At 40.3% G+C, this 71,520-nt stretch overlaps 4 protein-coding genes across 7 annotated transcripts; 3 read left to right on the top strand and 1 right to left on the bottom strand.

The window, feature by feature from the left end:
- Positions 1–12,499: 12,499 nt before the first annotated feature.
- On the top strand, positions 12,500–15,487 carry col8a1a (collagen, type VIII, alpha 1a). The gene is made up of 2 exons (XM_085374357.1): positions 12,500–12,788; positions 13,542–15,487. Exons 1-2 carry the CDS (start codon positions 12,500–12,502, stop codon positions 15,485–15,487), a joined length of 2,235 nt encoding a protein of 744 aa, XP_085230483.1.
- A 3,594-nt stretch (positions 15,488–19,081) lies between these two features.
- Positions 19,082–19,670, top strand: jagn1a (jagunal homolog 1a). Its single transcript, XM_085374757.1, has 2 exons — positions 19,082–19,122; positions 19,208–19,670. The coding sequence occupies exons 1-2, from the start codon at positions 19,082–19,084 to the stop codon at positions 19,668–19,670; spliced, it is 504 nt and encodes a 167-aa protein (XP_085230883.1).
- Positions 19,671–20,378: 708 nt separating this feature from the next.
- Positions 20,379–34,241, top strand: tfg (trafficking from ER to golgi regulator). The gene is made up of 8 exons (XM_085374223.1): positions 20,379–20,507; positions 22,621–22,834; positions 22,984–23,067; positions 26,566–26,712; positions 27,499–27,666; positions 27,784–27,930; positions 32,856–32,948; positions 33,055–34,241. Exons 2-8 carry the CDS (start codon positions 22,651–22,653, stop codon positions 33,441–33,443), a joined length of 1,212 nt encoding a protein of 403 aa, XP_085230349.1. The 5' UTR covers positions 20,379–20,507; positions 22,621–22,650; the 3' UTR covers positions 33,444–34,241.
- Positions 34,242–34,810: 569 nt separating this feature from the next.
- Positions 34,811–60,942, bottom strand: abi3bpa (ABI family, member 3 (NESH) binding protein a). Of its 4 annotated transcripts, XM_085374460.1 has the most exons (23): positions 60,649–60,942; positions 54,507–54,686; positions 54,328–54,396; positions 54,104–54,236; positions 52,165–52,355; positions 51,667–51,710; positions 50,867–50,924; positions 49,855–49,917; positions 49,566–49,661; positions 46,567–47,976; positions 46,075–46,152; positions 45,497–45,679; positions 44,895–44,963; positions 41,016–41,078; positions 39,902–40,024; positions 39,462–39,551; positions 39,149–39,358; positions 38,622–38,727; positions 37,962–38,041; positions 37,390–37,419; positions 37,132–37,290; positions 36,418–36,540; positions 34,811–36,333 (listed from the first exon to the last, which is right to left on the bottom strand). In XM_085374460.1, the coding sequence occupies exons 1-23, from the start codon at positions 60,743–60,745 to the stop codon at positions 36,218–36,220; spliced, it is 3,771 nt and encodes a 1,256-aa protein (XP_085230586.1). In that variant the 5' UTR covers positions 60,746–60,942; the 3' UTR covers positions 34,811–36,217. The 4 variants fall into 4 exon arrangements, with proteins under 4 accessions (XP_085230586.1, XP_085230587.1, XP_085230588.1 ...); XM_085374461.1 differs by lacking the exons at positions 46,075–46,152; positions 46,567–47,976; XM_085374462.1 differs by lacking the exons at positions 46,075–46,152; positions 46,567–47,976 and having other exon boundaries at positions 44,895–44,960.
- Positions 60,943–71,520: the final 10,578 nt, after the last annotated feature.

The following is a 71,520-nucleotide window of genomic DNA, read 5'->3' as shown; positions in this document are numbered from 1 at the left end:
ATAAGGAGTCATAAGCACCAGGTGCTAACGTGATAGCTGCTTTCTGACTTTAGGGCATTGGATGCTCTTTAAGGCCATCAACAAAAACCTTGTGTTTCTTCCAAACACATGTAGACATCAAGGTTTTTATCTTAAAATAAGAATGAATAAAGCAATATTGTGTCACCAGCATCCAAAAAGTTTCTAAAGCAAGTAGATTTTGAGAAATAAACTCACAAAGCTGACATGTTTTGGGTTTTTTTAATTGTTAAAAAAAATCAGATGTAAGAGCCCAGTAACAGATAAAACCACAACTTACACCTTGCTTGTTACATGCTCAAGAGAATGATGTTAAAGCACTGACATTTAAGAGATGTAAGCAGCACAGCACACAGTACTGCTGAAGCTAATGGTGATGTCATTGGTGTTGGTCTTTATCACTAACCAAAGTAGCTGTGATGCAACAGGTGTGTAAATAAATGTATAGCAATCAGTCAAGACCTAACTGCCTCGTGTACTATAGTGATGGTTATTCCTGACATAGTTTAGGTTCTCAAGCAATGTGTCCTAAAATATCTCCAGGGAATGTTCATTGTGGGGTAAGGATGGTCAAGGTTCAAAGCTCTGGCCACTGAGGGCAAAGGGTCAAAATAGTAAAAGTCTAAAATGAAAGAGGCTCACACGCTTGCTGAAAAGCTTTGTATCACCTTGATTTACTTGCTGACCTCTTAAAGAATCCCTCGGTAGGCCGGTGACATCACAAAGAGGTAAATATTAACTTACTGTGAGATCAGAATCAGCAAAGGGCTATGTGTTTTAAGACTTTAGGTCTATATTTAGGTATCTAAGTGTAATCGCGGAGGAACTTTTTTTCATAAAAAGCATAGAACTGGTTCCACGCCAACAAGATTGATAAACATAGCTTGCTGATCACATGTTGGTGATGCCTAGTGATCACAAGTATTTTGGGGTGCTTCTAGCAGGTCTAAATTCCACAAGTCTTTGTCCCTATGAATGAGGTGACATGGACACTTTCAGATGTTTACTCCTGTTTGCACTGCAAATTCCAAGATTGCCTCATGGTGAAGAAGGAAGGAGTAAGGAATGTGGCTGCTTTACAAACTCAGATGCCATAAACTCATCTAAAATTGTGACCAAGCTATCGGATGGCAACTGTTAAACTGTTAAAAGCAGATTCTTAACAGTCAGCTCCTATGGTGATGGGCTTTATAACTGTAAAAAGTACACTTGCGGCCCTTCAAATATTTAAAAATGCATCGACAGTTGCCATGTTGAATTCAGTTGGTGGGATGTATATGTACTGTGCATGAACTAAACACAAGTATTCATGATTTGAAGAGTAGAGGTCACACATAATAGTCAAGAAGTGAGAATGAATGGCAGAATGGGCACACATTGGTTACATCTAATAATTAAGGACAGCACATTTCCACACAATACTACTGTGTCTTCTGTCTAGCTACCATTCTATGTGCAATCTACTCGCTTTTACTGTTAACAAACTATATCCTATATTTGGGCCAAATGAGTGTTTTAATTAATTGTCTAGGTGCTTGTCCCTCTGGAACTCTGTTAGGCAGAAACACAAATACTCAGTGCAACTCTCATCAGGGGCTTTTTTCAAAGTCGTGCATAATATGCATCATAAACTTTCTCAGAGCACAAAGGGAGCTTGCCAGCAGGTGGAAAAACAAAGCCACTCTATCTTATATACTGCATGCAAGTCAGTGTTTGTCTGAGCAATGAGTCTCCTAATAACTCACTCTGCAGCCACTGTATGATAGAGGTGGGACGTTCAATCCAAATATCGGCGTATCGATACCAGCGCTGGTATTGGTGTCACATTGATACTAGTGTGATAGAATCGATACTTTGTTTCTATCCTCTATGTTCATGTAGCCCACTTAATTGTGTTAATTTAAAAAAATAAAAATAAAAAATACACCTCAAACATGAACTATGAAAAAATGTCTGAACCTTTTTTTCATAGTTCATGTTTTTTCATGTATTTTGAAACCCAGTTTCAAAATACATGAAAAAACATGAACTATGCTGAAAGGTGTGTTTTGTTCTGTTAACTGATTATTGTGGAAAGCAAACACCACAGTGATTTAGTGGTCATTAAAATGTATTCTATCCAATGAATGAATGAATTCATAATTCATGATTAATTATTGATGATTCAAGGCAAATAAATTTAATAAATCATGACACAATGCTCTGCCCTACATAAGCTGCTTTTATAGGTTAAAAGTATCTGTATCGCTATTGGAGTCGGCAATCTGCATTTACTTGGTATCAGATCCATTTGCAGTATTGCACAGCTCGACTGTCAGCTTTCATTTATTAATGTGATCATGAGGAGCTTCCTCAGTGTCCTTCCCAGCTCCATAATATAGTGAAAAGTAATTTCCCCTCTCATTTTATTGGTCTTTACATTTTTCGCTACTTCAGTGAGTTACTGATTTTCCAGTCATTAGCTTGTGAAACAAGTGGTGGTGGTCAGAGGGCCCGTTGACGCCAGTTGGCGCCTGTGTCCGGCAGCCTTGCCTCTGTCAGTGCGCCCCAGGGCAGCTGTGGCTACAACGTAGCTTGCCATCACCAGTGTGTGAATGTGTCTGTGAATGGGTGGATGACTGAATGTAGTGTAAAGCGCTTTGGAGTCCTTAGGGACTAAGTAAAGTGCTGTACAAATACAGGCCATTTACAAAAGTGCCTCTAAAGGAGGAATCGAAGCAAAATTCAAGTTTTTTGTTAACTTATTATATATTATGTGCAAAACATCCAGATTTACTTTAGTCTCATCTCTTATCTTTTATGGCTTTCACATGGCAAGTTGAGTGTGAGTTTCAAAAAATGAAACATATATGTGAGCAGTTTATGAATGTACTGGGACTTATTTAAAGTTTCCTGTGTAGATTATTTAGTAAATTAATAATACACAACACTGGTAGCAGTTTTACTGCTGTTTACACGCACTGCTGCCATCTTGAATAGCAAAGTTGGGGTTCATGTGACTAGTCTGCCTTTCTGAGCGTGGAGTCCACCTACAAGGGGTGTTCCAGCTGAACATTATGGCTGGGAGCCCAGCTCTTCCAACTACCTACTTCTTTTGAAAAAGACTATAGTATCTATCTGTTAAAGCAGCAATAATGTTTTCTTTGACTATTTGATCAGTACACCGGGCCTACTTTCACTTGCTGCAGGATACAAAAAGGACTTCATTAATGGAACAGGAAGAGAGTTAAAGCACGAGGGCAAACACACACAACTCATTACACCCTGGGTATCGTGTACGGTTCACACTGCAACTCAAAGTGTGTGTCTGTGTGTGCGTGGTGTATTTATTGCATTTATAAGAGTTATCTGTTTGTGTGGGAGGGAAGCGAACAATTACAAGCAAAGGTCCTTAGAGATCAAAACTGCCATGAGGTATTTAGACTTAAGACCAGGCCTACACAACATCTACAAATATCACAGCAGTGTTTTTTTTTTTTTAAATGGTTTGAGCTGATAATCTCTTTAATGAAGGATAACCTCTTTAGAGCATTTGTCTTTTTACTGTGTTACATGTTTGCCATAAATATTTGATACCAATGAGAACATCATCCACATTAACAGTCCTCGTCAACCAAATCAGGCCTGAACCAGTAAGCTGACTCAGCTAACACTTGGCTGTTGGAGATTCAACAGGACATCCACCCTTTTACACCACTGTGTCATTTTGGAACCGCACACACGCGCTGTGTGTGCGGTTACCCTCAGGAAAGACACACTGCTGGTCTCTGTTCCGCATCTAAAATCTCACGAGCAAAGAGCATGGCAGTTTACGCAAAGGAAATAAATGCCAACGCACAGTCAGAGCTGAAGAACAGAGTCACACTTTGTGTACATGCTGTATATATTTAGGTGGCGAGACACGTCAGAGTTACTAGGTTGTTATAAGAAACTTGTCGAACACACGTGTCAAAACTGTCCTGGAAAGCATCTGTCGTCACAGACGGACAAAGAAACTCTGAGAAAAAGAGTATTTTTAGTCTGAGGCTGTGACTGAATGCTCCCTCCAGGTACACATCGGCAAGCTTTCCACCGCACTCGATGCTGACTTGTTCGCACTTTTGCATGCACAGGCGTTCACAGCAGGATGTTATTTTCCCCCTCTGTTTTGGACAAACGTTGAATAAACACTGATGATGAAATGCAATCGTCATGAGTGAAACCAAAGCTCCTGGCAACATAGGATGTGTTTCAGTGAACTGCACACGGGGTTGGAAGGTATTATCACTGAAATACAGTCAAGTAGTGGAAGCAGATCTACCTAATCGGAAAAGCTTTCTATATACAAAAAACACTATTTTAAATACTAATGTAGGTGCAGATCATAGATTAAAAGTACATTAAAAGTAAAGAGGACAATACCAGTTACAATTTCCTTAGAAGTTCATTAATTTGCAGGTACAGTAATGTTTAACTTATTTATAGGCTCAACTGTTTTAAAGGTGTTTTTCTCCCAGGTGTGTACCAGAACAGGTGGTTGCAAACAGCCAGCTGCACCGTCTCTGAGCTCACATAGATTAATTAATTACTCTGCTTGTTACTGCATCAAGTACATCACATCATTAATGAGGGAAACATTCCTGTTTCATCATTCTCATCCACTGCTGACACTCAGCAGGGGGATGTGAGGATGTTTTGCCACTATAAATTCTGGCATAACCTTTTGCAAAGTGATATTTACTCTCCGTCAAATCTCAGTTGCTCCATTGCTTCCTCCATCCCACCCTTCCCCTTTCTCTCTCCCTTTGCCTCTTTCTCTCTCACCCCAGTGACTCCACCCTGCAGCAGATAAAAAGCTGAGTCCTCAAGGTGTGCATGTGTTATGAGCTCACTTGCTAGAGTTCTCTTTACGTGGCTGTCTGCTATTCTGTCTGAGAGTCTGATTTTTTTCCAGTAAAGTTATTTACAAAGGTAAGGAATTATTGAAATTTTGTATCTTATCTTTTAAATACTTTTTTTCTTTTTGTTTGTTTTTTTGTTTATAGCGTGTTTTTTTAATAACACTAGAAATGACATTCATTTTAAGGTATCCACTTCTGTCTGTGATTTTTTTAAAGCATGCTTTTATTAAGGAATAAAATTATACTACAGATATATATTTTTTAAGTTCCAGAAATATTCATCTTCCATTATGTTGTTGTCTAACTCATGTGTTGTGTTTTATGACACATTGCTAAGATGTAATTAATATTTTTGACACACCATCATGCTGCTGAGAAGCGGGCGGAGCATCCCTTAAGTTAGATGGATGGGCGTTCCTCTAAATCCTTCATACACAGCATCACTCTGAGCTTCTCAGTAAACCCAGCGCTGGACGCAAATATCCATTCAAATGCTTTGCGTGCATGCCTGTGTGCAGAAAGGCTGAAGCCAAACTTGCAGATGCATGTGATGGCGGTAAGAGCAGCAGTTTGGTGAGAAGAGACTGTAGAGCAAACACTGCCTTTGGTCCACAGCAGCTCTGTCTCTGCGGTCCGATTTGCTTTGTGATGCTTTCTTTCTCTGACATCTCTCCATAGTTTCGTTTGGCTCATTGTCAGTAAAAGGATTGAGATTTGGCTATTTCTTATTAGGATCAAACCACCTGATCAGACATGTAGGAGGAGAGTGCAAACTGAGGAAAGGTTGAGTCTCAGCAATGATAAATTTATATTCTCACTTAAAGTCTGTGATTATGACTATGTACAATAGCTGGTAGGTTACTTCCCTTGAACAGTACACTAAGGAGACAACATTTTTTTTTAAAGCTGTATGACTTTTAATTAAAACAACACACCAATACAAAAATGCAACTGTTTACTTACATATGGTCCTCAGGGGCACAATTACAGGCTTTCTACTGTTGTTTTACAGTGTCACTATTTTCTTATAGTAAAAAAAATACAGTTCTATAGTATCCATAAACAGCTTATTACTGTGTACCTGTGAGTAATAAGCTCACATTTATATTGCTAAAGTATGGAACAGCATAACTTTTATCAGAATACTCATTGCTTGCATGACCCAGTTAGCAAAGGCTGTTGTATTAAACAATTTCAGCAACTAATCTAAAGATGGCGTCTCAGTGATAGTGGCTCATTGGTAACTAAACTTTAACACTATTCTTGGTCACACATTCAGTGGAAACCACATCATATACAGTTTCAACATAAAATAACAACAACAACAGCAGTAAACACTTTTAAATTAATAATCTGACACTAACCATTTACATTGGTTTGTGCATACGTTTTGTTTTTGCACATGATGTTCAGGGGAACATAGTTTATTAACCCTATCGCTATAAAAGTAGCACAATCACTAATGCCGGGTGATTTTTACCCGATATAATATGACCAATAAAAAGTTGTTATCAAAATATATCAAAATATGACAACACATGACAAATTAGAGTGGTCTTCTTTTACTTTCAACTGTGCCATGTCTAACAAAATGAAAAAAATTCCTAAAACAAAAACATTGTAGTATAGAATCGGTGTGGGGCCTGTGACTTTACTGTGCAACAGATTCAGTCGGCCGTGTGCACAAAACAAAGGTTTTTTAAACAGTGAATGTGTGCAGGCACAGCATAGCTGTACCCCACAACACCAAACTTCAGGAATGCATTGGACAAAGAGACAAAAGAATGCTGTGAAAACCCAGAATGATGGTTGAGCAAAGCAGAGGGAAAGAAGTAAACAGTTTGGTCATTTAGCTGCACAGCTGTGGCAGTGTGTGTGTAGCTGTGTTGCTGTGGTTTGTGCATAGGGTTTGTTTGAATGAGGACTTTTGCAGCTTGACTCTAGGAGGTGTTAATTTTACAAGGTGTGCTTTGTGATAAAAGCTGCATTTAGGGAGCCGAGGAGCTGCAAATGTCTTTGCCTTTCGCCCAGAAACCACAACCAACACCAGGGCAGTTACCAAGATTGAGTGCAAGGGTACTACTGGCATCAAGTATGAATCTGCAGCTGGTTTGCGGTGAAGAGAGGAAGGCAGTGTGGTTTGTCAAGCAATTTCAGTGGGGATTAAACTGTTTCTGTCAGACAGCCTGTATCATAAAGGCTAAGTGAATATTGTGTGCACTAAACTTTCCCCGCTGTGGTTTCCTGAAACATGCCGTCTTGTCCTCTGACCTCCACCACAGTCTAGGAGGTGACTGAGTGGTCTCAGGTCGCTGAGCCTGTATGTTTCCAAAGGGAGGAAAAAGGTCAGTAGGAGCAAACAGACAGGGGAAGACATCGAGGAAAGAAACGCGACTGATGCTGAAGAACAGACATGTCTCTGTGCAGACACAGAGAGAAAGGGAGACAGTGAGAAAAGTCTGTCAGACAGTGTAGACAGACAGATGTCAGAGACAGATGTGTCTGAAGGCGTGAGGGTGGGAGACAGTGCTAATATTTCCATCTCAGTGTAAAGCAAAGGAAGACTGAACGTGTGTCTGTGTAAGAATGTGCCACACCGCTTAGTTGTGTATACTTGGCTGCCTCATCCATCAGCCGCAATCGCTGTGTGTACATAACAGAGTAGTCGATCAGCTCTGACTTGTTGTGGTCATCTGTGTAATTCTTTCCAATTGTTTTGTATTGAAACTGATGATGCAGACTTCTATATTAATTATATTTAAGAGCACTATTTGTCCTCACATCGCTTCCTAACTGCTTCTCTATTACTGACAAAAACTGATCATCTTACATTATTAATTATTATTATTACTTTTTTATTATTTGATTTTTCTAATCAATCAGTCAATACGTCTGAAGGTAAACTCCAGATGTAAGGTCATTTAGACCCACTGCAGTTTAGTGGCATCCTGCCTTTTTCTTTACATATTTGTCTACAGGGATTTGTGCAGCTGTTGTAACTTTAATGAGATTCCAGTGATTGCCACTTGTATGACCTGCACTAGCCCACACCTCAATGTGCGCCAGGTGTGGGTTGACTAAGCAAAACCTACATGTTACACTCATATGATGACCACGAGTCCTTTCTTTTTTTGTCCCACCCCTGATGAATTTACTGTGTTTCGCTTGTGTAAAATGTCAAGAAGATGGACATCTGGAAGTATTTAAGGAAGAGGATTCACACTCAACAGACAGATACTAATTCAAATACCTACATGACAGATGGGCGTACAAGGTAGACTACTTCTGCCTGCTTATTTTTAGAAGTGCCTGAGCAGCAGCTCATGCTGAGAGCCCAGTGGTGTGTGACGAGCCACATATGAGCTTGGCAGCAGATGCTGAACAAACAGGGTTGTTAAAGCAGACATTTGTAACTCCTTGTCTCCAAAGGCTGACGTCTCATTTTACGTAATGCTCAATGAAGATTAATTATCCAACTATAGGAGCCAGGTTGATAGAATATAATCCTCATTCTGTAACACCTGAGAAATCCTGAGAGAAATTTCAACAAATGTGTTTGGATAAGCTTTTGTTATAGTTAATGACACAGCTTTAGAGAAATAAATCTCTTTTAACGCTGTCCTGAGCTAACTGTTTGTGGTGTTTTACTAAATAACTCAATGACAAACTGTGTGAAAGATTTTGATTATTGCTGATTCGCTGCTATCTTCAGTGCACCCTACTCTCACTCTCACTGTGACACCACAGATAGAGTCCATCCTCCCATGATCCTGGAGTGGAAGAGGATGGATGGATGGATGGATGGATGGATGGATGGATGGATGGATGTTTTACTATTTTGAAAATAGGGTTATCAAATCAGAGATGGATCTGATCAAGAAAAGAAGAGATCAAACAGTAGAATATTGTGAATCACTTTAGCCACACCCTAAAACACACCCTGATTTATCATCTACTTTTTTATAAATGGAAACATAATTCACAAAATTAACATCATGCTGTATTAATTAAGACTTCAAACCAGTAATTGAGACCATTAAGTTATCTGGAAAGTAGTTACTTTGGACATATATTAAGTGAGCATTACAGTTATTCTCTCATAAGCTTATATGCAGTCTCACTTTTTATGGTCAAAGAAGTCACCCCCTGCTGGCCATGAGAAAGAATGCAAGATGAAAGCACTTGTGCGTGGCTTTCATTACCTAGATTCAGAGACTGTTTCCATCTCATAAAATATACAAGATGAAGTTTGTGTCTAGCTCCATAACCAGCTTACATTTTAAAATTTGGTTTGTGATGAAGTTGTGACATTCATGACTTTGAGTGCCCATGCAAAGGCAGCGGCTAAATATCAACATGTTTTTGCTCAATGCAGAGGGGCTTTGGAGATAAATGCATGGTTGACTATAGTGTTGGTGTCTTTTACCGAGTGTTCCCACCAACACTAATTGTTTTAAGACTGCAACTCAAACCTTTCTGTGTCAAAGTACACTCTCCCAAAGCCGCTTGAATGACCATAAACTTCTGCATATGCAGTGTAGAAAATACAATTGCAAAGGAAAATACCAATTCCAATTTATAATATTAATATTATTATAGAAAGTCTAATTTTTCTTAACAGACTTTGAAACAAATATCTGTGAGAGGAGTGTGAACCAAATGACACACGGGTGGCATCTGCCTGGCATGGAAATGAAAAGCATAGTTGTTGTTCCTGCTGCAAATGATTGCCTGTCATCACTGAGGTAGTTGCATTGTTTTACACCAGTACTAGAATTAAACTGTAAATCCTACAGGTGTGAGAAACGGCACAACACGTTACTCACGCCATCATGTCTTCTCACATCTGTGCCACAGTTATACGTGACTCCATGTCTGCCATCTGTGTGGACACAGAAGAATGATATTAGCACTTAGTCTGCATAACAGAATCATTTAGAGGCACTTTGTTATAAACCCAGGCGTCTCTCTTTCTGTTTTCTCTAATAACAAGTTGACACTTGGAAATTGCTGCCTAATGTTTATGTCAAAGTCTGAAAGTGGCCTTGGTGTACGAATAAGTCTGTAGGGAGGCAACACCTATGTAGAATAATGTGCTGGAGAAAAGCACGGGAGGTAAAGACAGGCGGTATTTCCATCTCTCTGCAGGCACCATAACAACTCTTTAGTGTTGCTATGTGACACTGAACAGACCTTCGTTGTGTGGTGTCTCTGATCTGCAAGTTTTTTCAGAATATTTCCACCACTTTAAAAACATCTATACACACACACACACACACACACACACACACACACACACACACACACACACACACACACACACACACACATACCAACTCTGAGCTGGGACGTACCTGAAGGGCAGTAAAACTGCCACATTTGTTTTCTTTGCTTGTTTCATACATATATTGTGTTTGGTCAAAATCATTACGCAGTATTAAATATCCATCACTGATATCACCACTGCAAAAACGCATCTGAATATTTTAATCTAAGAAATATTTTAGGATCAGTTAATGTCTTTTTTCTAACCCACTCACCCAGCCCTTTTAGTCACACCTTTCAGTCATTACATTTATAATTGTGTGTAACGTCTTCAGGCTTCATGCCACCGATAAGAATAATGGAAACACTGAACAGCTTCCAATTCGCATGGGGGGGAAAAAAGAAAGAGTCCCAGTTCTTGTTGAGAGACGTCAGTGGCATCCCTGTGGACTCTTTGCCACGTCTGGCCTCTGTCACCGCAGAAACTTGGTGGACTCTGTTCAAAGACAAGCTCTCACTGGGGGAGACAGTGGCATTGCCATGTCAAAATCACCAGACAGCTGAGAAAAGGTCAGAATGCAGGAAAGATCCAAAGTGCCGGTGATGAAGAGGACATAAAGGATGTGGTTTAGGATGTGAAGCTAGAGATGAGTTGGCTGTAATAAAATTTGGACCAGGACTGTGTTTGAAGCTGTGCATGGAGTAGGGAAGAGGACTCAGTCTGAGATGAAAAAGATACTTTTAAGAAAGACTAAATCAGTAATAAGTAATAAGTATATACTCAGAGGAGCAGCACCAAGAAAAGTTGCTTTTACTTGCTTTGTTTTTAGTTATCTGTTTAAAGCAGTTTAAGGTTGAAAAAATGGATATACTGAAGCACATTAAAAGGTAGTAAAAGCTGCACAGTTGGGCTTCAACTTTATTTGCTGACAGATGTACTTATTGGATCTGAATGTAAAATGAACAGATCCTACCTCAGCACACTCAGTCTGAGAGGACAAAACCCGATATAATGGCAACACATGTAATAGACACACCGGTCTAGTGTTTGGATTCCTATTACATGCTTTGCTATTACACCAGGTTGGAGGCCACACCTTGTTTTATGTGGATCTTGTAGTCTACTTATGCCAAACACAGGTGGCAGAATCTTTCTCTCTGCCATTTTTGCACGATTATTGAGAATTTTCAGCCAGTGAGTGCCAACTCACTGCATACCAGTGAGTTAGCTTATAGGTGGCAGAAATACTTCACCCACTTTTAAAAACAAGATAAAAAATAAATGTTCGCTCAAGTGTTACTTCCTCTTAACAATCTTCTAGTTCATTCAGGCTGTATAAATCTCCATCATCATCATCACAATAATAATAATAGTAATAATAATAATGTTATAGTATTGCACATGTCACCTCTGCAAATATCCAAGGTACTGCTGTGTTACTGCTTAATTATGATCGTTTCCAGGACATGAACTCTGAGAAAAACTGAGATTTTTTGCTGCAGAAATCCAGACAACTTGTATCAATACTTTTTTTAAAAAAAATATGTGGTTTTTATGTAAAAATTGTAAATTTGAGTGTCAAATTGAAACTGGAAAAAGCACAAGTGAAGGGGTATCGAAGAAAAATATTTAGAAAATCATATTAAGCATTTTTTCAACATTTTTATGAATCAAAGGACATATATCATCTTAAAATTTTCCATTTGATTGTTATATTTAATTTGTGCTTTTTTCTTCATAAAACGTGTTTGCTAATGTAAAAGATTTCTTCTAGGAGGGTAAAAATGAGAGATTTGAAGATCAATTGTAATATTAGGACATTGAAGGCATTTATCATTTTTTGTTTAATGAAAAAAATGTTTCTAGAGGGTCATAATAATGATTGTGCTTTTCTAGAATATCCTAAGTAAAATTGTCAAACCTAATCACTTTTTTAATGTTAGGCTTGGCTGCTAACTGCTGAGCTGCAAAAGGAATAAAATAACCTAGCTTTTTGCCAAGCTCATTTCCTTAATCTATTGTCTTTCTACTTATCGAGATCATCCTGAAAACAAATTAAAAACTCAAACTTTTTGTACACCAGTAACAATGTTATATCTAAGGTACTGAGACTCACATCAGGGGCAAGTCTAGTGTCCCTTCGTATATCCAGCAGAGGGAGACAGAGTGTGGTTGTACACTGCCTCCACTTTGCAGATAGAGCTACCCACTTGAGCTTCATGATATTGCAAGAAATACTTATCTGCATACCATAAAAAAAATAAAAAAAAACTTGTAAAAACATCTGGAGCTTCATCAAATCTTGTCTTCTCTATCCACCATACAGGCCTTGGCCATGCCTCCCCTCCTTGCCCCCCTCTTCCTGCTACAGCTTGTAGTTCTTACCTTTGTGAGTGGAGGAGCATACTACGGTCACAAGCAGCATCCTCAGCCATACCAACCGATGCAGCATATCCAACATATTGGCATGGGCAAAGGTGGCTTTCCTCAGCAGCAGTACCTAGGCAAAGACATGCCCTATATGCAGTATCCCCATTACAGCAAGGAGCTCCCACCAATGCCCATGCACAAGGGAAAGGAAAATACTCATAAGGGGGGAAGCTACAATGGTGGCAAAGACAAAGGTAAGAAAACAGTTTTAAAGACCTATGCCACCAACTTTAGCAATACATACATGTGGATTTTGAACCTCTACTATCGAGCTAAAGAATGACCAGTAAACAGATGTCTCTTAAGTTTATAATATAAGTACTCAGTTACACGGTACTATGAAAAGGTCTTGAGTCACCCCTCATTTCTTTACATTTTGCTATGAAAATGGAAATAGATGCAGCAGTTTATTGAAGCATGTACAATCATGAATCGAAATACACTATATAAGGCAAAAACAGAGTTTGTACATTTATAAAGAGGGTGGAAGTCAGTATTTGGCCTCCTTTATTTTTGAACACAGCCTCAACTCTCTCAAAACAGATTTCTTGTAATTTCTCTACGTAATCTGCAGGAATAGTTCTCCAGGATTCTTGAAGGACATTTAAAGCTCTTCTGTATATGTTGGCTTCCTTTTGATCTGTTCTCTGTCAAGATGATATCAGACCTTTTTACCTTTTTGTCCTTCACTTTTCCGGTTTCCTCAAAACTTTAAGGGACACACTGCACACCACACCAAGTTTTCAGGCCATTGGCAATCAACTTGTTGCTGCAAAAATGCTATTTTATATCTGCCAACCTGTCATCATTGGCGTTTTTATATTAAACTAAAGAAATTGAAACAAATATTCATTTGTATGTGTCATTTTAAAACTTTATAAACAATATGTCTCTGTGAATTTTTAGATTTATTATTTCTGTGTGAATAATGTACTAATTTCTCACAGGCCAGACAATTCCTAGTGGTGCTGAGGGAATTCCCCAAGGAGAGCCAGGCCCTGCTGGGCCACCTGGGCCACCTGGACCAGAGGGACCTTCAGGACCTCTTGGGCCTCCAGGGAATGGGTTGCCAGGACCTGCAGGACGGCCTGGACCTCCTGGTCCACCGGGAATTCCAGGAGTTGGGAAACCAGGTTTTCCTGGGCTTCCTGGAAAACCTGGAGGAACTGGTATTGTTGGCCCTCAAGGAGAAATGGGCCCTAGGGGTGAAGAAGGACCACCTGGACAGCCAGGGCCTCAAGGACCCCCAGGACCACCTGGACTTCCAGGCATAGGTAAACCAGGTGTTCAAGGTTTACCAGGTCAAATGGGGCCCAAAGGTGAGCCAGGTCACAAAGGTCTTCCAGGTTTACCAGGACTGCCGGGACCCAAAGGAGACAAAGGGATGGGGTTGCCAGGACCACCTGGACACAAAGGGCTTCCAGGGCTCCCTGGGCCTGCTGGTCCAAGAGGATTGCCTGGTTTTGGTAAACCTGGATTGAATGGCACACCAGGACCACAGGGACCACCAGGAGAAAAGGGACATCCAGGACATCAAGGGCCAGCTGGACCACCAGGTGAAAAAGGACAGCCTGGCCCAGCAGGTCTACCTGGTCAAGGGAAGCCAGGTCAAAATGGTCTACCAGGACAACCAGGCATGCCAGGTGTGAAAGGTCTTCCAGGACCACCAGGTTTGCCAGGAAAGCCAGGATTGCCAGGATTTGGTAAACCGGGACTCCCAGGACCAAAGGGTGATAAAGGTATGAGTGGGCCACCTGGATCACCTGGACCAAAGGGAGATAAGGGTTACAGCGGTCTACCTGGTACGCCTGGACCTTCTGGACCAAAAGGTCCTGAAGGTCATCCAGGCCCTACTGGACCCCCGGGGCCTATGGGTGCACCTGGTCCTAAAGGAGATTGTGGAGAAGAAGGATCTAAAGGTTTTGATGGAGCCCAGGGTGAGCCTGGTCCTCAAGGGTTACCTGGAAAGGATGGCCTGCCAGGAGACCAGGGAGAGCCAGGACCAAGAGGCCCACCAGGACCAATTGGTGCCAAAGGAGACATTGGACCTGAAGGTCTACCTGGTGTTCCTGGTTCTTCGGGACCTCCTGGTCCCAAAGGAGAAAGAGGTGAACCAGGTGAAGTGGGGCCCCAAGGCCCTAAAGGAATCCCAGGAATGGATGGTGCAGCAGGACCAATTGGGCCCCCTGGTCTTCAAGGACCAAAAGGAGATTATGGTCCTCCTGGTCCACCAGGCATTGCAGTTGAAGGAGGTCCAGGTCTACCTGGTCCCATAGGACCCCCAGGAAAAGAAGGCCCATCAGGACTCCCTGGGCAACGAGGTCTGCCTGGCCCTCCTGGACCACCAGGTCCACCTGGAATACCTAGTGTGTCACCTGAAATGGCAGGAGTGCTTTCTGAGATGGGCCCAAGACTAGACGGTGTTAAAGCTGGAAGTTATGGCAAGAAGGGCAAGTATGGAGGCAATGGGGCAGAAGTAATGGGTCCCAGTGGGCTGGAAATGCCAGCATTCACAGCTACAGCAATGACTCCATTTCCACCTGTCGGCACTCCAGTCATCTTTGACAAGCTTTTGTACAATGGTCGCCAAAACTACAACCCCCAGACAGGAATTTTCACTTGTGAAGTACCTGGTATTTATTACTTTGCCTACCACATTCATTGCAAAGGAACTAATGTTTGGGTTGCTTTAATGAGAAACAATGAGCCTGTAATGTATACATATGATGAATACAAAAAGGGTTTCCTAGACCAAGCATCAGGGAGTGCAGTATTACCTCTACAGCTAGGGGACACTGTGTATATTCAGCTGCCCTCAGATCAGGCTTCAGGACTTTATGCTGGACAGTACGTGCATTCCTCCTTCACTGGGTACTTGTTATATCCAATGTAAAACCACAAACTGCAGAGAGAGAGAGGCTTTGGTAAGAAGAACACAAGAGCATATTTTTGTATGACAGAAAACACAGATTACCTTACACTAAGCGTACTTTTAATGCAAAGTCAGCAAGCAAATAGTGTCGTCAACAGACAAGACAAAATAATATATTTTAAAGAAGATATTAAATCTGGCAAATTAAATCTGTACGAAGCCAAAGAGATGGTTTAATTGGGAGAGCAAAAATCTTTCTTTTACAGCACTGGATGGTATAAAAGAATGTAAAAAAAGAAGAAGAAAAAAACAGAATTTAGAAATGGCTACAAAGGTACTTTCATGCGCATATTTTAAGAGTGGAAGTTATTAGTATAAACATAGAAGGGAAGTATAAGTAAATGAGGGTAAAAAGAGATGGTATAATAATAGTAACACTGTTGCAGCTGTGTCAAATTTGGTCCCTGTATGTCTTTAAAATTGGCAGCTACCCCATGTGGCAACATATAATGTGAAAGTATAAAATAGTAAGATAGCATTCATTTCAACAGGAAATATATTTTTTTGCATGCATATATTTGTATAATCAATGACTTTTCTCTAGTGATAACAATAAGTATGAAAAAAAATCTCTTTCAAATGAGAGTTCAGATTGGAGCAATGAAGTTTGCATTACAGCAGTCTGCACATTGCCATGTTTTATTTTTGTTTGTTTATTTTTTAGATAAATATATTTCTATTTGTGTTGGTATCTACATTGGGTTGCAGAGGACTAAACCTGGGGGTAAAGATCATTTTAAGTCTAATGTTCTGTTAAGAACAAGACTTGAGTGAAGGAATTGTATGTATAAGGGACAACTGGTACTGGTTGGTGAGCTGAAACAGCAGTTAGTGTACTCTTCTTTAGAAAGACGCTACACAACACATAGATTGTCAAAATTAAGTCAATAACCTGAGTGTGTTGTTGGCTGATTATTGGTCTTGAGTGAGGTTTAAATTTTAAGAATGTATCATAAGTTTTATGTTTTATTTTTCTGAGGTAGGTTTGTGGTTATTGTGCTGTATTAGAATTGGAAATAGGACACAGTTTTGCTCTGATCTATTAAAACCACTCAGTATACTCTAATAAATATTGGTACATTATCATCCTAACATTTTACACTTAACAAAAATTCTTTATCACCAACTAAACAGTTGAATTATATGTCAGTGTTACGTGAAAACAAACACAAAGTTGCATGTTTACAGATGGTTTATAGTGCAAAACAATATTCCACAGCTAATCCCATTGATAGGTAACAAGTCTCCGAACTGCAAGTCGCCGAGTCCTCCTTTAAAGTCAAAACCAGTGTTACCCGTTAATATTTTTATTTACTGCTTTTACATAAAAATGAACTGATTATATTCTTTGACTGTTTTGCAGGCCATATTATTATTTTTTCCACAGAAGCATATCACAGTGCATTATAGTTGTTATGAGTATAATTACAAATAAGATGGCATAATATGTGGAAAACAGTTTATAGATGTTTAAAAGAGCGATGACCAAATTAAGTTTCCTGTATCTGCAGTGTGTTTCCTTTACATGTTTTTCTGTATTCATTAATGGACTTAAAGCAAGTGTTGAATGCTGCGGCAATTGATTAACAACAGTTATGTCATTAATTTATTGTTATTGTTGTTGTTGTTGTAATTTTTACTGCTGATGACTTGCATGCAATAAACAGCAAAAAAACAAAAAAAACAAACACGGGAAATGATAATGACTTTGGTGCCAATATTGTCATTGTAATCAAATTATGTGTATCAATGTTTCAAGTTTGTTGTTATTGTCTGTGATGTTTTTCTAAATAAAAATGGTTTGATTAAAAGAATTGCCACAGATATCATCTTGAGCTTCACTGAAACCCATTTGACTAAAGCTGTTATGGCACATTTAAAGAGCAAACAATAAGAAAGCACTGGAAGACTCCTTTATAAAAAAAAAAATTGATAGGATTGTCACACATATCTCATTAAACTCCTGTTAAATAATGTTAAATCCAACAACTTGATAATATTCCATTATGCAAAGCAGGTGAATAGCAGTAAGCACTAGCCATAGTAGCAGTATTTATTCATTAACCTAAGACAACATATGTGGTGAAACATTTCTTAATTCTTTGTTTTCAGAAAGCAGTTTAAAAGGACAAATGAACAACAAGAGTGTCATATCCTTTGTCTATCCTGAAAATGTGTATTTTTTTGGAAGAGATCAAAGTTTGAAGAGAAATATGAGTAAAAAAAAAAAAAAAATCACACTGCCATTTACTTACCACCTCCATGAGATCTGGTTTTATAGGCTTAACATATTTGACCCACTTGACCCTCATGGTTTAATAAACTTTACATCGTATCAATATAATTTACTAAATGTAGCCTTGCATATATCAGGATGCCTAAAGTGTATTCATCAAGAACTGTTGCCTGAAAATCAACATCGATATTAATTATGCTTTGTAGCACTGAATTTCGATCTAATAGTGTGACTTAAAAACAATAAAACAAACACAAAAAAACCGCAGAGACAGGTTACGCTCTAGACAGGTTTCCAGTCTGTAAATATTTATATGAGATAATTTATATTTAGATAACCAATCAATCATAATCAGTCAATCATTTCATTTGACCAATTTCCATTCAATTTTACGTTTTCAATTGTACTTATGTAACAAAATTATCTGAAATTTTTACATGTAATCAAATTTCTTAAAGTCAGCGTCTTTTTCGTTTTTGCAGAAAAACATTATAAATTGGTATTTTAGCCCTGTAGAGTGCGACAATCATGCTTAATCAACTTAATTAACTTAACCAATACTACCAAATAAAGAGTATCAGATAACAGAACTATTGATTGTGACGTGAAAAGAAGATGCTGATGCTGCCGAGGGCTGTCAGTCGTCAGTGCGCATGCTTAAAGCTGTCGTTGATGTTCACTCAGCACATCTCCTTTGGATAGAAATTTAAACAAGGGGCTCGGCCAAACGTTGAAGAAGTCAGGTGTAAGCATCATCGGTAAGCTAAGTTCACTCTGCTACTATCGTTACCTGTGATAACAAATAAATAAATAAAAATGCTAGACTAACGTACAAAACGTATCTGTCCAAAGTAAACGCTAAACTAGGTTAGCCAGTAGCAGCTAATGCTTCAAATCCCAGCCCGACTAGTCTGCGCGAAAACGGCCGTTTTCTGTTTGAATCGCTGTTTGCATCATGTTGTGAGAGCTGGGAAACGGTGACGTTTATTATGACTATCGCTGAATCTGTATCCTCTATTATCTTTCTCCTCACGGTGTCCTTGCATTTACCAGGCTGATTATTCGCACACTGGGACACTGGCAGGTTAAATCTGTCACATTGCCTGGTTAACCAGTTAGTTCCAGCTTTCGAATGTAAAAAACTGTCCTTTTGCAGATTTAAATATTAAATGCCTTTTAATACCCTGATTGTCTTCCGGATTTTAAATATTCCAATGAAATTTGATGAAATCACCATTTTTTTAGGAGTGTCTGCTCTTTGGTTGCTGTCATTTGCATGTTACATTATTTGTCTTGTGCATTAACAGGTTTCTCCAAACATGAAAAACAAACTAAGGATGGCCCCACAGTACCAGATGAAGCAAGTATCTATGTTTGGCATTTGTCAATAAATATGAACATTATCTCTGAGTTGCAGTCTGATGGTCTGTTTTTCTCTTTTGCAGCGCTTCCTTGAAGTCAGAGATACGGAAGTTAAACGTGGTCCACTTTCTCATCTGGCTGCTGGTGGCGGCGCAAGTGACCGTCAGCCACTTCAACATTGTGTCACAGGACACTGTGTCCATGCCGTACCAGTGGGAGTACCCCTATCTGCTCAGCATCTTCCCTCTGCTCTTCAGCAGCCTGTCCCTCCCAAAGAACAACATCAGCTACCTGGTCCTGTCAATGATCAGTGCAGGGCTGTTCTCTATTGCACCTCTTATATATGGTGGCATGGAGATGTTTCCTGTAGCAAAGCAGCTCTTCCGTCAAGGAAAAGCCTTCCGCTTCATTTTTGGCTGCTCTGCAGTGACTGCTGCATACGTCGCTATAGTGGTTGCTGCTCAAGTGCACGGCTGGCAGTTGTACTACATGAAAAAACTGCTGGATTCATGGTTTGATGCTACTCAGGAGAAGAAAAACAAATAATGGAGTTTTTTTTAAAGCTGTGAATGGACAAAACTTGTGGTTTTTTTTCAATACATGAGTTATGTCTCCTTAGTCTTCATGATTATGTAATATGATTCATCCTGCATCCCTGATTTTCATTTAAAGCTAATGATTGTTCATTTCAATAAACTTATTTATTTAAAGCAGCAGATTGATTTCTTGCACACACAGTTAGGTTGGGATTGGGATCCAAAGCACCAGCGATAAAAATGGAGTCCAGTCACTGTGACTTCAGCCCTTCTCCAATCAAAGAAAAAAAGAATAATGTTGGTGTCTCTCTCAAAAAAAAGTCTTCCTATGATTTAAAGAAAATGTAATGTTCATACTTACAGTATTGAAGCAATTATTCATACACACACACACACTTACAAACTGTTAAACAATATGCTTTGCCATGTGTTTATTTGTTCAGTATGTTAAGTCTACCTCTTATGATATTTTCTTGTTTGGTTTTTGTAATGGGCGCGTTCACAGTATCTGCATGCACTGCTGTTTTTAAGATATTCTGTTGCAGCACGAGAACACCAGCTTCGCTTTACTGCAGACTCTGTGCGTGCTTAGCTATCCGGTGTTCAAAAGGTAAATAAATAAACGCTGCTCAAGGTGATGGCTGAAATTCTGTGAAGGCTCTCAACGCACTTTGTTCCAGTCGGTCTGCGGCTGCGCACACTGAATGCCACGTACTGGTTGACGTTGACAGTCTGGAGGACACTTCCTGATGCTGCTGCCCGGGTCTAGCTAGGCTAGCTAATAGATTAGATTTTCACGGTTTGGGGAAACCCGTGAAATACATCGTGGTCAAGTCGTCTGGTTCAGGTAAAAACATTACTTCGAGTTATGTTATAATTTAACTACAAAGCAGTTTCTATGCTATTACGGACTGTTGTGGTGCTAGCTAGCTACGCAGGGAGCTAACGCTACGCTAGCTCGTCCAAACAGGTGTCGAGACTGATACAGAGGGAGTTGTTTAACAAAAGATTCGTCAGTTAATGATCTGATCGAGTCTATGTAAGGTGAAGTAGGGAAATTATCAGTTTATACCTTCTTACCTAGCTCTATTATAGGTAGAGCTGTTATAAGTTACACAGGAAACGGCTTGTTGACGACTCATTGTCATATAGGAAAAGCTAAGTGTTATTATTCCAGCTTTTTCAGATATACATCAGGAAATTAAACAGATCATTCATTTTTTTAAGTGTACGTAACGTATACAGTAAACACTGCAATGGCAGTGGTGAAACGGCCTAAAAAGCGTTAGCAGTCAGTCCTGTTTGTTGATGGGCCACTGATAGATAACTGCGACTTTTGCCGTTATATAAAAGTTTTACTTTCGCTTCTGTGATATTTTAAGATTTGTTTCCAGAGCTCTAGAAATTAACTTGATAGACTCCGTTTCGGTTTATTTTTTTCCCCCAGTCGTACTCATTAAATGTTACTGTACGCTAAACGTTAGCTACCACCCAATCCCTAGCATCCAGCCAATTACTCATCTGGCCCGGACAGAAAGAGTATATTGCTGAGCTTACAACATCAGGAGATAACGTCAGAGTTAATCCAACTCGTGACTGTACACGAACGATGAGGTTTACGTTAACTTAACACAGTGTGTAAACCCCACCTTGTTTAATGAGTGCAGGCCTCTTATTACATACCCCCTCCCCCCAAAGAAATATCTGTTTTACCGGTATGATATGAGTAAAATGGGTTTTAATTTGCGATTACTTTGTAATCATTTATATGATTCGCCAAATGGCTTTGAAAGCTTTTTTCTCCTATCAGAAGAGATGATATTTTGGGTCAAAGTCTACAAGGAGGTCTGTTATTCTATAGCCGGTGCCACCTCACATGAAGATGTTTGACCCTTAGACTCTGGAGTGACATGGTTTTCATTTAAGTCAAGGGAGGAGCGCTCCTGTTCTGTGTGTAATTTCAAACAGGCCTCAGTCAACATTAAGAGAGCTTTGTGACAGTGAAGACAAGCTGTTAATTTCGGCATATTAATGTAATCATAGGACTGTTCTCACAGCAGCTGTTATGGCTCGATCGTGGCTCAAGAGTTGGGAGTTCGCCTTGTAATCGGAAGGTTGCCAGTTCGAGTCCTTGGGCAAGACACTTCACCCGTTGCCTACTGGTGGTGATCAAAGGGCCCGGTGTCTGGCAGCCTCACCTCTGTCAGTACGCCCCAGGGTGGCTGTGGCCATCACCAGTGCGTGAATGGGTGGATGACTGGTTGTGACTTGAAAAAGCGCTATACTGTTGACCTACTTATTCTGACCTAGTTTTAAAAAGGGCTTAACTAATAATTATATATTCTGTTCTATAAGCTAGACATACATGTTGCTGTGAATGCCATTTTGCTGACTAGTGGTGCCCTGGCACTGCAGTATGCATACCTCCTAAGTAGTTTTTGCGCTCTTATGTTCACACAGTTAAAAAAAAAAAAAAATGTTATGACACATTTTTCCATGTTACTGTTTTTAGCCTGCTCCTGCTATCCTTGCATTTTCAATAAATTTCCATTTGAACCCTGCAGAGAAGAGATTATAAAAATGAATGCAAATAAACTGCCTTGGTGTGTGATATGTTTTGCTTTTCACGCCAGCTCTGTTTACACATGCAGTTTGGGAAGTTTCTGGATAGTTTCCCAGCAGAGAATGATTTAAGAGGGTTAAAAGGAAATAAAAATATAATGTGGCGCAATAATTATTTTATCTGAATTAGCCTTTGATAATCACTAAAAACTGTAGAATAAATCGTAATTGCAAATCAAATTTGAGTAATTATACAACCCTACTTTGTACTAAGGAGCTGGAAGGTTAAAGAGTGGCCAGTGTTCAGTGTGACTGTGTGTCACTCCCTGTTGGGTAATGCCTAGAAGAGTTCAGGGCTGCACTGAAAGTGTGAACACCTCTCTTCTACCTTTGTCAAGTGCTGGGAGCAGAAGAGGTCAGACGGCACCATGAACGGCCAGCTGGACCTGAGCGGGAAGCTGATCATCAAAGCCCAGTTGGGTGACGACATCCGACGCATTCCCATCCATAATGAAGACATTACCTATGATGAGCTGGTGCTCATGATGCAGCGTGTCTTCAGGGGAAAGCTGCAGAGTAACGACGAGGTCACTATCAAATACAAGGATGAAGGTGAGTCAGGACACAGAAAAGGCCTGTGAGGGTCCGGTCATCCTCTGGTGACAAGTGTACTTCATGATGGTAATCTCAGCATATTTTCTTTGAAAGTGACAATTTGCTGTGCAGTTAAATCATCTTTTGTCCCCATTTCCTGTTTACAGATGATGACCTCATTACCATTTTTGACAGCTCTGACCTCTCATTCGCCATCCAGTGTAGTAGAATACTCAAACTGACTTTGTTTGGTAAGAAATGAACACATTTCTTCTTATGGACTATATGCGTGTTTTTGCCTTGACGAATTCAAGGCTGTAGATGTTTAGTCTCTTACTTCAGCTGTTACAGCAGCCAGTCACTGGAGGGCAGTCTAGCTTATTTTTCCACACAGTAAACCTCAGCTCGTTACTGTCCAAATGAAAATGATCTACACTCCCTTCTGACTAATTTGTTTTGGAATCACTGTTTCTTAGCACCGATTTAACAAACAAAACTATGACAGGTAGTAGATGTGTGTATTTTGTACCAGTTATTCTGGACAGAAAATAGCTTGGAGCAGGTTCGAACCAGAGCCTCTGCAAAGACCTTATAGCTTATGGGTCGCCACCTCAACCTGTTGGGCTAAACCATTGCCCCGCCCAGATAATTCCACAGTCATTCAGTAGCTCAGCAGGTGTAACTCGTTGAATAATCAGTTACCTGACCAGCCAATATGCCTCACCCTAACATGTTATTCGGGCCTTGTTGCTGTCAGTAGTAAAAACATTGTGATGAAATTTCTGGGATTTTTTTAGGACTTAGTATGTTAGTTTTCCCAAAGTATGATTTAAGATAAGTGAAATGGTAAAAAAGTGGACTTTGATCAAAGAGGTGTACTCAACATTGAGATTAATGGGCTTAGGTGCGTTTGTTTTGTTTGTGAGTTTATTCTTTCTTTTCTCTTTTTGTTTTTAACTTGGCTACATCCATCCATCCATCTTTTTTTCAATGCGGGGTTACAAGCAGGCAACAGGCAGGGCTCACCCTGGACATGTAGCCAGCCTATCACAGGGCCCTTGGCTATTTTGCTATAATATATCACTATAGTAAATATGCTGAACACATAACCTTAAGCAGGTTATGTTCAGAGTTCTAAATTTCAAATCAGCTGTATGCATTGTAATTTTCCTAATTATTTTTTTCCCAAACATCAAGCTCAGAGTATGATTTAGCTGTTATTCCTCTCTGAAGCAGAAGGATCAGAGTTTTCGGTTTAAGAAAGCCTGGCTGTGTCGACCATGCTTTTGCCGTACACGTTTTAGCCTCATTGTTAACAGGTTTGTGGTTAATAGGAGGCTTAAGATTTAAATTATACATTTTATTTGTAATATTTAATATTTTAGAATCGTAATAGTCAGTCTATATTCCCACCCCTATTGCCACTTGCTTTGGATAGTGATTGAAAGGATGAGACTGCAGATAGAAGTGTTCAAAATGGGTTCCCTCCCTTAGTGGTGGGGTGAGGGGCTCAGTCTCTTTTTAGGATGCCTCTGAGGTGTTTCCAGCATGCCCAACTGGTAGAAGATCCTAGGACATGCTGAAGAGATGATGGCCCTTGCTTTGCTTGAGAACACCACAGTGCCCCCTTGGAGAACTGGATAGAGAGGTCTTAGACCGTTAACTCAGATTAGTAGTAGAAATTGATGAATGCATGGAAAAAAAAATGTTTTTAAATCCATAATGAAACACTACAAATAAATATGCATTTTTTAAAATAGGCCATCAGTTAATTATTCTTATGTCGAAGGAAAAAAGGTACACTTTTGCTTATACTGAAGTGTATTGATAATCCTTGCTGACTGAAATGTATATGATCAGATATGCCACATTTTCAGATTTATTTTTCTTTCAGTCACAGCAAAGCTGTGTATTAATGCTAGGCGGTAAGAGAAGAAATATTCTGAGCCTGTGAAATTTTAAGTTGATTCTTTCACTAATCAAACTTTTTGGGGAGGCATTTTTACAGTACAGGTGTTTTGTTATTCTGTTAACACAACACTGTGTCCAGTGTTTGGCTTGTGTTTTAGAGGATTGTCTTTCCTGGCTGTAACTAAATAGTGTTGGAGTTTTGTCAGTTTAGAAACAGCATACCAATACTGTTTTTGGGCTCTGGAGATTGGACCGTAACAACCAACAAATATTTGAAGCTTGGAGCACCTGATTGTGCTTCAGTGTCAACTGCGTGCTTGCTCACTGAATTGTAGACAGGAAGGCATGCCTCATCTGAGTGGACTGTGTAGCAGTACTGTCTATATGTTTTTGCGATAAGTACTTTTTGTGAAAAAGTTGCTCCAGGGCAATGAAAAGTCAGTAAGTTTTCAGTAGCGACATGAACTGAAGTGTGTTAAATATCCAATGAACATGTTGGAATAGTTATGATTGGGTACCACCTTAAGCTTACTTTAAGTCAAACTTTGGGGTGTTTGCAGCTGCGAAAAAGTGTGACTCGTAACCATAGCAAACCAGCATCAAATCTGTCATTAAAAAACTCTTTCACAACATTAGAAGTGCATCAGCACACATTCTCTACTGTCTAAACTGTATTAACAACATGATGTTGTTTTCTGTGCTCTGCTCTCAGTCACTCCTGCTGTAGCCTCTATTATTAGGCTGGAAGCAGAAAGGGGTTTTTTTTCTTCTCAAAAAAAAGAGAAAAAGTTGTTTAAGTTCCTACAAATCAAAACAGAGCCCTGGCTCGTAATCGCATGTCTTGACCTCACGTGGAAATTACACCGTCCAACATGTGTTGATATTCAGAGGCAGGGAGAGGAGCTGGAATCGCATGACGGCCTGCGTCTCAGCACAGTGCCTCATGAGCCCACCCGTCTCTGTTCAGCATTATTCAGTCAGACAGAGAAACTTGTGTGAGAGAGGAATGCGGAGCGACGTCCAGTTCATTCCTTTTGCAGTGGAAATTTCACTCTTTGGTCAGTGAGAAGATGTGGTACAGGGCATATAGAGTTGACTATTTTGAAGAGGTTTGTCACATGTTTCCTGCAGATTAGCAGGTTTCAGTTTATTGCCAACAACCCGGCTCTATTCTTAGTTAAATGCTTTGCTGTCAGGGTGGGGTGACAGCGATTCCTGCTCAGCTCAGCAGCCGTTGTGAATGGCTTTGTGGAAGTAACCATGTGATAGATGATCCCAGTAATCCCAGGTATTTAGATTATGGAGCCAACAGATCATCACTCATAACATGCAGATACCTTATTGGCTTCCAAACAACTGGAGTGTAGAAGTCAGATAGTTTTAAATTTACCATTATGTGTTGAGCTATTTTGACTGGCCTCTTAGCTGCCAGGCATTTTTTAATTATTTATTTCCATTGTGATTTTCCGTCCAGTGCATAATGTGAAGTTCACCACATGAGTTTATTGTCAGGCGTCAATCCTTATAAACAGTTTTATTAATAAGTCTGGAGGAACTTTGGTGTTTCTGAGAGTGTGAGCCAATTCTGCTGCATTAGAGTCCACTCTGACCCAGATATTCTACTCTCGATTATCATCCAAACCATGATTTATATGACCAAGGAGTCCTAGACAGTAAGATATCACAATGAATAAGATGCAGTTTCAGTAGTTAACAAAATCGGTGGGAGTTTTGTAGTTTAAAAGTGCTCAACAGGAGCGCGGATGGAGAAGATTTTACTCTGCTTTATTACTGAAATAAATTATCGTTTTCTGATTTCTTCATCTTATTATCTGCAGTTAATGGTCAGCCGCGGCCTTTGGAGTCCAGTCAGGTAAAGTACCTGCGCAGGGAGCTCATTGAGCTCAGGAATAAAGTCAACAACCTCCTTGATACCCTGGAGCCCCCGACAGAGCCTGGTCTGGCTGCTACAGCCCCAGACAGTGGTAAGCACACTCACTCACACACGATAGACTATATATAAGCTTGTTATATAATATAAGCCTTTTGCCAAATGCAGTATAGTGTAGTCATAGAAAAAACAATTAAACATGTACACGAATTCATATTATGAACAACTCACTGGGTCGTTAGCAACTCTACAACCGGGTGGTTCTGTGATTCTTTTTGTTATAGTTTCTACTTTTAGATCTCTGGGACTCACTATAATCTTGGTAATGTGGACTGCGTGACCTCCTTAACTAATAAAAGTGGTTCATAGTCCACAGTATTGTAGTTGGCGTTATAAGAGCTGTATCCCGCAAAGACATTGGCACCAAACTGAGACGGTTTACTGGAGTCAGTAACTGTTGGATTAATTGAACACTTTTTAAACTATTTTTTTTAAACAAATATTTGTCTGCAGTTTGACTCTAAATTTGTTACATGCTAGATCAGTCCAGCCTGAGTGTGGTCAATCGCGCCCACATATGCGCACATGTTGAGCAAAAACAAGGTCTCTCCGACTAATCCTAGCTGCGACCAAAGCTTTAATATTGTAAGCTGCAACATTAAAAGTTTTTAAAATATTTTTCATTACTTCTTAACTAATATGCTCATATAGTTTTTGGCCTTTAAGGATCAACTGAGTTAAATATAAAAGGGTAATCTGGAAAACTTGCAGTTTGTCAGAAACACCCAGACCCTTATTCGTTTTATTACACTTTTGTCTCCATGGCATCTTAACAAGCTAAAATGTTGTCTTAGCATCACATTTCCTCTTCCCTTTCCAGAATCAGTGGATGGGCGTGAAGGAAAAGTTGTGACAGCTGACCCCACAGTGAAACAGGCCACTCCAGTCAGTGCAGCCAGTATGTCGGCCTTTGATCCATTAAAAAACCAGGATGAGGTCAACAAGAATGTCATCTCCTCTTTTGGCCTGAGCGAGGACCAGGCCCCAGGTAGAGCCGAAGTGCAAATGCTATCTTTGAAAATTGATTTCATTTAATTGTCTAGTTTCTATATCAGGCATCTGCGTGTCTTCTGATCGTCTGTGCATTTGTGTGCCGTTTGTACAGCTCCCCCAGCTGTTGCAGCAGAGGAGCGTTCAGGAACCCCTGACAGCATTGCTTCTTCCTCATCTGCAGCGCCTCAGCCAGGAGTGCCCCCTCAGCCACAGGCTCCATATGCTGGAGTGCAGCAGGGACCCCCAGCAGGCATGGATGGTGAGATGTGTGCACACGCACTTACTGTAGAAAATACACAAATAAAAAAAGCATACAGATCCTTTGACAGAGATATGTGTCCTCCAAAAAAGTAAGCACAGTTACATAATGTCTTTATAAGCACAGGGGTGTCAAAGGCCCCTGCAGTGTGGCAGATTAAGCAATTACTTTTTACAGTGGTGCTGTTAAACAGAATGTTTTTCCAAATTTGCCACCAAAGTAGCCTTACAAAAATGCGACTGCCTGCTGAGCCTATATGTTGACAAAAGCTCATCCAGGAGTATTTCTTTTCCAAAGAGTAGTTCTGACTAAAAATGAAACTGAAGAAAGGATATAGCAGGTTTTCCAAGGTAAAGCAAATGCACACAGTTGTCAGTTTATTATGTACATTGTGTTTTAACTGCTTTGTTTAAATACAAGTACTTCCAATCCCAGTTTGTGTTGTTGAACTATTTTTCAGTCTACCTTCACTGATTTGAGTTATGTGTGTGTAATCTACCAATAAGTAAAGATGTAGAGTAGGAAGGATGCACCAGCTGTTACTGCTGCTCACTAAGCTTTTAGCTTTCATCCTGCCAGCGAAACACAGTAGACCAGAGCTAGTGGAAATTTCTGGAATTGAGGAAGATTGTTTGGATCAGAACAGATCAAATGGAGAGAAATATGATTGAATTTAAAAGAGCACACTGGGCCTCATTCACAGTGTGTGTGTGTGTGCACAAATTTGTCTTTAAATGGCGTGTAGGAGCGTTTCACACACAAATGTGGAATTCATCAGTCTTTTCCTTTCACAAATTTGTTTGTACAAAGCAAAAATTACCTCAGAGCACAGAGTGTCAGAGGCCCTGCAGTGTGGGTGATTACAATAACATCCAACAGTGGAGCAACGTACACTGCAGGCACAAATGACAAGTAATTTAATTTCTGTCATATTTAACAGTTTTCCAACACAAACCAAAAAACAGGCACATAAAAAAAGAAATATATTTAGCCAAGAAAAGCCTTTAATGTGCTGTTTTCTTTAAACATCTTCTAATAAGCAACGGTTTTGCCTACATGTCACCAGTTCAGGCTAAATGGAAACCACAAACTTTCTTGACACTTGGTGCACATTTGTGATCATGGATCAGTTTAAAGGCGTACTTTGATAAAAGCGCTTTAACTGTCTCAGGTGATGGAGCATTCACTAGCCCAGTTATTGCAGCCTGAAGCTCCTAACCACTTATCTATTTCAGGGCTGGGCTGGAGCTGGATTACACACATGTAATGCATATGTAGCTGATCTTGAGCAAGAATGAAAGCACGCCTTGTATAGGGCATCACTATTGTTTGCCCTATACAAGCAATATAGGGCCTATAACACTATTATATCTTTTTTTGCACTCACATTAGTGAATGAGCCCCACTGATTTCATTGCATAGGTTGACTGTACTGTGCCTCACATTGACATATAATAAATTTTTTCCATTTCCCATATTACTGATTATTGCATTTACTCTGACCTTGTTTTTTTTGGCAATCAGACCCATTCTGCAGTTGAAATAGCATATTTTTTATAATGACTAATTAACATTTAGTTTAATTTTAAACACAGTGTAATCATGAGCATCCCCATGTAATTAATATTCATCTTTCAGCTCGCCTTATCGTAGCTCTCTCCGGTGCAGTCTTTAACTCTGAATCATCCTTGATAAAGACAAATGAACAAAACATACCAGGCAGTTTGGGGGGGGGGGGAGTATTTTGTTAACAGAACTACATTCTAGCATCAAGCTCTCAGGGGGATTTGGTTTTACATGCCAATCTGTCTTGTTCTCATTCTCACTCCATATTCAAACTTTTCACTTAACACTTTCTGGCCTGTTTTTTTTGTTATAAAAGGCAGCCAGACAGGTGCAGCCACAGAGGTGAAGCATTTTGTATCGTTTCACTTATTGCTGTGAATGTGCTGGGTTGTTTTTTAGCTTGTGGTTTGGCTCAGCTGGATGTGCAGGCCAGTGGAGCAACGAAATAGCCTCATGTTGCACCCTGTGAGAGCTGTAACTTTCACTCTGAGCAGTCACTCCACAGACTCCTGACCACACCTGCTACGCTGAAGATCAGCACACGAGTTGTATGACTTCCATTTAGCTGGTGGTTTGCGGTTTGGCCTGGTTAGAGCACCAGAACCTATCCAGAGGGCATAATAAGAGTTTAGCTGGTCCAAAAGAGAAAGAGTGGGGATGGTTAGCCAGCAGCAGCAGCACACTGTTTTATTCAGAAGACCAAACAGAAAGATCAGGATTTTTTTTTTTTTTTTTTTTGTCCTTTTGTCAAAGGAAGATTAAGAGAGGAGTCAAGTGCTTTGGTCGACAATATGTAGCTGTGGTCACCAGTAGCATGGAGAGAAGACACTCAGTTGTTCAAAGTAAACGAAAGGTGTTGGTTTCAGAACAAGCCACGACTTTTCCTTTGAAGTCGTTCTCCGTTTCTAGTTTGGTTCAAACATTTTAAAGTCAGAATCTTCCATACATACTATGAGTAATCTGCTATTAACCAAAGCAAACGCAAGGAGGGGGCTTTAGTGTATTGTTGTGTCACTGAAGGCCTGATGTGTGGGTGCATCAAACAAAAAAGATTTAGATGTTGTGTAGCTATATGCTGGATGTAGGTAGTTATAAGAGATTCATTCAACACGTCACACGATATTGAGCAAACTTTAACCATGCTTCACTCTAACTTTGCTGTGCAGGTAGAAAGCTCCCACAGATCAGTAAAGAATAACTTCTTAACAGCTGCAGAAATGATCTTCCAAACCCTGTCTTTATGCCCTGCATGCAGCAGGCTGGCATCTTCTTTTCCTTCGGTCAACCCTTTCCCTCACGTTATTCCTGTCCTCGGTTGCAGACTAGTATAAAAACCTCAAGGCAAATCAGAGCAGCCTGTCAATGCACAAGAGTTTGTAAAACGGTGATCTGTGAGACTAGATGCCAACTGAGCATGTGTAGCCTTTTTTAAAAGTAGCCTCAAGCTCACTTTTAATGCAAACCTAGGTTACTTGTTACCATAAGAATTCTGCTAACAAGATCCATAAGCAGATGGTAAAGATTTTACGCTATCCTTTGATGGACACTTGGCAAAAATCTTTTACATCTTTGCAAGAAAGAAAGAAACTGTAAACACGTGCGCATGTAACAGTGACTCAGAACAGTTACACGATACTCTTAATCAGATGGGCAGATGTGGGTTCGATGTGAAATGTTTATTTAAAAATAGGACCTCATTATTCCTCCTAAAGACAAGTGGAGAGGTCAGCAGGCCTGCAGCCAAAGTGAAAGTAATTCTTCAGCCTACCTATCACATCTTTCACCCCTGATGGTTGACCTCTTGGAGAGGTCAGACAGCCGTGCATCTTTCCATCTCTGTTGCATAACTCTGATGATGGATTACAGGCGAGGAGAACAGGAGAAGCCAATTTCACACACGTGCCTCGTCACACATGTAATATTCATGTAAGAAGATAACACATGGTTGCCACACCACTGAGGTGTTTATACAGAGACATCAAAGAGTTAGTCTTTCTAAGCATTTAGCTGTCAGGTGTCTCCCAAACCAGTCCAAAGTTTTCAGGCTGAATATTCCAGCAGACATTACTTTGTGCTGTATGGAATGTGTTTTTTGTGGAGTAATTCGCCTGGAGCATGTCGTTATATATGGATTTACTTTTGAATGCAGACAGTACAGTACAGAACAATCTGATAGGTGCTTAAAATCTCCTTTGAGCTTTCCTTTGGTGTAGATTCTCTAAGAACTGTGGAAAATAAGCACCAGTTTTTACCAGCACTTAATAATCCAGTGAACCCAGCCCTCTTTCATTATGCCTTCTCTCGCTGTGCTTTTCATGCGTCGTCACCCCACTTATTTGCCAGGCCAAAGATTTGGGAGTAGTATTTAGGCCTTGTTAAGGGAGAGAACAGTTGTTCGCCAAGTTTTTGCACATTTGCTGAACTCTAAGGCATTCGATGGAAAATGTAATGAGCAAATGAAAGTAACAATAACAAAAAGACCTTTCCCTGTCATGAAAGATATACTCCTGATTACTGACTGTATTAAAGGGTGTAGCATGACGATGCTCCAGGTTTAAAGGCCTCGTAAGAATTACTATTTAAAGTAAAGTATTGGGATGATTGGACCTTTAGACTTGATCATTCTCCTCATTTGTCCGTAGGCGGTGCAAAGCCATGAAGTCACTGTCTGCAAACACAGATGTGTCTTCTTTCTTGCAAAAAATCCAGGGTTATGTCTCCAAGCCTGCAGTGTTATTCATTTATTTATTTATTTTATGCCTGCTCCTGCACGTGCATCTTTCTCTCTCGCTCGAAGACAGATTTTACTGTAATGTGCCACAGAGCAGTCTCTGTGGGAGATTAACAACAGATACTTCTATCAAAGTGGTTCCAGCTGTTTTCATTAAAGGAGTTGTGTGTTGTTCTATCCCAATGCACAGGTGTTTCCGTGAAGATAGTCCCACGTGTGTCTGGGGTGGATCAGATAATATTGGCTCTCAAAAACAAAACAAGAAAAGCCAAGTGTAGATGCAACCAAGGGGCTTTCGAGCTGTTGTAACTGCATCCAATTATCTGAGGTCTATCGTAATCTTTAATCCTCCCAAATGTCTGTGGAGGTAGCCTGGTGATAATGGTGGTTAGAATTACACTATTACACCAAAATTAGCTGTTGAAAAGATGCTCTTAAAAAACCATGAAGCTGATTTGAAAGCCAGCTTGCAGTGTTCGTAGTATAAAGGTTAAACATCACTGTTTAGTCCAATATTTTCTCCACGCTTGCTGGTGATGAGGATACAAATCCAATAGGCAGTGGTCATATTGCTGTTGGACAAAATTAAATTCTTTGGCACTGATCATGATCATCCCCACCTTTTCAGGTCAAGTGTACCAGCAATACCAAGCTCCAGGTGGATACCCTCCTCAGCAGCCAGGTGCCCCACCTCAGCAGCAGTACGGTATGCAGTACCCTGGTAAGATTAAAAGTGATGCTAGCAGATAAACGGGTAGCTGCTGTTCTGTGTAGCCGATTTCTTTTATGTCTGGAGAGAATTAAGGATTCTCTCTCCCCTCTCGCAGCTGGATACAACCCTCAGCCCGGAGCCCCTCCACAGCCACAGCAGCAGTTCCAAAACTATGCTCCTCCCTCCTCGCAGGCTCCAGCTCCTGGTGCAGCGCCAACAGCAGGATTCCAGGGTGGGCAGCAGCAGCAGACCCATCCACCTCAGGGCACCCAGCAGTACCCACCAGGAGCATTCCCACCACAAAACTACACACAGGCCTCCCAACCTGCTAACTACACCATGCCGCCCAACTCTCAGCCCGGCTCAGGGTTCCAGCCCCGCCCAGGATATACCCCCCCTCCAGGCAACACTGTCACCCCTCCACCTGGAGCTGCCAACCCTTATGCCCGAAACCGCCCCCCTTATGGCCAGGGCTACACTCAACCGGGACCTGGGTACCGGTAAAATAAGATAGCAGATGTTACTGATCCCATCATCATCCTATATGTGGCTCCAACTGTTTGAAGTGGGTGCAGAAATCTGGGTTACTGCCCTGCACCTTCCCTCTTCCCCTACCCTTGTACAATTATCAAATCCAAAATTAAAAAAGCACCCCCATCCCGAGTCTGATGGTTAGTGTTTGTACGCTGTCGCTCCAACACACCACTCTGTTCTGGCCCCGGTGTATGCTCCTCGTGTTATTTTTCCCGTCTTTTCCCTCCAGTTCCGTCGTCTGCTCAGCCCTCTTGTGTCTGCCATGGTAAAAAATGTAACCAGTCTGTATGCACACACATGGAAAACCAAAACAGGCCGTTGCACAAACTGTTTGTCCTTTCCATGGTAACTCTTCATTTCGAGAGAAAGATCAGCATTCAGGCTGCATTTACAGCAAAAGCCTTTGTCTTGAATTTCCTCAGCATAGATGCGTTCATAAAACACTATCTCGATGAAAAGTTACCCCTTAGTCATGTTTTATTTTATTCTTTTTGATCAATTTCACCACCGTGTCGGTATTAATGATGTGTCAGTGATGGTGGGGAGCACTAGCTAAGTGATGGCCTATGGGAGGTATAGATCCCTGTGTCATGAAGAGGACTTTTTCTTTTTGTTTAGCTTCTAATATCACCTCCAGTAAAGCTAGCTATTCCTTTCTTTCTCTTATCACTGGTTTTTACTAATATCAAATCAAATTGCTCCTTCAGTGAGATTAGTTGTTTATGTATAAACTGTAACATTTATTTCTCTGACCTAATAAATGATTGAGACCCATTTGGAGTCCCCCCCACCTTTTTTAATGTTTTGGTTGTGGTACTCTTGGTCCTGTGATGTCTTGCAGTCTTTTCTTCAACACACTGACTCTCTGAGGTTTTTATGAGTTCATGTCTCTGTTAAGTTTGGCTCATCTCTTATTCTTCTCCCCTGCACAGATTTGGAAACCTGTGGTAATGCTGGTATTCCCATTTCATTTTCCTGCATGTGGGATGTGGTTAGCCTTTCATGTCAAACTGTCTCAGCGAGTAAGAGGAACTGAGCGCACCGAGCTAATAACATTTAGACAAGGGTGTGTAATATTTCTCACCACCTGGTGCGTGCCAGACAGATTGCTTTCTAGATGTCTTTGTCCGCTGTAAATGATCCCCAGTTATTGATAGCACAGTGTTAGGGTTTTGTGTCTGCCTCTGTTACAGCAATGATGCCAAGCGTGCTCATGTGTGCAAAGCTGATGTTGCAATGGGTTGCTTTCTTACTGAAAGAGGACTGGCAAGATCACTGCCAGTCCCTTCTGAAATTCATCAAGTCTGCAAAATGAAACAACTGTTTTCATTGGTTTGCACATTTATTACAAAGATACATAGATGTATGTAACATATATATTACACCAGACCATTTCCCGATAGGACTGGTAACTTTACCTTAGTCTTCTCCGGTTGGGAGGCAATGACTTGTTACAACCTGTTACGGTGTAGTTAACTGTTCACATAACCTTAAATTGTCAAATAACCTGTTGATTTGCGGGATTTAAAGGTGCTTGAAAGTAACAGGTCAAAAGTTTCTCCTTTATATTACTTTTTTGTGCTAAGTAAAGACTGTATGCGTCTGAAAGTGAAGCCAAAGTGTTAGTGCTTTTAGGCTGCACTTTTTTCTGTTAGCCAACAGGGGGTGAGACCCCAGGATACATTTACGTCTACGACTAAACAACTTCCGCTCTTATACCTTTGACCTTACTTGAACACTCTCATTATGAGTTAATGGTTTAATTGCGAATCTAAAGTCCTTTTTAATGCCATTACACACACACACACACCAGTCAGTCTGTGGTGCCCGAGGGAGATAATATCCCTAACTATCCCAACTTTCTCCGTCTGTTTGCCAATAAGAATAAAACACGATCAATTGCTGGAATTATATACAATGCATTACATCACTGTAGCCATATAGGCCACAATTTATTTTAACCTTTTGCAGAGCTATAACAAGAGAACACATTCTACTTGTGCAGTTTCCACTATTATATTTTCACTCTGTAAAATACAGGACAAGCCGACATTAATGGCATCAAGTCTCATTTCTAAATGCTCCCATAGAAATGCTGGCCTGAACCACTGATTATTCTCTTTTACCTGAAATGTGCCACCATCTGTCGGACACTTAATAAACTGTATTGGACACCATATACATATATGAGCGGATGTTTAATACTGTGCAAACTGCAACTGTTAATAATCCCTTAGGGCCAGCAGAAGGTCACTGTGTGTTTGTGTATTTTACAGTCAACCTGTACAATGAACATATGATTGGCACCTGTCTGTATACACATGACCAGTGCGGGCGCTCAATACAAATACTGTATTTTAGTTTATCTCAAAAGCCCCAGCACACACAATTCAATATTCTTGATAAATATTATCATACTTTATATCAAGTTATTACACTTTGGGAGCCAGCTTCCCAACATTTTCTCTTGTGATTAATTGTATGTTCAACATTTTGGATCACTCCAACTTCTGCATTCCTTTGTCCCTAGGGACATTTTTGATCAAGAAATGCACTCTAGAGAGTTTTGTGACGCCTAATAGTTCTGTAGAAGTCCACGTCCAGGACAGAGGTGTGATTTTAAAGCGCCGTCTACAGAGTCCACGTAAGAAAAGCCCACCTCCCTTCAGGATCACTCAGGCGTCTTTGATGTCCATCTTCTTCCTCACTACTTAGTCCATCCTCCTGGACAGTCCTGTGGGTTCTTACCACTTTCCAGGTATGGGAGTGCCACACTCATACCAGCCTACGTAAGTCGAGTGCGACTTTCCTCCGATCTCTCCAAAGGAAACGGGCTCTTGTCTCAGCGCTCTGTAGAAGCCTGGCAACAAACGGAGGAAAGATGAGACTCTGCTAAATTAAAGGCATTAAATAATCAGCGGTTGTTTACAGCTAACCAAAATACCTTGTCTGCTTGGAAGCTGGTCAGCCAGGAAATGGCTGCCAGTCTTGCCATCCAAGAAAGAATCCACAAACTGACAGTGGTCCTCGCCGTATCCCGTCTGATCCCCTATGTTGTAAAACTTCCCTGCAGTGGAGAATGGAAGTCATTGTTTAGTTACCGCATAACGAGTTAACTCCCAGTTCATTGCAAATGAATTTGAAAGAAAGAACCAAGAGAAGCATGTGAACCATCGTTCTCTTCTTTAGTGTTTGAATGGTGTGCGATGCGAAGATGCTTTGCAGAACGAAATCTTTTGAGCTTTTTCATGTTTTCTTGGATATGAAGCGTGCTACTTTCTTTTACATTATTTCCATTTCTTGTTTCACATTTATTGCTGTTTTTTATTTTTTAATCAGTTTTGGTTTACCTTTTCTCATTACACAGACATACAAGCAGCTCCTGTGCAGCTGCCAAGTCAATGTCCTCTTAGAATTATGAGGAAACATTTCATTTCCATGCATCAACTTTTAAACTAATCTAATCTACTGCTTCAAATTCATTAACAGACTCATTTTAAAAAAAATCAATAATTACATGTTGAGGCCAATTTTATGCTTTTTACGATAAAGAAAAGGCTGTACTGCTGTCCAGTCAAGCCGGTTAAGGATTGTGTTTGCAAGTGATTTGTAATGTGATTTGTGTCATTCCTGTTCACTGATTTGTTTGCATAATTACCATTGAGAGTCTCGCTCAGGTAGATCTTGTATCTTAAGGAGTTGCAGAGCTGGATGCCCACAAACTTTCGGTACCAGGTTCTCTTCACGAACTGCTTTCCATTGCATTCAGAGTGGGCATCAGCTTTAAACGGAAACTGAGTCCAGATGGCATCTTTGCCTGTGGGGTTTGTTCAGAATATCAAGAGAATCTGAAATACTGATTTCTGACTTGTCGAGCTGGCTAAAATATTGTGAAGAGAGGGGGAAAACAAATCACCTGAAACATACTCGCTCACTCGAGGGTCCGCTGCAGACAGGAGGGAAAGTTGTAATGAACAACATCATTAAGACATTTCAGATATAACAGGCAGTCAAATCCAGACTTGCCTCAGAGTGTCTAGCATATTATTTACAGTGTACAACCCCAACAGGATGGGCTTTGATTGCACAAGAGCAGGAGGCCAATTAAGCTAACCACTCAGCCCTCTGTGTTGTCATTTTGAATTAAAAACATAAGAGCTGATCAATGCGAGGACACATTTCAGCTGCTTAATGAATGGAGCAAATTCAGCTTAATGCTGTGATCACCAGGTGCATGATGTGTTAGAAATGAGCCTCAGAGGACATCTGGTGAGCTTGACAAGCCTCAAGATTTGATCCTTAATCAGCTTGCTCCCCAGTGCCATGCTGAAATGATTAGACTAGCAACCGCCTAATAGTACAAGAGAATTAATGCTAATCACAGCCTGGAATGTAACATGTACAGTGGCATTTACATGCAAGTAATGAGTTTCTTCTGTGGGGGTTTATGGTGGATTTGACCTGCATTAGATGGTCTGTAAAACTTGCCTGACTCTGTGCTAAAAGTTACAGGATCGGAGGAGGGTCCCGTTCCCAGCTCATTCCTCGGTGTTACTGTGAATTCATAACTGAAAAGAAATACATATTAAGGGCAATAATAATAATAATTATACGCTGAAAGATGAAAATAAACAGCAGTGTTTGACAGCTAAGTGTGGGTTCACACTTAGAATAACACACACAGAGCTGATGGTTCTTCCACGTGGTGCGCTCAGATGTGCTGGCAATTGTTCATGTAGCAAACCCAGCCCCAGGGAGGGTTCTGGTGAGCCTTGAGACTCCAGATGCTGAGATCTAATTGAAAACTCAGTGACCCACTACACCGACATTTCCTCAGTTTTTTGTCTTGTCTTGTTTTTTTGGTGTCACTTTGGCCATTTTGTGTGAGCAAAACCAAATGTGACTCACTGCAAGAGCGCAAGAGTTCAGAAGAATCTGGAATTAACTTTAAGTGACGCAAACTCGGAGCACTTCAGTGCAATTTAATACGCCTCTCTTAGTTCCATCAGCGGTGAACTTTATTAATGCAGTCAGGCATTTTAGTTCAGCCGGGCTGTATTTGTTCATCTACAGATTTATATGAACAAATGTAGTGTTCGATCTCAAACGAGATTAAGGATAATATCAGGACATCTGTGGGGTGCGGACCTGCTCTCTGGTTTGAGATTCTCCACGGCTGTGTGGGTCTGGTTGGTTGTCAATACTGACGTCTGCCTTCCATTCGGGCCTGTGGTGGTGGACACAACTTCATACTCTGAGAAAAAGAGGAAAGGGAGAACTCACATAGTGCTTTTTATTAAAACATTTCACCTGGATCTATTTATGAAATCGTCCCGAAAACAGTGACATATCTTAATAAGAGACACATGAGAACCGGAGGCAGAACACATGTTTTTGTTGTCGTGATGTGTCACTGGGCGCAGACCTTGGATTCACTTGTTGCACTCGGTTTATAAGACAGCTTAAGAAACCATCTTAATATTTTATAGAACGATCTAGGGTAATATCCACAAGGCCACACGTGGTTAATAAAAAGAGATTACAATGTAGTCTAAACTCTTAATCAAGACTTGCAAACAAGTATAATGAAATCCAGCCACCTCATACAACTCAGGCCACCGGGAGGCAGTTTCAACCTCCGTCCATTCGGAAATGTCAGCCTTTTCTCTGCATACCTCTGGTTTCGTTGTCGGTTTTCTGCCAGTCAAGAATGACAAAGGACGGGCAACCCTCCACGGTGACCACAGTGACGTTGGATGGAGGTAGGCGGGGAGGACCGGTCACATTCTGATCGCTGCCTTCCTCATCGGGGAAGTAAGCGAGGGAGGAGGTGATAGAGCATGGCTCTTCTGGCGGCTTATCCGTCTTGTAGATGACGTGGGGAGCTGTATGTGGGTATGTTAAGAATTTATTTTATTCATGTCACATTAAGACCCTAATTGGTGCTGCTAAAGAACTGATTAAATCATTGATACTTTAAAATCTTACCTATAAAGCGCGGGTTGCCCATGCTGTCTACCTCTGACTTAGGCAGGGGCCTGAATATGGAGGAGTTTTCATATATGTCAAAACGGCTGGCTGGAAAGGAAACAGTTTAGAGGAGATGGGGTTAGTTTGATGAGCCAGGAGTCCCTGGCAACTCTCCCTCTTTTAGTTTTACAGCTTTGGCCCAGGTCAGTGACCAGCTAGCCCAGCACCTGCTCTGGCCTGCATTCAGACTCTTTGTCTGCTTCTTGGTGCTTTTTAAGTTTGCTTTTCTCTTTATCTCCCCACTATACACATCTGCCAGCTGCATCACCAACGCATTGTCTTTGTTAACGCAATGTCTGCAAAACTCATTCAGTCTTTATCCTTTTACAGGGAGGTGATTTAGCATGCATGTGATCATGTTCCTCAGAAGAAACACTGCAAAAATGTGCTGCTCGTACTGTTTAGCGCAGGGGCTGTGGTGGTCGTCTGCTGTTTGGGCTCTTGCTTGGGTCTGGCTGTGACCAGCGGGAACGGCTTCAGGACAGACGCCTTTTCTCCTTGTTTCAGGTCCATGGGTTTATCTGAGGACAGAACAGCAGGAGGAGAGTTCAGTTCTTCTCCCTCATTGTCTGACTCACAGTCACACACAGTTGCAATCCATCTGCTCTGGCCATCCTCACCGAGCAACTCAGTGGCCTTTTCCTGGCTGCTGAAAGATCAGAGATTGATCGTCGAGTAATCTCTCTAGTGTTCTTTAAAGGGGAAAGAGCGGTGCCAGAATGCATACTGCTGAGACCGAGGGTGCCCAGATGCGCTCACATGCACACAAAAACACTTACTTAATGCTCTTAAGTGCATTTATATGAAAACGGTGAGAGAAACTAAGCAGGGAGACAGCTGAGATGTAAAAGGTGAGATAAATACAGCATAATTGCAGTTTTGTGCGTTAGTAATATAATAGATGGCTTAAGATGGTGGTTCTCAAACTGTGAAGGACATGAAAGCAGAGCAGCTGTGACTGACTCGGAAAAATAAAAAATAAAAATCATGAATTTAAGTTGAATATATGGTGGGTGTAGCAGGAAAAGGTGTATTTAAAAAAATGCTTTCACACTTGCAAGCCTATTAAAATTTAGTTTTGAAAACATTATACAGACACTGAATAAGATTATTTTACAGGGAAGAGAGGATAGCAAGTGATGCTCGTGCAGGAGATGTAGCAGTTAAGAAGACTTCAAACTTTGGCACTCTGGAAGAAGTTTAAAGCAATAGTTTGGATATCTTTGGAAACAGATTTGAAGATGTTCGTACTGACAGATAAAAAGACTGATATCTGTCTGCTCAGCATGAAACGCAGCATAAAGACATAAAGACTGGACGAAACGGTCTTCCAGAACCTCTCCCTCACTAACTCAAAACTTGATATGTTAGAAAAACATCAGCTTGTTTATCTATGACAAACTGGTACTTAAACTTGAATTGCATTATTTTTCTTCCATACTCTCCTTTAACACTCGGGAGACTCTGAATGTGGGTGAGGTGCAGTTGCATTCACTCATCTGTTGCCCTCACCATGACTGCTAGGCTTTGCCACCAGGTTGGTCTTCTTGTTGCCAGAAACAGAGGGACGCAGAACTGCAAGGAATTGTGGGAAACAGAGTCTCTTTCAGAATAAAATTCACAAGAAAAGCAAAGCAGAATGTGGTCAGCACTGGAGAACAGACACTAAACTGAAAACAAGTGTTGATTAATGTAAGAGTGCAAAAATAATGAAGAATGTCAAATTTCAAAGGGGAGATGGATCAGAGCAGACGTACGCAGAAATACTTGCACTAAAAGAAAATAAAAAGACACATAATACAACATAAACATAATAAAAGCAACAATGCAGCAGCCAGACAGGTTGCATGTGACGTGCCCAAAAGCTTCTTGGTAAAATCCTGCCACAGAGGAGTACCACAACCTGTAGCTCATGTAAAGTCGGTGTGAAAACTGGAAATAAAAGTTTGAACCACTCATCCTAAAATCTACAGAACTGAGAAGTGAGGAAACAAAAAAATAAAGCCAATACTTAAACCAAGGCAGGCCGAATTCTGGGGTAATGAAGCATTTTTTGACTCATTTCCACTAGAAAAATGTTTGGGATTTGACCATAAAAATGTTCCACAAAGAATGCAAAATAAATAAATAATAATAATAGTAACAATCGGACCAAACAGTGAAATCAGTATCACATCATTTCAGTCTGAGCTGCTTAAATGAACACGAGAAATGAACTGGCTTTTGTGGTTTTGGATAAGTGATCACAAAGAAGTGCAAGGTTCTGTAATGAAAACACCTCAGCTACAAACTGTCAAACTCAGTTTTCTTATCAGGAAGATTCTGCTCTGACTTTAGGCTTTTGCAAAAAGCAAAATCATCCTTAATTAATGCCGTTTTATCACAGAGGAGGTAGAGAAACTCTGGGAGGCTTGACACATAAAAATGCCTTTACGCGTTTCATATTTGACTTCTTTAAAGAAAACCTGCTTTAAAGTTTGTGTTTCATTTCCAGAGCCATTTGTCATCTCTTATCTTGGATATTCATTAATGGTCACTCTGGCAACAAGATAAAAAATAATTGTCTATATAAAGATGCCAAAAAAACATTTAATTTGGGTTTGTCTGGAGTTGACTTCTCCATGGTCAGTATGAATCAGCGATGTCAGGCAAAACAAACTGAATCAATATGATTAACACTGAAAATATAATCTAGGAGGACATCTGACTCACATGTAGTGTACAGCCATGGTAAAAAGAAAGTACACCGTCATCAATTCTAAGATTTCACATATAAGGACATAATGAAAACTAATCTGGTCCTCAGCAAGTTTTAATGTTATTTCAGTACAACAACATATGACATATTAGACCATGTCATGATTTATTTAACAAAACCTAGTGTGTGAAAAACTAAGTACACCCTTACTGGTTCCATAGGAATTAAGAGGGCCAGTGGCAGCCCGGTGCTGCTAATCATATTCACTTGATTAACTGATCATAAGCATATGTGCGCCTCTATAAAAGCAGCAGTGGTTTGCAGGCTGGATTATAAGGCCATTTCCAAATAACGTGAATTCCATTATTCTACAAGGAGAAAAATTATTCAGTAGTAGAAAAGATTGAAGACACTGGCCAATCTTCCGAGGAGTGGATGTCTCAGCAAATACAGCGCAAGGGCAGACCGTGCAATGCTTAGATAAACTACAAAAAAACCAAAGAGCTGAGCACCTCTACAGGTCTTGGTTAACATGTTAAATGTTAAAGTCCATGATAGTACAATTAGAAAAAGACTGAACAAATGTGACTGGGTCAGAAAGGTTGCCAGAAAATAACTCTCCAAAAAGAGCACATGGCAGCACAAACAGCTGATATGAACTGTCAGGCATGGTGGTGGAGGGGTGATGATTTGGACTTGTTTTGCAGCCACACCTGGACTCCTCTGCATACCAAAGTATTCTAGAGTCAAATATGAGGCCACCTGTCCAACAGTTAAAGCTTGGGCAAAACTGGTTCATGCAACAGGACAATGATACCGAACACAGCAGGAAATCTACAACAAAAATAGTTGAAAAGAAAAGAATCAGGGTGTTGCAATGACCTAGTCAAAGTCCAGACCTCAACCTCCTTATAAACCAATACCTGCAAACTCCAATGGACTGAAGTAATGTTGTAAAGAAGAGCAGGACAAACTTCTACAACTTACAAGTCATAGAGGAAATGATTACTTCCTACAGCAACATACTACTGCTAAAGGTGATTCTGCAAGCTACTAAATTATGCAGTTAGTATTTCGCAAACTGCTTCTGAATTTTGGCATAGTTTCTGTTAAATTAATAATGACACAGTGTAATATGCCATGTGTTGTTGTTCATCTGAGGTTGTATTTCAGGACTATTAGAAATTGGCTTGTACCAGATTTTTCCAGACACATGAAATCTTGGAATTGAAAGAGGGCGGCATATTTTGTTTTTACAATGACTATTGTTGTCCAACTATTACCAAAAATAGCCCATAAAATCACAAACTATGTCGATTGGGTATGTGTAATATGAAGAACTGACAGCTCTGACAGCCCTGTCTTGGTTAACTGAACAAGAAATGAGCCATCAAGGTGTAAAGTGGAAAGTCAACAATATGTCTACAAAGTGTATGACATGATGAGAGCTGCTCTACAGTTTCTACAGCAGGTGAGTTTGGTTTGATGTTTCACAATAAAACCACTAAAACACCACATTGAGCCTGCAATATGCCAAAAACATCTGACTCAGATCTGTGATTTAAAACAGCAGCAGCGGTGTGAGCGCTGGTTTCTGTCAGATAACTTCATCTTCTTTAGGGTTAGAATGTGAAAATATATGCAACCAAAACACCAAGATTTACGGTCAGGCCAGACAAATATTCCCAGTGAAATACATACCAGCGTCTCACAACACCGGGGTTATTACTTTTGCAACACACACTCAGATTTCATGTGTTTCATGGATGTGATTCAATAACGGACACGTGCATCCAACTATAAGCACAGCTTTCAAAAACAATTTCAAATTTAAGTGCCAGTGTGAAACTCGGCTCTATAAAGCTATTGTGGACACGCTCTAATTCTTAGTTTCATTAAAAGCACACACTCTGTACCAGCTGCTAGTGTAGTATGCAAAGCTTTTGATATCAACATGAACAACTTCGTTACTTTATAAAGGCAGGAAGGTGAACTATGTGTAGATGCTGTCCTTTAAACAAAGTCAGTGGGAGATTTTGTGCTTAGATGAGCAGGGCGGCAGGCAAAATAAATGTTCCTTTTTTTGTAGAGTTGCTTCCAGAGAGCCTTGCGACTCCTTGAAGACCTCTGAAACTGTCCAAGTTTCCAGAAATAACACATAACAGCTGTGACATGGGACTGAAGCATTGAACTGCTCTACACAACTCCCAACAACAAGGAGTGAGCAGAGCGCCACCATTAATACATGCGGTCCAGACGTGGTTTGCATTACTATTTGGGATGGATTCAATTATTCTAATTAACTGAGCCTGCCTGGCAGAATGGAAACAATGTGAATCACCAAAAAAAGGGGCAACCCACATTCACCTTTCCCAGCTAGCACTCTCAGACTAACATAAACCAGTCCATATGTGCTTTAGACTTGGTAATATGAAGACAGTTGTATAATAGATTTCATAATGTGTGGCTTCAGTCTCAGTCAAGTGAAAGCCTCTGGGACTGGACACATCAGACAACACAGACCATGACCAGGAAACACTGTCACATTGACGGATAAGCTGAAAGTCACAGAGCGGAAGTGCATTGTGACAAAAAGCACAGATCAGTGTGATGAAGTGGGATGGGGCGTGACAGTGCCTCTGAGGTTAGTGAGTTAGGAACACTGGAAGGCAATTATCTTGGTTTGTCTTTACCAGATTTTTCTTTGGGCCACACGATACGTCTAGGAGGAGCATTGCCCCTATGATGCGCCCCACTGGCTGCTGGAGGGAGAGAAAGGTCTGTTATATAATGTTTTGTGCCACTGAGGAAAAACATACCAGTACCAAATAAGAAGAAAGGCGAGATATCTGGGTAGTGAACAGGAGCGTATGTTTAAAAGAAAAAGAGATACAGAAGAGAAAGAAGGACTGTGGTGGCTGTCGGCACAGCACTTGTCTTGGCATTGGTGGCGTAAAATGTGATGTGTCCTGGCCAGTGCTGAGGCCAGACTTCCCACCTGGCCAGCGAGAGGGACCGTAAATCATGTTAACGACCCTTATACCATAGACGCCATTGCTGCTCGTGGTAAAAGTGTTAAATACATACCAAGCACATGTGGCAGAATGTGGAGAGGACAAAATTGATTGACTACGGTATGCTCTCACCACATATCGTGTAGCTAAAATCACTAGTCATGAGTTTGTTTATCTTCTTCTGTAGCTGTAGTGTGTGTAAGCGTGCTAAGAGAAGGTAATAACCTGAGGTAGCTGCTTGGAAAAAGAAATAAGTGAAGGGAAAGTGAGTATTCCATTACCGCCAGGTGTGCTGGAACTGTGAGAGGAAGTGACTGTCCTGGATTGTGAGAATGGTCTGGCAACATGATTAGTGGAATGAGAAGGAACCGATGTGCGACGCAGGGTGGTGTTTCTTCCTGCTGTAGGAACAGATGAGCTAATGGGAGAACGAGGAACTTCAGACGACCCGAGAACACCAGGACCTAGATGAGTAGAGAGGCAACTGGAAGTTAGTTAGTTGGGAGCTGGAAGGCTTGACCTAGATGGGATAAATGGTAAAGCATGTACGTGAAAGAGAATGCAGAGGAGCAGACACTGGATGAAATGACAGAGCGCCATAAATGAGATCGAAAGCTAGCCAGACTAATTTGTTTGCGAATGGGCAGGGGTGAGGTGAAGTGTGCTGCACTGAAGATGGAGCCACACATGGAGACAGGAACAACAACAGGACAGGGTGTGTGGGGTGATTGGATGGAGATGGAGATGGGGAAGCAGTGACATTGTCAAATGGTTTGAAATACAACTCAAAGCACCATTCTCTGTGTGGCTTGACAAAAAAGCAGAGATGGTAATGGGACAAACTTGTCATGGTGTTTACCATGATTGTATCTACCAGCCTTCTCTGTAGCCAGGGCAGGTCTTGGTAGAGGCTTGCCCTCTTCTTGTGGACTAGGAGCTGTGTGAAAGAAAACTCACTTTATATCTGGTATAAGATGCATGTGAACATAGTTTTAGTTTTTTTGTTTTTTTACAGGGGGCTTACCCTACTACTATTTTCCAGTTGTTGGTTTCAAAATGAATGCATTGACAAAAGTTGTGATCACAATATTTAAGAATTAACTCATACACATGTCATGCAGTTATCCTCTTGGGTTTAACTAAGGTATGGATTACTATCAAAATATGTAACTTACTAAAAGATACATTCTAGCTACTTCTGAGATAAGAGATGTAGAACTCTTTCTTTAAAACAGTTTCTTCATAAACTAATTCCGCCCCCATTAAAAATTAAATAATAACAATTAATAGCTAAGATTTTAATGCTTAAATTGCGGATTACAAATTGTGGATTGAAAAGTAGGGTCTTTACCCGTAGGGACTGCCTGCTTTGAGGTGACCTTGGTGGGATCAGAGTAGGTCCTGGAGTGAGGCTGAAGCCCAGCTTGAGGTTTAGGTTGGGGCTTAGATGGAAGTTGGGGTTGTGACTGGGCCTTTGATGGAAACTGTGGCTTGGTAATGGGTTGAGGTACAACATGGTCCTGGGTATTTTTTGGAGGTTGTGATTTTAACTGTGGCAGAATTTTTGGTGGAGAGTTTTGTTTATCCCTAATTATTGGCTTTGAATGACTTTTTGGAAGTTGAGTTGATGGGTGAAGCTTGGGCTGCCTTTTTGGTTGAGAGAGTGGTTGGGGCTTAGTTTGGTTCTTGGGCTCGGGTTGTGTTGAGGGTTTGGAATGGGAAGAAATTATGCTTGGTTTTGATGCTGGTTGGATTCCAGACTTGCGCCTGGTACTTACACCTGGCTGTTGTTGTGGTGTCTTTGGTTTATGTGGTGGATTTGGAGATTTATTTTGTGGATGAGGTTGAGGTTGAGTTTGAGTCTTTAGCGGTCTTTTCTTGGTATAGGGAATGTGCTGGGGTATTGGATAAGTGGATTGAATAGATGGCACAGGAGTGGTTTGGGAACTTAGTTGATCTTGTCTCTGAGGCTGTGTCTGGGTCTTATGTACCTCTTGTGCTAGTGGTTGGGCCTGGCGTTTGGTGTAGGGTGTTGGCTGAGGCTGTGGTTCTGATTCAAGATGTGGTGTGGTTTGAAGATGTGATTGGGGTTTTGGTTTTGTCTGAGGCAGTGAAAGGGGGTGGGTATGCTCTGTAGGCTGGGATACTGCCAGGTGTTGTTGAGGTTGGGTGTGGAGTTTGGGCTGGAATGTTGTTTGGATTTGCAGTTGAGGTTTTGTTTGAAATATAGGCTGGGCTGTTGATAGGGGTTTTGGCTGTGCATGGAGCTTAGTACGGGCTGTTGTGTGGGGTTGTAGTTGGATCGGGACTTTCTGCTGGAGTGTTGTGTGGGGTTGTGGTTTCATTTGAATTTTGGACTGGGGTGTTGTGTGGGGTTGTAGTTTGGTTTGGACCTTTAATTGGGGTGTTGTGTGGGGTAGTGGTTGGATCTGAATTATAGACTGGGGTGTTATGTGGAGTTTTGATGTGGTTTGGACTTTGATTTGGGGTGTTGTGTGGGGTTGTGTCACAGTTTGGTCAGTGGGCTTTGGGAGACGTTGAGCATTAACTCTGGGCTTCATTTGAGGCTGTTGGGGTTTGGGCTTTGGTAGTCCTGAATACTGTTGCTGGAGCTTCAAGTTAGGTTGAGGTTGTACGTGCCCTCCATGATTCTCCACATTTGCCTGGACTACTGGCACAGGTGCCATGGTGGTTGTTATATGTAGTAAAGGATGGAGCTTGGGAGTTAATGGGACCTCAGATCTGGAGAGGTCTCCTCCTCCTGGGTTATGTGAGAAAAAGAAAAGATGCCCATGAAGCCACAGTTGTGTACTGTAAAATTTCAAAAATAATCTTCTGTTCCATTTACAAAATGTAAAAAAAATATATACATATATATTTTTTTCATCATCCAGGAAAGACATAAAAGCAAGAGAGCCAACAGTTTAGACCAACTGATGTGCTACTCAGAGCAATTATTGAAAAAAAAAGAAAGCAAGCAACACTGCTCTATGTTTGTCTCATAGGCCAAGTGCAATTTCAATGGCAGATAGAGCTTGTGCAGGTATTATGTGTTATGACAGGAACGGCTATTGTTGTTAAGTGTGATGAGCATCTAAATTCACTGGTTATGATGACTTAGTGTGGAAGTTTGATAGACCATTCTAACCTGGTTGTTCAATCTAATGAGATGTTCCCATCAATGAGCAAGAATGAAGAAAAAGAGGAAGTCAAAAAAGAAGAGAAGGAAACGAGGAAAACAATAGTATTGTTATAAAGTTTTCCATTCTCACAACTTTATATCTATACACCACCTCAGTGGATCTCAGCACAAACAGTGATGTTAATGCCGTTCAGCTTTGATTCATGGATTTAAACAAAACAGACAACAAAAAACAGTTGATTTGATCATGCACCAAAGTCTCTGCTCTTTTGGTCTGTACTGCTCCCATTAACATTTAGCATATCCTGAAAACACAGGGAGCTGTGTAGAAAATGGATGTAATTTCGAATTATAGTTAGCCCCTTGAATTAAAGCTACAACTTCAGTAACAGATCAATTTTATCCAATTTTAAACTATGGTGGCGTACACGGCCAAAAGTTTGGAATGATCTCCATTTACTTGAGGAACTGACTATATCCCATTTTGTGTTTCAGTGTCTACCTTCATGGTTTCAAAATACATTTCCAGCACTGTGTTTCTGCAGATCCCTGTGTTTGAGAACATAAATGTAAAAAAGAGGGAACAGACGACAGTGAAATACAGGGAAGAAAAAGGAATAACATAGTTTGTTGAAGTTCCTGTTGGAAGAAGAGAAAAAATTCCATCATGCAGTTTATTCATGCAGATTTCCACTGCCACCAACTCCACTGCATTAAAAGCAAAAGCCTCTAATCATCCAAAAATGGTAATAACCACACTGTGAATCCTGAAATAAAAATAAAGAGTTTAACATACCAACAAAAAAAATGCTAGACATGGAAATACAAAAAACTTTTTAAAAAATACAGTGGATATATCTGAGATATAATTTGGAATATGTATGATATGACTGAAATCAATTTTTTTGAATGAGCAGCAGTTAATGAGGTTCTCAGAGCTCATTAAAAGTCACTAATATCTCAGGAATATAAAATCGTTTTGGCTTGCAGGCTTGTTCAACTAACTTTCAACAACTGAACCCTGAGAACATCATCAACAATCTCTGCAAGCTTTTGTTGTTTACCTAAAATCCCATGCATCCAAGATCACCCACATTATTGCAGCCCAAACAGCTGCTCATGCAACTAGTGCAATTCCGTCCATCATTTTACACAGCTGAAATGAGAGCCATGAAGCTTTTCAAAAAGAACCATGATTCTCTGTTTACCAATTGGCTGTTTGTTGATCACAGCAGGTGCAGGTCCACGAGTAGACAGGGTTTCCTTAGTAGTAGTTGTGGTTTTGGTTGTGGTTGTGGTTGGCGCTAAGAAAAATAGTGTATGTTAGTATAACCAAGAGAAAAGGTATGGGTCTACAACCTGTAGAATGTGCAGGGCAATATTGTTTGTATAATAAAAATTAGCTTTCACGACAGCGATAGAGAAGTCAGTGTCAGACATGAGGTCCAGAGATCTTTCTGACCTCTGAACTCAGTTTTAGGTCAGAAAAATCATTACCAAGAGTCGTCTGTGTGGCTATGTTCCTGGAGAAGGGCAGTCTGCCCCTGGTCTTGTTTTGGACTGACAAGGACAAAGCAGAGATTAAAGTCAAGGAGAGAAAAATTACAATGGCTTAATTTTCACTTCTGAAAAGCGGTAAATGATCATGATTAGTCAGTCATTTAAAAACAGCAAAATGTGTTTTGAAAGAGTCAGTTCACTAAACGTTTTGCACAAAAATGTTTAGTGCTGGTTTAATCCTCCAATATTAAACAATTAGGAAATAATTCAAATGTGCATTAATTGATTTTGGTGTCAACAGAAACAATTTGTAGATGCAATGCTGACATTTCATCCCTCTGTCGCATTAATACTCTTTACCGTCTTTTAAAATGTAGAAGTGAATAGCAACCCTTTTGACATTACTGTACACCGCCTAACATTACAACACTCCACACCATCATAATTGCTGTAGAAAGTTAGTTGATTTACCTTATCAAAACTAATCTTTTTAGACTGCGTTCAGTGGAATTGTGTTAAGCATTTGAGTATCTTGTTTATTATCAGAGAGATTAATTCATGCTGTGGTATGACAACAACCTCAAACATATAATCACATTAAAGACAAATCACTTTAAGGAACATAAAAAAAGGAGTCCAACGGATGATATCACCCCCACAGAAAATTCTTCATAACTTTATTGAGTCACTCAGGCATTACTTGAAGAGAAAGAAGAGCTAGAAAAGATGGAAAATCCGTGGAAAGTTCTTGTAGATGTTTGGAATACAGTGCTGAGTACTGTTAAAAACTGTACTTTGCATGCCCAGCTAAGTAAAATTATTTTAGAAGCTGGAGGTATATGGGGAAATCCTGTCCGCAGAACAATAAATTATGGCTTTATTAATATTTCCAGTGTTAAATCTTAAGGTAGGGGTCAGTGGAAAGGAATTCAAACAGAGATCTCTAAGCAGCAGTAGATTCTGCCTTCTGTATCAAATTCAACTCAGCAGTGTCTCTCTGTTTGCTTACCTGAGGAAGTGAGGTGAGGAAATGAGGGCAAGGAATGGGGACCTGAAGGTACAGGTTTCTGATGGGTGAAAGGCAAAAAAGACATGAAGAAAAAGTGGGTTTAGTCTATGACTATCATAACAGGTGAAAAGAATTAGTATTTGGGCTGTACCATGTCTTTTCCTTTGTTGCATAACCTATAACCTATGGCCTCTTTACACCATGTCAAGTTGGTAAAGTCCCTAGTGAGACTCTTGTTATTCAAAGCTTTCCTTTAAGGGCAAGTCCTGAGGCTAAATCTCAACAGCTGTGCTGTTTTGTGAGATTGGCATGATAGAGCAGAGCCGCGCTGTTAGAAAATTTGTGCCACTTTTCTTTTCTGAACTCTTTTCAGCATTATTATCCCTCCTCCCTTGTGCCTCCAACTCATCTCCCTTTTTTTTAATCCCCACTCAAGTTAGCTGTAGCTGCAGACTGCTCTCTTTGGCTTGACTGCTCTCTCAGTCCTGGCTGCATCAATGCCGTTTCCATTCAGCAGTTGGATGGAAAATTAATGAGGCAAACAACCCTGAGAATAGCATAAGCTCACCAAAGTGTACAAGGACTCTAAAGCAGATTGCCCGTTCCAAATGCACAACCAGTTCCTTTTTGTTTTCTTTAATAAATGGAAGTATACCTGTGCCATTTCATTACACACACTTGTTTACTGCAATACTGAGCCTATTCGACCTCTAGTAGCATGTGTATCCACATAAGAATAGAATAAAACACTGAATATTTGGGTTTGTTTCAATAACAAACTGGCTGTGTCCATTACATACCGCAGGGCTGACTGGAGGCCTAAAGATTTTCCTGATGACCTTCTCTAGAAACACAAGAGAAGAATCAGTAAATAAGTGACTTCAGTGGAAGAAACAATGTGAAAGGAAAAAAAATGGTTCGATTCAGTAACTGGAAATGCAGTACTGCACTGTAGCCTTGTCATGCTCACATAATCGGTAAAGACTGAAGCCCTATCTAAACATGCACTGCAGCCCTGAAGTCCTCTAGTCTTTAACAGAGCAGATTTTGGGATTGCACATGTCAGACTGAATGCTGAATTGTCTTTAACCTGCTCTCAGACGACGAGACAACCAGATTCTTATGACTCTGTTCTTATACGAAAATGAGTTGTAGCATTTGTCCCAGAAATTTCTACCTTTTTCCTAGCACTACCTGTCAATCCATGTTTTTATTAAGATGTTAAAATAATTGTAGTCAGATTCGAGGTATTTGCTACAGAAGGTGATAATATGGCTAAGCAAAGAAGTCAAACTTGCCTTCGACTCCTGGCATGCTGATGTTGTGAACAACCGGCCTGCTCCACACACCGGTGCCATCCTTAGAATTTGGCTGGACACCAAACTCATAGACTGTGTTTGGCTTCAGTTTGTCAATGACTGTATCGCTTGTTGGACAGGTCTGGTAGTTCCACTTCCTGTTCTTCTCACGGTAACGCACTGTGTAGTGTCTGAGAACAAGACACAGAACAAACAGAACAACTCACACACAATGCATCCACTAATGATCACATCTGGAGGCATGATGCAAGAAGTACAAGGAGAATACGATGCTACTGTTGTAATATTTTTTCATTTTCTTTTTAGCGAAACCTTGCGTGCTAACGATGCTGTCAATTAATTCCATTTCATTAAGCAAAGTGACAAATGAATCTTTCCATGCCACATTTCCATTTCTCTTGGATTTCCCTTGGCTACATGGGGCGCCTTGAACCCATCTTCTTAAAAGATGGAGTCAAAATCAGAAATCCCCCTGAAAATGGTTCAATCAAATTTATTGCTGTGTATCGCTGCCATCATCTGAACTGCACAGTGAGGTCGTGATTTGACTTGACTTGAGTCTGTGGCACAACTTAGTTTCTTTCCTTTCCTTTAACAGAACCAACAAACACATGGTTATTAATCTTTATATAAGACATACATATGAAAATAATATTTAACCACTGGAAGATTTGTTGCAAACAACAGAACCGTCACTTTAAAAAAAAGTAGTACTTCATCAAACACAATCTGTGTCACAGATTGTTGACTCCTAAACACCTGTGTGCACAGGCTGCCCTGGATCCACTGCTAAGTAACACGAGAGGCTTCAGGGACTCATTTACTGTTTGTGCACTTATTCCAGACTCTCTGCAGCAAATGTGTGTGTGAGAGGATAGAGATTGGACAGAGAAAGATTTATTCCACCAGCTGTTACTGAGCTCATCGTAACAACAGTACAGCATTGGTACAAGAAAATCTCAAAACCCTAGACTGGTACTTTAGGAAAAAAGTACAAGCATTTAGTCTAGTTTGGCTGCAGTGACAGTTATGCCACTGGTAAGCATTAATATATTGCAAGCAGTAAAAGGGACGGGTGCATAACATATCCTTAGAATAACAGATGTCCTCATTCACTTCTGAGGAGCTGGGTCAGTGGGATTGATAGCAATAACTGCACAAAGCTCAATTGAATACTCCAATTTGCTTTTGTGACTTCAAAACCTCTGAGCTGGCAAACATAACACATTTTTAAAATCACTCCAACTAATACCTCTCAAAGATGGATATATCTGATGTCTATATGATATAAACATTCAAAAATTCACCACAAACCTTAAAAAACAATAAAAACAGCAACACACTCCGTATAGCCCCATACATAATGAAGGTTCTCTTAAATTATTCTTAAACAAATTCAGCAAAACTTTTTTTTAAATTAAAAAACAGTTCATTTGACATAGTTATAATCAGGGCGGCACATAAGTGGTCCGCAGGTGCGCATTCGCTGTCAAAATAAAAGACGCACCACCAGATAAGAAGTTGGAACGCGCGTTTCCGTACATAAGATCCGTAAATTCCGAGAATACGCGCTTCTTTTGCGGTGGAGGAACACCAAAGTAATTGCTTATGGAGCTTGCTTCTTCGACATCTTTAAGAGTTCTGAACAAATGTGTGTCCTCCTCCAGAACATCTTATGTACGCAAACGTGCGTTCCAACTTCTTATCTGGTGTGTCTTTTATTTTGACAGCGAATGCGCACCTGCGGACCACTTATGTTCAGCCCTGGTTATAATGTTGCCAAACTGCCAAAATTAAAAAAACAGACTAAATGATAAGATATTAACATTATATTGTGTTTATATTACCAAAGTCACAATGGTTCTGTCTCATTTTTTAAAGAAAAGCCTGCTTTGCGCAATGACACATTTAAGCTCACCCATCCTCCAGACAGTCATTCATGACGTTGCCTTCATAAGGGGTTTTCAGCAGTGTCCCCCAGGACAGAAGAACTGAGGTTGGCGTCACCGACCCAATGACCAGGTGCAGCGGCTTCTGCAATTCCACTTTACCTGAGAAAAGGTTTGCATCTTACTAAATGTGCAAAAAACACTTTCAGCAAGTCACATTGGTGATAACTTCCTTTGCTTTAAGCAGACATACCTGTGCACTGCTTCTTCACCTCGTTAGCAGGAATAGGCTGGACAGCTATAAGGTACTTGGGCTCAGCATCTAAAAGCAGAAGAACAAACTGCAGGTTATATTTCCTCTGAGCCTCAGCAGCAAACACAATGTATTGATGAACACCTGGTCCTGCAGGGCACATCACCAGGCTTTCTTACCAAACTCTGTCTCATATGGTTTTCCATCTTCTGGCAGCTGAATGAACTGTTTGGAGAACATGCTGCCGCCGTATCCCAGGATGTATCCCTCCAGCCTGGTGTCAGTGTTGGGACGCAAAAACTTCATCACAATGGTGTCTCCTGTGGTGCTGATGCGGACTTTCATGTTTTGGCGTCTCACTGAGGAAGCAGCATCAGATTTATGTATTTTCTTTTACATTTTCTTTTGTTTCTTTCTTTTTTCTGCAGAGGTACAAAAACTGTCATTTTCAGTACCTACACCTTCTCAGACTTTTCTGCTGTCCACTACTTCAAAAGCAACAAAGTAGCAAGTACAGTAAAAGCAGAGATTTGTCTGGTTGAAGTTCAACTGAGGTACAAGACAATAGTTGTGATTTCTAAGCAGGCACATGTCTGCTTGCTTTCCAAATTGATAAGAACATTATTGTTTTCTGCAAACTACAAACATCATAAACTGCAGCTTGTTGCAGTGATCAAGGACTTTGAAGTGCTCTGAAGCAGCTTTTAAAAACAGCAGTGCATATCCAATCTTTGATCATTTCAGATATCAAAAAAAAAGATCAGCAAAGCTGGAACATTCTTGTCTTGATTTGAAAACTGGCAAACACAAACACAAAGAATACAGTCCCAGTCAGATAGGACAAATGCTAGATGAGAACAGGCACTAAAGAGGAAGAGAGCTTCCCCAGAATGCACACCATGGCTGTATTTTCATGGTGACCTAGAAGAAACCTTCAGCGCTGACACGTCCCATGGAAAATGATCTGTCTTGGCTTTAAAACAATCTGCTTATCTATATTAAATGGTGTCATAAATTCCTGAAAAAGTTGGCATCATCATAAAGTCAAGGAAAAAGGAACTCTCTGTGTCTTCAAACACAATATGTGGAAAAGTTTGTTTACCTTTTCTCATTATTTGCCTCTGTCATGTGGCCCGTCACACTAGCCAATAACTAGGAATGCTAACAATTAGCCAATTTACAATAGGAATACTAATAAACATCAGAGAATTGAGACAAGTGCAGCTGCTCCAGGAGTGTGACTGACCCTTGCCTGATGCACATGTAAAGCAAAAACACCAGTGCACACTTGGATAATACGCTGTGAGCAGTAATGATGGAAAGACTGTCAGTCTGCTTTAATTCAGTGACGTCATCCTCTGCATCTTTAAATATTTTTTTGCAGTGGATCTCACAATTGAGCCTACATGCACTAAATTGCTCATAGTCTACAAGGTTTAAAACAATGGGCTTTCTGCTTGGATTACGACTTGTATCACAGTCTCCACAGCACATGTCCTTGGCTCATATTTCAGTTAAATGAAATAGTGGAACTTTGCAGGAGGAATACTGCCAGGAAGCAGCCAAATGCCAAAACAGACACTGACAGTGAAAGAGGGGGAAGCCCTGGATTTGAAAAATACCCTTATGCTTTTCCAGCGATGTGTTTCCTGTAAAATCTGCATTTGTTTCGATTCTCACATCAGTATTTCCGATAAAAACAAGAAACTGGTGCAGGGGGAGATGGGCTCAGAGTGCATAAAATATTAGGAAACTTCTGGCAACACGTTTTAAACTCCAGAACAAGCAAACATCGAATCTGCCCCATGACAACCTGCCCAAAGCCCGGTCATCTGGCCCATGCAACGCTTACACACTGTTAAGGCTTATCTGTATTTCCAGAGAAAAATGAATAAAGGTTTAGGAATGAATCCAGTCAAAGTGCTGACAATAAATCAAGTACAGTGAAAAGGAAAAGCACTGATGTTCAAGCTGTTTTTACACATGAAATGTAACTTTTACTTTTACGTTTGCTGCTGTAAAATACTTGTTTTGATTTAGGCAAGGGTGTAGCCCGAATAAAGCAGAGGGGGGCAGGACACAGGACAGCCACTCACAAGACCATCATTACCTGTGCTTCTTTTAAATCAGAGCAAACCATCATCACACAAAGACCTGGCAAGTTATGGACCATTTAATGTCAAACAGTGTGTTCTCACATGCACCTAGAAGAGTTCAGAGCTGAAATTAAAATCTCACCCCTAATAACCAAGGACGGAGTACTGAACAGGCCAAAAGGAGGGTCAAAAAAGGGAACCAAAACAACAAATTCATTTTTTCCTGTTTAGATCTGTGACCTGTTACATAAGCGTGCTGGAGGAGCTTTTGCAGCTCTGCCCAGGGGATCAATAATAAGAGTCGCATAATCGGTCCATGTTAAAGCTGGAGAGTGGGACTTTTGTATGAACATGAACCTTTTGCCATATAAGTTAACCCGATGTTGATTAATCCAGCACTGAGTAAATCTCTTGGCAATATCCTAGAGTGTTAAAGTATCATTTCTGTGCTGGTACGCCAGTAGGTATTTCACTTCAGCGAGCAATGATTAGTTTGCCTTAGCTGAAGGAGCAGACCAACACACGCATAGCATGCGACACCAGCTAGGAGTATGGTGGAGATCATGGCAGAAAGACTTAAGGAAACGTTGAAGAAAAGCTTGTGATATTAAAAAGAAAAATCCATGTTCTGAGGAAGGATAGGAGTCTGAAAACGATAACGATCAATGCTGAGAAGAAGAGAAAATGTCATAATTGCAAAAAGAATGAAAGAAAACTGATTAAAAAAAGCTGCTACTATGCCAACCTGTTTTAATCAGTTTCATCTGTATGTTGCACACACACAAACACGCACTGGGGGGTGAAGCCCATTCATCACTGAATACTGTATAAGCACATCAATCATAACACTGGGAGTTGGCCTATAAACTTGTCGGATTAGAGCTGGGCGATATATCGAGTTTTTAAAAAATATCGATATATTTTTATACGAGATATAAGATGTGACAATATCCTTTATATCGATATAGTCTATGTTACGTTATAATTATACTTGTGGAGCCGCAGGTTTGCCTCTCTTTCGTCCACTTTCGTCTTTACGCAATGTTACTCGGCCTCGCCTCTCCTTCACTGAACCTGCAGGAAGCGACAAGATGGACACGGCAAATCTCCGTTAACGAGTTACTGCGCATCGCCCCGTGCGTGGGGCTGGACGGCTAACCACGCTAACGAGCTAACCACGCTAACGCCATGCAGCCCAGAGGGGCTGCACGGACTAAAATCCTTTCATTTTCTCAAAAGTTGACAGCGCGCCTTATGTATGAATTCTGGTTGTGCTTGATGGCCGCGAACCGATTTTATGTGGAACACGGCGCTCAGCAATCTGTCAAAAAATGTTTGAGTACGACTTTAGTAAGCTACGGAGCTGCACCGCTTGATGGATTGTCGGAGCATTACGGCTGAGCCTCGCGGAGTGATACGTACTGTGCTTCAACGTAATATTACCCTACTGTGTATAAGGACTATAAATGGCACCTGTTAAAAGACGTGGTTGCGAAGCGGATTTCAAACTCCAGGCTGTCAGTCACGCAGTACAAGTTGGGAACAGAGCAGCTGTGAAATCTGTCTTTGTTATTGTGCTCAGCGTCTTTTAGTTTACATTTTGACTGCACAATTGTGAGCTTTTTGTTATGCACAAAAACAACATTGTTTTCTTTTATTTATGGAGCATTATTATTTAATAAATGCTCATAATTTATTTTTGAGTAAATTTTATGTACATCTGCTCTATGTTAATAAAAGTGCCTGTGTGACATCTGGGACACAGCTTTGACTAAGAACTCTCTTTTTGTTCTTACTTTATGGCTTTAAAAAAATATATCGAGATATATATCTTATATCGCCATCCAGCTAAAAAATATCGAGATATGAATTTTGGGTCATATCGCCCAGCCCTATGTCGGATTATGCAATAAACTTTGCCATATCACACAACAAACAATTCTGCTCGTAGTCACCCTGGACCGATATCAAGACAACGTAATCCTGCTGGCTGGATATAGAGAAACACCCTCAAATGGGAAACTTAATCTTGGCTCTGAAGAGAGGCCGTGTTGGATCACTGATGGATGATCCTGCAGTAAAGAGAGTAGGTTAATTGGGTTGTCAGTTGCTCTCTTAAGCTTCAACCTGAGTGCAACGTGATATTTTTATGTTTGGTCATTAAAATTAAACATTGCAACATGGATCTGCATAACGTATGGTTTGTTGGCTTTAAAACATGATTAAATGTCTGACATTATCAAACTACAAATCTTCACCATGAGCAGCCCTCTCTTGATGTAGTAGATTGTACTAAATGAGAACAAATAGACTGACTTTTCCACTCATGCTGATTTGAGAACCAATGGATGATAAATACAGATGCAAAACCCAACACAACCTCCCCATAAAAACAAATCTGAAGGAGGCTGCGAGGCTTGTTTTGTTTTCAAAATGCAATGGAAAAGAAATGTTGCTGTCTTTGTTTGAAGTAGTTTTGGTGGATGGAAGTGACACAGAACAGTGGTTTCATGTTAGTTTGTCTTGAGTCAGAGCAGCTGAACACCACAGCTAACCAAATTTCAATACAATGCTTGTGATTATTGCTCTGAAGCCCGCGTTAACTATATAGACAAACATGATATCCTTCCCAGTATCCTCTGATCTGGTGTAGAGTATTTTGGCCTCTCGGATTTCTGTCCTGGAAGTAAAGACGTAGAGAGACTTGGCTTCCTCTTCCTGTGAGGACAGACAGATGTTTTATGGAGCTTGGTATAACAGTCACTTTCATGTAACAAAATGGAGTGTTAACATTTCTCAGAGCCCCGTGCCAGCCAAAGCAGCAGGTGTTTGAAAAACTGACCTATAATGGCTCTAATGAGAACCACTCCAGACCAGGATAATTCAGCCCAGAGAATATCTACTGTAATTCAGCAGGAGACCGTACCTTGCAGCCTAGCAGCAGATAATTGTGCCTGGAATTTGACTCCTACTTTTTACCCCAACTTTGGCTTCCATGCAGGTCTCGCCGCGCTCACATTTAATATCCCCCCATGTCAGATTCAACTGCAAGGAACAGCTGTTTTCCCTTGTTCCTATGGCGTAGCTCCATCTCGTCCTTCACCGCCTTTTCTCCATCTCTGCCATCCTGCATGACTCAATAGCCATCCTTCCATCAACCTGATCCTCTTTTTAACTTCCTAAAGTGCTTTGAATTCATCTTTCTTGTCCTCTAATCTCGTCCACTTTCCTCTCTCCTGCCATATTTCTCTCTCATTAATCTCCACATTGCACGAGGCCATGTTTGGTCTGGCACAGCTGCAGTTAGCATCCTATACAATATATTGTCCTCAAGTGGGATAGTGGTAAATAATTTTAGCATTAGCAGAGATTTAACTCATTCAGATACAGATGGGAAAAATGTTTAAGAGCACAAATGCATAACTAAGAATTAAAAGCACTGGAAAGTAGACTGACATCCATATATTTTGCTCTATCTGTCAGACAATAAAGCAAACTAATTTTGCAGCAAACCAGGTTTTATCTTTGGTCCAAGTAGAACGATACAGACATTTACCCCTCTGTTCCCATAGCATCAATACACACAGCCCCTTTCATCTAGCTGCCAAAGCTGCACACTGAGATTTGTCTGTAAGCCAACTTCAGTGAGCAGATTACACACTGGAAGCAGCCTTTATTTTCACCAACTCCAGCCCTCTCACCCCAAATCACTTTTAGTACCATCCAAATCTTTAAAGGGCACCCAAGTTTTAGTCACAAAATACATCAAGGCTATGAAGCATGGTCTCAAAGTTTGCTTTACTTTGTGTGTGTACTTTGGTATCTGGATAATTACATAACATGTAAAACATTTGCGTGTTTTTCCAAGAATGTTGCAAGAATCAAAGTAGACATAAGACTCAATACACGGGGTGGTGTTGATGAGTTGGAGACCTCAAGCTGATTTTTGTAGATGTCAGAGTGGAGGCACTTTAGCAAAAATATTTTTCGGTCAGCAGGTTTTTTAAATCTGAAGAGTCTGTATGTATTTAATTTTAAGTGGTGTTTTCAGGGAGGCTGGTAATCTGGTGATCTTAAACTATAGAAGGAGAACTACAATGAAGAAAACCACAATGATCACTCATTAAAATATGTAACAAATACCTCACTTGTCATGCAATCAGTAGTTTCCCCCGTCGCTAATTTTTAAGCACATGACAGTAAGACAAATGCAAAGACCACCTACCTCTGACCACAGAGGGACCAGACAGAGCTATCCTAAAGATGAAGACTGCAAGGATAAGGGCTAGAAAGATGTGCGAGTGCTGCTGCATCTTCATCATCTGCTGATGTCGGCTCTCAGATCTGCAGTGATCTGAATGATCTCAGAGATCTCACACCACGAGTGAGTCAAATAAATGCTTTCACTGATTTGTCAACAGGTGGTTGAGTGAAGTGTCTGCTGCAGAAATCAGGCTAGACGTGTCCGAGTGGCTGGATACTTGTCTGAGCTTCTGGTTCTCGGGACTAGTGCTGTTCCCTAGACTGGACTTCTGGATGCAGCAGGCTGCTCCTGCACCATCTATACCTCTGGATCAGAGGGAGGGGACAGATGGAGCAAGACCCACCCACTCTCCTCCTGCTGCCCCATCTCTCCTTTCCCCCGCACTCTCTTGTTTTCACACTCTTTCCCTGCAAATGGAGAGGAGGTTTTCTCCAAGCCACCCACCCTCCACAGCCTTCTTTTCTTTTCTTAGATCATTATGTTGTGTCCCCATTTCTCCATTTGTTACCTCGTCACTGTAAATCTTTTCAGGACCTCTAAGAGTGTCATTGGCCCAAATATGACATTTACATGAAAGTTTAAAAATCTTTTTATTCATATTGTCAAATCAGATTTTTGTCTGAGCAATAATCTTTGGATTTGAATTTTGCGAGACCCTAGATTTTGTCTAATTTCTGTCACCTTTGACCAGGGGAAAAATGGGCAACTAAATGTTTGAGGGCAACTCAAACACTTAGTTAAAGATCTTTTTTTTAAATAAACTCTGCATGAACATTGAATATTTTGTATCCCTATCCTGTGCAGCAAAGTTGAGCTGAGTCACATTAAAACTTGAGGATGAAGCTGTTTCAGCTTCTATGCAATACTCCAGCTGAAACATACTCCGTATATCATACAGCTTTATCCTCTCTGACTGCTGACCTAGAGCAGGGGTCCCCAATCCCAGTCCGCGAGGGCCGGTGTCCCTGCAGGTTTTAGATCTCACCCTGGGTCAACACACCTGAATCACATATTTAGTTCATTACCAGGCCTCTGAAGAACTTCAAGAGATGTTGAGAAAGTAATTTATCCATTTAAATCAGCTGTGATGGATCATGGACACATCTAAAACCTGCAGGGACACTGGCCCTCGTGGACCGGGATTGGGGACCCCTGACCTAGAGTCTCAAAAAGAGAATACAAACAGTATAGGTCTGTAGAGAAAGAAGAGATTGTCAGGTGCTCAAATCAAGCAGAAATCAGAATAGGTAGTCTATTGGAATCAAATTGAGAAGATCGATTCCATCAGGTGCATCATCTCACCCAATGCACTTTTGTTGTTTCCAAAAAAATATCCTTGCGTCTGTTTCTATCTTCTTCTATAAATACAATCACATTATCTGTGTAAAGATTGTCTATGGAAAAAAGAACTATAAATGGCCATACAAGCGCAAACAACGTTGAGTATGTCTGTCACCACAAGGTAGTGCACATTTAAATCAGACAGTAAGAACCTGCTTTTTTCACCTGAGGAACATTTCTAAACTTAGATCCATCGTGTCAACAAGTGAACTCGAGATGATAATACATGCTTTTATCTCTACAAGACTTGACTACTGTAACAGCCTGTTTACTTGTCTAAACATGAAAGGGCTAGCCCGCCTAAAGGTTGTTCAAAACTCTGCAGCGAGGCTACTGACCCCCTCGAACAAGGGTGCTCATATGACCCCTGTTTTAAAGTCGCTGCACTGGCTACCAATCAGATTCAGGTTCCATTTTAAAATTCTAGTTTTAACTTTTAGAGCATTACAGAGACAGGCACCTCCCTACATTGCTGATCTGATTCATACACACACCTCCACTCGTAACCTGAGGTCAGCAAACCAAAACCTTTTCGTGGTCCCCCACACTCGCTTTAAAACCCGAGGGGACCGATCTTTCCAAGCTGTTGCACCCAGATTGTGGAATGCACTTCCCCTATTTCTACGGGGTTTGGACTCAGTGGAGACCTTCAAAAAGCAGCTAAAGACATTTTTATTTCAAAAAGCTTTTAATTAGACCAGGGTTTTCATGGTGTATTTTATGACTGTATTATGTTTTTACCTTGTAAAGCACTTTGTGACATATGTCTGTGAAAGGTGCTATATAAATAAAGTTTACTTACTTACTTACTTACACATCTATCTGTATGTTACAGAGTACCAGAGTTGCCATTAACATGCAGCAATGGGTGGTTTGCATGAGTGGAGTTCAAGAGATGAACCACAATGGAAGTAGGCTACTACCTGACTTAGGAATAGAAGAAGAGGAATAGAAGAAAAGCCCTTTATTACCATTGTACATGTACAATGAAATTATCGGTGCACCATGCCAAATGTTAAACAGACAGACAGACAGACAGACAAGAGGAATATATACAAAACAAGAAAAAACACACAACGGAGCGTAAAGTGGTTGGAAGCAGCCTCCAAGGGGTGGCAGAGGGTAGCCAATGATTTTTTTTAGGCGGTGTTAATTACCCATGGCTAAGCTATATGGCTAGCCATACAGCCATATAGCTTTAACCCATAAAAAATGCTTTAGTTACATTGAAACACAGCATTCAGCAGAATGGTTACCATCAAACCAAGAAACCCAATCAACAAATAGGCCAAACAGGGATTACCATGCGTGTGGCTTTAGTTTGTCATGTGTTGACAGTGTTAGTGTAAATACTCTCACTACCAGAAGGGGGAGACAAAAGTTCCACACTGGTGGTTTAAATGTGAAAATAAATGTGGGATTACAAGCAGCAGGTCTCCACAGCCTGAGTGTGTTCCAGTTAAATCCCCAATATGTCACTTAGTCACACATACACACACTTAAGTCTCTACAAGTTGACGTAATGTGCATCCAAATTCGACAAGTTGTGAGCGTACAGAATAAGGCTTTTACATTTGCTGGAAACAACGCCATCATCCTTTCTATAAATACATTCTTTGCAAGTCACGTGCAGCACAGACCAGCTGACAAAAAAAAAAAAAAAAAAGCAACTGCCTTTGGCAACCATGTGTCATACATTTGGACATGATTTTCCTGTGCATCACTAACACATGGTGACAGCGTTGCATCATGGGCTTTCTTTGAAATCACCACTCTTTACAGTCACAGCGTTTCGTTTTTGCATCTGTTTGTGTGCATGCTCGACTGCGTTTCCTTGAGCCCGTCGTATTTCTGGTCAGCCAAGAATATCGGCCCTCACAGACAGACACAGACACAGACTGTTTGTGCAAGGCTCACACATCTGCTAGCACATGCGTGTTTATGTGCATGTGTATTTAAACATCTCCACCCTCCAATACACTGCACTCCATCCCATCCCACATGTCATTACACGAGACGGGAAATGCTATTGCTTACCAGAGGAGGTGTTTCTTCTGTGGAAGTCCCTGAACAGATAGCTTTGGCCTTCATCACGTCAGAATCCATTAAACCAAAAATGAATCATAGGCTACTAGTGAAAATTTTTAAAAAAGTTATGAAGACTGGGTGTAACCAGTTTCCTTAAACTTCTTTTCTGTGGGATGAATGGAAACATGACAGATAAAGACCAAATAAATTATTGATTGATTCATAAAAGAGCATTAAAAGAAACTTTCTTAAGCAGGTCAAAAGAATTTGATTTCTAACTTGGGCCCCTCTGATCTAAAACCCACAAATCAAGTTAATATGAAAGCTTTGCCATTTTCCCTTTTACAATGCCAGCGTAAATGCGGGTTCATACAGGAATATCCACGGACCAAATATGGGAAAAAAACAACAGCCAGGCAACTACTGAGCAAACTAACATAACCAAAAAAGCAGCTCGGGAGTGTATTGCCACTACTCTGAGTACGGTGGGGTATAAAAATACTCTGGTTAATATACATCCACATCCAAAAGTGCATTACCTCCATTACATAACCAGAAAAATCACATATTTTATTTTCTACCCTTTTGTATGCAGCTTATTTACATGGACAAATGTCTGGATGTTGTCCAACAATGAGCGCTATAACCAGCAACTGCAAAACAGCTGTGAGTTAATCCCACAGGCAACTGTATGCATCAAAGTCAATGTGCTTTTTTTGTCACTGACAAGCTTAGATTGTTTTTCTAAGTGAGTGTGATTGTTTTTGATATCGAGCCATGCTTTTGCTTGTACTAATACCAAATCAACAAAATAAGGTTAGTTCCACTCTGTCTGCAGCAGGTCTGTCCAGTCTTGGAACAGCTTTTTTTTCCAGCAAAGTGCAGTTTTGGGTTCTTCTTCTGTTTGACTGGCGGTAATCCTTCCAGTTAAAATGGTCACGGCAAACACAACTGCTTGCAAGGCACAGCATAAGGTCAGTGCAGCCCCAGCTTCAACAAATACCTAGCAATTATAGCTGTCAAATAAATGTAATAGAGTAAAAAGGGAATAATAATTCCCTCTAAAGCAGGCATAGATAAATCATTTTCCCAAGAGTCCAAATGAGAAACTGGGACTGTTGTGAAGCATTGCAGCAATAAGTTTAAAAAGAGGTAAAATTAATATTGAACAGCGTATTATTGTGGCCTTACAAAACAGTCCCTGTTTCTCGGGTCATGGAGTCAAAGTAAAAACATCAAGAAATGTAAATAGAAAAATGCAAGTACCTCAAAGAGTACAATACTTCAGTTAAAGCATTTACACCATTTACACCATGCTATTGATTTATTTACTACTTCATCTTTACCCCCACCACAACCAACAACAACTTTTATTCTTATACGCTTATATTTCCTCAGTTTTCTTTTCACACCTCTCATAAATATCTTATCCAAAAAAGAGCCTTTTTTTTCCAACTTTTTACCCAATGTTCTCACTGCCTTGCAACACCACCAATTTCTCTGGTTTCCATCATCCCACTTGCCTTGTTGAATGCAGTCTGGTTTCTATCACTAGAGGAAATATATGTGGTCAACAACTGACCTAATTCATATTTTCAAGAGTTGCAATGAAACAGAATGAACATTACATTCAAAGCTTATAAACAATATTTGTATGTAAACCCTTTGGCAGAGCGCATTTTGCTGGATGGAACAAATTTTTGTGCGGCATTCTTGAAACAGTTTACAGCACAAACAACAATAGAAATGGACTTTCACTTTCAGGGCTCACAGTACGAATTACACTACGTGGGGTAGATGTTCTGAGCTGTTCTGTTACAACTTTTTATTGAAACACTAAGCAGCAGTGATTCAGAGTGAAAACTGCTGTTAACTAAATAAAAGATAAATGGTTCAGAGCGTCAGATTTTACAGTAGACTCACAAAAAAAGAAAAATCCTAGCTCTATTCCTCCTGAGTTCAACCACTTGGCATCATAATTCCCTACATTTCACAATTTGCATCTTCTTATTTTAAACTGTTGATTTGCAGTAATGCATCGCTACTGCTGCCTGCCAAATCCTGCAGTTAGTATTTCTGAAGAAATGTTTTGCACATATAAAAACAGTTATGTTTGTTAGCTTTGCAACCAATGCTCTAATGAAAAAAAGCAGTCACACTCCTCCATAAAAAGATGAATTCTAACAAGACTGTCACTCGTTGCGACCTACAGTACATGATGCTGTAAAACATGTTACAGAGCCAAGTCATTTTCATATACTTATTGACTCTGAAACTCTTAAAGTCTGCTGTTGATCTCAATAAACGTAACAGAGTAGCCTTTCTTCCCAGTGTTTCCCAACCCCTGTGCCGTGGAAGATTATCTGGTTCCACCTGATTAGTAATCTAAGCGATCAGCGTGAGTAATGGGCAGAACAATTACATTCTCTTCCACTAGAGGGCAGTACAACTACCTGCTCTAATTAAATGGGTTGCCAATAAAACAGAAAAAGAGGAAGAAGCAACTACACAATAGTCATGCTGAGGATGCAGAGTGTAATAGCAATAGAAAACTATTTGAAAAGACAAAACTGGTCAGTCTGACCTGGGTCCTGGAGAAAATTCCGACCCAGATAAAGGCCCTAGCATGAGTAGTGGTCAGAAGAAAGCAAAAAAGGTATACTGTGGACAAATACCTGGTGCGTGGGGAAAAATTATCAATAGGCTTTTTGTGACATTTTTGTTTGGTGGTGTGCCGTGCGATTTTTCTACTGTGAAATATTTGCCGTGGCTCCAAAAGGTTGGGAAATGTATTGTAGCTTAATATTTATTCATTATTTTTTAACTTGACTTTTGTGCTGTAAATTTGAGGTTATTTCAAATTAAATACTGAAGTTAAATGGCACAGCTGGCCAAAATAGCACTAAGTGGAAGAAGGATTTAATCCTGGTGTGTAAAACATGAGACTTAAAATATGAGGGCTTGTACAAGACCCCCAAATTACACAGATGTATGTTACAACATTGTTTTGAAGGAGGTGGTTATATGTTTAAGTTCTTAACTTATTTAGTTGATGTTCATAATTACTCTGTAATAATTATGAATGTCATTATAACCCTGAGCTGCTACCAAAACATTGAGATAGAAAGATTTTGACTGCAGAAAAAAAGTGCATGTATGAGAAGAACCAGCCCATTTACCATTTCCAGCAGTAATAAATACTCCGGGTTCAGAGGATCCCTGTGGTTCCTGAATTATTTTTGTGGTGAGGAAAAAATAAAATCAGACATTTTCTCTACCGCACACTGTCATGAGCCACTGTGCAGCCCTTTTTTCTTATTTTGGTGCCTTTTATTCCACATTCCTTTCTCAACTAAGTCACACTGTCCCCTTGCTGCTTTTGTCATCACAGATTCGTCACTTCTTTCTTTCATTTTACGGCTTTTCAGCACATCATCAACAGATCTGCCAACATGCGCCACACAGCTGGAAAACCTGTATCAGTAATGGGTGCAAAAAAAGAAAACAAAACAGCAGTTGTACAAAGCAAAGATCAGTTTTTGTCTGTCAGTTTACACAAGCTTGATTACACTTGGGAAAAAAATTCAAATTTCTTATCCACAGGACATTGGTCACCATACTCCATGAAAACAGATCACATTTAAACTGGTGGAAAACCACTCACAGAAGTCCTCACCAAATTCTTCCCAATATCAAAGTGACACATTAAAATTTCAAAATCTTGACTTTTTTGTGCACCCTCCACGAGTTCTGTGCCTCCAGTAGGTGCAGGCAGTCGGAAAATGTTTGCTGCCGTGGCCAAGAGTAGGTCTTTCACAGCTCAGTCAAGTGTGTGCAAGCTTCCTCGCTTGGACTGGTTGTGATTTTGAGTATGGAATAAGACAAGAATTTAGATTTTTTTTTTTCCACTCACTTTTTCCAACCTGTTGATGCCATGAGTAGAATGGCTTATTAAGTTACAGACTCCCATACCAGGTCAGAGCATTTCAAGGATGAAAATACTGCACACATTAAAGGACACGCTCATTCTTCCAGATGACTCCACTTCTTGCCACCCCACAAAGATCAGATATTTCTGTCATCACTGTCTCACCAAGTTGCTATAATATGAAATCTATAATGATACTTTTATCGAACCTCTCCAACTGCGGACCTTGTTACATTTTTGTAAACTTATTATGTGCCAGTCAGGATGTGCGGTCGTGCATGAAGTCCACTTTTCCAGGCAAATAAATGGGCTCTGCATTCTACAGCAAAGCGGAAAAATCTATGGGATAACCATCTGAAGTTTCACGCACACACCCACAGTGTGCACACAAATATCTTTTTCATGTGTAAAAATCACCATATTGTACTGCATGCCCACTGCCATGAGGCTGCAGTGTTTTCCTCAGGATTAGTTTAATTAATATATTTGTATTGCCCATCAAAGTGTAGTCTATGCATAGGAAACGAGGGACTGTTAACAATATTGTGCTATTCAATGTTAAAAAAGTGACGTAAACCAACAAACAGCATAAGAGATGAAATGCAAACACACATCCTTCTACATCTGCAAAAGATTTTTAAAGTTATAAAAAGAAATCTACGAGGAGGGTTTTTGTGTGGTATGTTTAAAATGTTCACATTTATACTGCAGACCTGGGACTAAAAATTCCATTTTTGAAAATGAGACGCACAGCCGCATTATGATTTTTGACAGACAGGAAGAGTAGCTGCCAACTGCCATGTGGCAATTAGCAAATCTTTTTTTCTTCTTCTGGAAAGCCAAGGGGGACAGCAGCGATGTAGATGATGAAGCAAAAGGATTTAGAGGAACTAGAGGACAGAGAAAAGAAAGAGACATAATTCATCCACTTTTAAATTTGTCTCAGAGAGCAGAAGAGAGCGATCAAAAGCTCAATGTGGTTCTCATTTTGTGTGCCTTTGCCTGTGTGTGTGTGTGCAGGCATGCACGTATTTTATGTATGTGAGAGAGCTTGTCAGGATGGATCCTCCATCTGAAAGATAAATAACCACATTACATGGGAGGATCAGGCCTGCAGCTTAGAGCTGACAGCAGATAGGATACTAGAAAAATCCACAGTCTTAAAGAGAGAATCTGGCTCTGACACAGAATCACAAACACACACATGTCGGCATCAGAAAAGTCTGACTTTTTACACACTCTCTACTCCGCTACTGCACAGTTTTTTCGCTCCCAACAATCAACAGTGACCTCCATACAAATAGTTTCTTTTCATTTAAAGACACTACGGACACTGTGTAATCGCTTAACTCTCAAATGTTATAATCAGTATTTGCATGTAAAGGGGTTCAACTACATAAAAGACCATTATTGATTTTATTGGTTTCACATAATTAATGATGGAACAATGTGAATTGTTTCAGGATTTGTTATGAAAAGCAGAAGAAATTTATTGAAGAAAATGAAATAAGCGCTAATAATGCTTCCTATCGCCTGAAATGTAAACTGTTTATCATTCAATAAGCAAATGTTACCTTAGTGTTACGTTCATAGCTCCTGCCCACTGCCTGCAAAGTACCAGAGCATCTAGAAATTTCGTAATCCCACATCACAATTACTTTATGATGTATGTGTTTATTTATTTATAACTTTGAAGGAAGCACCTGTAAGTGAGAACAGGGCATTCTTTGAGCAGTCTTAAATAGGGTGAAGATGCATTACATTAAAAGTGCAAGACGACTTCGACTAAATTTAAACACGGCAAAAAGCAAAACAACACTTTAACAGAATTATAGTTAATGTAAATTCAATTTCATTGTTCTCCCCAACAATCCTATATTGAATATATTTATATAACAGACACAGTCATGGCCCTGACTGTAGCTGTACTTTGAAAATCAACTTACAGTGACAGAAAGTTTCCCTTTTGTGCATTTTGCTGCTTTCGTTTTTATTTGTTTTGGGGTTTTTTAACATATTTCTGTGATATAATGAAGAACATTTGTGAGGATTTTTTTATGTTTCAAAAACTTTTGTTAGCAAATAAATGAAATTTAATTTTGGCACTGATGTACCTGCCTTTTGGCCATGACTGTAGAGCTTTCCAAGATAAGTCAATATCAGTACGCAACTGTAGCATGGTCAACGGTGACCAACAATTTCAGCAAATTTTCTAATCACTCTACAGCTTTAAAAAATAGTTATCATATTTCAATATGAGATGCTACAAAGCAATTTCAATCTTCTGTAGGGCATCACATTAGACATTGAGTATAATGACTTCTCTCAAAAATCTTTCACTTACAGGTGATGGTTTTTCCAGGATAATTTGGATCATCATAGCTGCTGGTGCTAGCATGCTGTTTTTGTGCTAAGCAAAGCTACTTTCATTAACCTGTGTGTTCGATATGTGGCACATATGTGGTACAGTACTGATCTTGATTTGTAAATAAGTGTATTTTCCTAATAGTTATCAGGGACTAGAGCAGACAATAACAAACACATTGTCCTTTGTATATATAACAGTAATAATTATGCATTAACAAAAATCCAACTTAAGTCAGTGAGATGTGTTATAACAAGACGTTCTCCATCACCCCACCAGTTCTTAACCATCCAAATTTTAAATACAACCCACTTATACATACAAGATGCATCTTTGACAATTGTTGTACTTTATGTAAAACATAAATGACTTAAAAATCACAAAACAGATGTGCACGATGGTAAAATCATTTTCAGGCTTTGGAACTGAACACTGAAAACTACTCAGCTCTGCCATCTTTTGAGTAAAAATCCAGCATCACATTTTGTTTTAAAGTTAAGACACATGATGAAATAATGTTTTATGGTGGAACATTGGCGGGCTATGAGGGTCCTGTACAATACACAAGTCCTGCAGAGTAGGTCGGTGTGCACACAGTGGAGCAATAACAGAAGGCCTTCAGAAATCAACAAATAAACTGTTTAGATGTGTTTATACACAGTACACGGCTGCACAGCTTCATTGCATCTTTCATTGTTTGTGAAAGTTAACACTGCATTTTTGTGTTGCAAATAGTCATAAATTTCACAAAGATGAGACTGTGGCTTAGAACAAATGTGAAGAGTTCAAACAGACGTCTCAATTCAGATGTATTTGATTATGTTTCACAAAACAAATTTGCTTTGAATTCTGGGTAAATTAAACATGGCCGGGTTGCTTTGTCAGCCATTGTTCTTTAACTGCTCAGCTGTTGTTTTTCTAACTGAAAATACTTCATTTTTATTGTTTCAGGGGTTTCTACTGCAAAGATTCAGCAAAGACCTATGCATCTATACAATAAAGCTTACAAAAAATGTTTGCTGAGATGAGGTGGCCTTTTAGCTTGGCTCAGCACTTGAGTATATTGAGTTGAGTATATTGTCCTTATGATTTAATCTTATTATGTTAAACTTGGATTAGGTTTGACATTTCTTTGATAAAACGCCATCTTTACATTTGTGAAAGTATTTAA

The sequence above is a fragment of the Diplotaxodon limnothrissa genome, linkage group LG16 (genome assembly GCF_057381915.1).
Source record: "Diplotaxodon limnothrissa isolate DT_005_m linkage group LG16, D_limnothrissa_male_GT1.1, whole genome shotgun sequence".
In the NCBI taxonomy this organism is placed as follows: Eukaryota; Metazoa; Chordata; class Actinopteri; order Cichliformes; family Cichlidae; genus Diplotaxodon; species Diplotaxodon limnothrissa.
This window is presented reverse-complemented; position numbering and strand designations above follow the sequence as displayed.

Excerpts from the sequence above, each read along its gene's own strand:
- col8a1a (XM_085374357.1), top strand. The coding sequence starts at position 12,500 with ATGCCTCCCCTCCTTGCCCCCCTCTTCCTGCTACAGCTTGTAGTTCTT. Across the intron at positions 12,789-13,541 it reads CAATGGTGGCAAAGACAAAG|GCCAGACAATTCCTAGTGGT; the intron begins GTAAGAAAACAG and ends AATTTCTCACAG.
- jagn1a (XM_085374757.1), top strand. The coding sequence starts at position 19,082 with ATGAAAAACAAACTAAGGATGGCCCCACAGTACCAGATGAA. Across the intron at positions 19,123-19,207 it reads GCCCCACAGTACCAGATGAA|CGCTTCCTTGAAGTCAGAGA; the intron begins GCAAGTATCTAT and ends TCTCTTTTGCAG.
- tfg (XM_085374223.1), top strand. The coding sequence starts at position 22,651 with ATGAACGGCCAGCTGGACCTGAGCGGGAAGCTGATCATCAAAGCCCAG. Across the intron at positions 22,835-22,983 it reads TATCAAATACAAGGATGAAG|ATGATGACCTCATTACCATT; the intron begins GTGAGTCAGGAC and ends TCCTGTTTACAG. Across the intron at positions 32,949-33,054 it reads GTACGGTATGCAGTACCCTG|CTGGATACAACCCTCAGCCC; the intron begins GTAAGATTAAAA and ends CCCCTCTCGCAG.
- abi3bpa (XM_085374460.1), bottom strand. The coding sequence starts at position 60,745 with ATGATGAAGATGCAGCAGCACTCGCACATCTTTCTAGCCCTTATCCTT. Across the intron at positions 45,680-46,074 it reads GGCTGGTAGATACAATCATG|GTCCTGGTGTTCTCGGGTCG; the intron begins GTAAACACCATG and ends CTACTCATCTAG. Across the intron at positions 39,552-39,901 it reads CACAGCCCCTGCGCTAAACA|CCAGCCGTTTTGACATATAT; the intron begins GTACGAGCAGCA and ends TTTCCTTTCCAG.